This window comes from Cannabis sativa, chromosome 2, assembly GCF_029168945.1.
Source record: "Cannabis sativa cultivar Pink pepper isolate KNU-18-1 chromosome 2, ASM2916894v1, whole genome shotgun sequence".
NCBI classification, from domain to species: domain Eukaryota; kingdom Viridiplantae; phylum Streptophyta; class Magnoliopsida; order Rosales; family Cannabaceae; genus Cannabis; species Cannabis sativa.
Genome location: NC_083602.1, coordinates 9,389,392 through 9,461,480, shown reverse-complemented (window position 1 = coordinate 9,461,480; position 72,089 = coordinate 9,389,392). Strand labels below are relative to the sequence as shown.

At 32.6% G+C, this 72,089-nt stretch overlaps 2 protein-coding genes across 2 annotated transcripts in view; both read left to right on the top strand.

The window, feature by feature from the left end:
• The window catches only part of LOC133034110 (uncharacterized), an 873-nt gene extending 80 nt beyond the window's left edge, over positions 1-793 (top strand). The window contains exon 1 of the mRNA XM_061109130.1: positions 1-793. This exon is cut by the window's left edge and continues 80 nt beyond it. Within this exon, the coding sequence (XP_060965113.1) occupies positions 1-793 (793 nt within the window).
• Positions 794-51,728: 50,935 nt separating this feature from the next.
• LOC133034109 (uncharacterized) lies at positions 51,729-53,861 on the top strand. The gene is made up of 4 exons (XM_061109129.1): positions 51,729-52,122; positions 52,280-52,368; positions 52,431-53,401; positions 53,537-53,861. Exons 1-4 carry the CDS (start codon positions 51,729-51,731, stop codon positions 53,859-53,861), a joined length of 1,779 nt encoding a protein of 592 aa, XP_060965112.1.
• Positions 53,862-72,089: the final 18,228 nt, after the last annotated feature.

Genomic DNA, 72,089 nt, shown 5'->3' with positions numbered 1-72,089 from the left:
ATGTGATAGACATTTGCAGGTGCTTCGACAGATGGATCCTCCCATCGCTGCTTATGTTGACAATATAGGATTAGAAAAATGGGCTCGTCCTTATTGTGTAGGAGACAGGTACAACATCATGACAAACAACGCTGCAGAAAGCCTTAACAACGTGACAGAAGAATTCCGGGCATATCCAATAACTACTCTAGTTGAGTTCATAAGGTTCACACTACAAAATTGGTTTGCTAACCGTCTCGAAAAGGCAAGTAAGTGTGTTACCCCTTTGGCAACTCATTTTGAGGAAGATTTGATAAAGCAACACGAGGATGGTAGACGTAGAAGTGTCCTACGTAACGGTGCACAATTGTTTAATGTTGGAAGAGGTGCTGACGGTTCTGACTTTGTAAAAGGCGGTGATGTGAACTTAGTTGAGAGAACATGCACTTGTGGCATGTTCCAATTGTTGAAAATTCCTTGTCCCCATGCATGTGCCGCAGCGCTTACTCAGAATGTCAGTCTCTACGCTCTGTCATCCCCCTATTACACAAAGGAGACGTGGAAGAATACTTACGATGCAACAATTAATCTTGTCGGCGAGGAGGATGAATGGGTGCTTCCAGAACACATGCAGAACATAAGAATCGGTGTACCAGTGGAGAAGAAACCTGTAGGTCGTCCAAGAAGGAGCAATGCAGGAAGAACACGGACTAACCGATTTCCATCGAACGGTCAAAAAGTCAAGGAACCACGCAAATGTTCAAACTGTGGCGCATTGGGACACAACAAAGCTACATACAAGGCCAGGGTTTGAGCATCATTTTCGTTTTTAAATTGCATTATTATTATTATTATGGTTTATGACATGTTACTTGTAGTTTTTTATGTATGACTATGTTTTATCGACATTATTTTCTGTGTACGTGGTTGTTTAACGACGTATCTTTGATTTTGTATATAATTGTGTATTTCACGACACTTTGCGATATGTAGCGACATTTTTGCGATATGTTTGGAAATTTAATTTATTCTGGACAAAGTCGTAAAATTGCGACGTTTCACGATTATACTGGCGACATTATGCGATATAGGAAGAACTTTTATTAATTCTGGAAAAAATTGAAAAATTGCGACGTTTCACGACTACAGTAGCGACATGTTGCGATATAGAAAGAACTTCTATTAATTCTAGAAAAAATTTAAAAAATTGCGACGTTTCACGATTACTTTTGCGACATTTTGCGACATAGATGGAACTTTAATTCATTTAGGGAAAAGTCGATATCTTGCGACGTTTTACGATTACATTAGCGACATTTAGCGATTACATAAATTACAACAATTAAAATTCTTTGCCATGTCGATGAGCCTTGCAATATTTGCATAAAGATCCAGGCTTCACCTGTTTACCATTAAAATAACCTAACTTGCAGCGACGACAGCCTTCGGGGAACCCTGGTGGTGGAGCCGGCCATACACCTGTTTTGTTAAATTTTTTTTCAAGTTGTAGTAACCTCCACTCGTTCATAGCCCGTTCATTTTCAAAACGTTTCATGTCGTCTAGCACTTTTTGCATTTGAGGCGTAATTTTCCCACAATCAAGCTCCTGCTTGATCTCTTCAGGAGTAAGAATCGGGTATTTGCCCTTGTTCCTTCTAGTAGACATTGCTAAGAGAATTATCTTGTAGGGGTAAAAATTAAGAAAATATGTAACTTATGAAATAGAAAATTGCTTTTATAGACAAAACTAGTAGTTGGGAAGGTGGGATAATAAATGTAAAAATTTAATTACACAATTGTACACATGTTTGTCATGCACAAAGCAATCTGGGCAATTTTTGCGATATGTCGCGACACCAAGCGACATGTTCACGACATAGTGAAGTAGTTGGTTAGGCGGGATAATAAATGTCACAAATTAATTACCATTTAATGTGGAAACGTCTTTTGTTATCGATATTAGGCGACATATTTGCGATATATTATCGACATCAAACTGAACAGTCAAAACACGATTTGTTATCGACAATTTAACGACATATTAGCGATACTTTATTGACATGCTACCAAACACTCAGAAACAAATTTTTTTCGACATTAAACGAAATGTTAGCGATGTTGTATCGACATGTAAGTAAAAATTTTAAACTTGAACACTTTTTGATATTAAAACGACATATTAGCGACAATTATCGACATATAAACCTGTACAGATTTAAAAACAACTATGCAACTATGTTTGTACAATTGTAATGGAGTTCTGAAAATACAAAAAAATTACAACCCTTGTAGCTATTTTACCACGTTAAATTTTGATAAAACAAGTTTACACACCACCGATCTCTGAACATTTTCATGTTATCATCTTTAATGTTCTCCAAGGATCGATTCAGCATCAGTTGTTCGATGTACTCAAGGGCATATAGCCCGCAATCACCACTGAAAAATTAACAACAAACACATTTAGAGACTAAAATACATTTAGAGAGCAATGGCAAAGGAAATAATAATATACTATATTAATAATTACCCTGTTTTACTTTGGGGAACCACCTCACTTGGCATGCGTTTAGCATGCATTGATCTAAGTTGGCTACTGTCCCCTAAGTCCACATTCAGAATGTAGTTGTTGACTTGATTGTAATAGCCAGTTGACCTCAGCAGATGTGGAAACAGCTGAGTCCAAGGTAGCATGTGTTGGGTTTTATGCCCTAAATAAAACTCATTTCAATATAATCAGATTTACTTATTAATATAGATCAGAAATAACATTTAATGTTGCATGGTTCACATGATTTATTTCATGATTATATGTACATAATATATAAATTCATCTGAAACCCTTTTCACATACTTGATCCTGTTTATTGTGTCGTCAACACATTGGAAAGTAAACATGACTATGTGAATAAAGTTTCCTAGATTTATCAGACATAGGGTTTTACTGATATGATAATCTACAACAGAGTTTACTTGCATTTGGAGAAGTGCTATGTTCTTTCCAGAGCATTGATTAAAGTAAAGCTCAGGTTGGATGCATGGAGTATGCATCGGAGGGGACCAATATTGAACTTTGACTTAGATTTATTAACTTACCGTAATATCTATTCAAGTCAATATCGCCTAGTTGATCCTAGATCAAATGATCTTAATCCTGTTATGATTAGGCTCAATCTCGAGAGGCTATTCGTGTTCTTTGATTTGTTAGTTAAGCCTACTTTTAGGTCAGGGTCATACGTACATTTTGGGAACACGGTAGTGCAATTGAGTGGGAGCGCTAACATAAACATGGAATTTATAGCTTCTATCTAGCGAATAGTAAGCAAAGGATGATCTCCTTTGAGCTAAACGAACATAAATGGTGGAGTACTCATTTCACATAAGCTGAAATATCATTTATACGGGGTTAAGTGTTTTAAGGAATAAATACATTGTAGGGTGTAACGGTAATCTAATCCCTTTACAGTGTAGATCATTCATATAGAGGATCATTGATCAAATTAGGATTATAACAATGGATAACTAATGATGCGTCTATATGGTGGAACATATAGAGCATTCTATATACTGAGAGTGCAATTCTGAGTTCTATGCGTGGATTCAACGAAGAATTAATAAGTTAGTGAATTTTAGTGCTAAATTCTTGATCTACTTATTGGAAGCTCGGTTATATAGACCCATGGTCCCCGAACTAGTTGAGATAATATTGCTTGTAAGAATCATATAATTGGTTTTGATTAATCAATTGTAATTCTCAAATTAGACTGTCTATTTGTGAATTTTTCACTAAGTAAGGGCGAAATTGTAATGAAAGAGTTAATAGGGGCATATTTGTTAATTATGATACTTTGTATGGTTCAATTAATAAATATGATAAATGACAATATTATTTAATAATTATTTATAGTTATTAAATAGTTAGAATTGACATTTAAATGGTTGAATTAGAAAATTGGCGTTTTTGAGAAAATCAGATTCAGAAAAGATAAAACTGCAAAATTGCACAAAGTGAGGCCCAAATCCACTAGTATAGGGCCGGCCACTTTTATAGGAATTTACCTCTGATATTTTCATTATTTTAATGCCAAATAATTCAAACCTAACCCTAGTGGAATGCTATAAATAGATAGTGAAGGCTTCAGGAAAATTACACTTAAATTTTCTATTTTTCCTTCAGAGGAAAACCTGAGCGTTCTCTCTCCCAATCTTTGGCCGAACCCACTCTCTCTCTCTTCCTCATTGAGATTTCGAAATTCTTAGTGTGAGAGTAGTGCCCACACACAGCAAGTGATACCTCAATCATAGTGAGGAAGATCGTGAAGAAAGACTTTCAGCAAGAAGGAGGTTTCAGCATCAAAGATTCAGAGAAAGAGATCCAGGTTCAGATATTGATAATGCTCTGCTACAGAAAGGAATCAAGGGCTAGATATCTGAACGAAAGGAGTCATTATATTCTGCTGCACCCAATGTAAGGTTTCCTAAACTTTATATGTGTTTATTTCATCGTTTTAGAAAGTTCATATTTAGGGTGTTAATCAACATACTTGTGAGTAGATTTAAGATCCTGGTAAAATAATTTCCAACAACTGGCCTCAGAGCCATGGTAATTGATTTACTTGCAAGAAATTTGGACTTTGAAACGATTGTTTGATGTTTTGGATGATATCATGTTGTATTGAGTGTTATTTGATGATTGATTGGTGTTTGTGAATTTTCGTAAAAAATAATTGAATATCTGTTTCTGGAATTATTTTTATTGGATAGTATGGAAACAATTAAGCAAGTTACTTTTTTACAGAACTCAATTTCAATTTAATTTGAATTAGTTATGATTTTTTGAAGATTCGAAAAAATCGGAGTTGTGCTGAAATTTTCCTGCGATCGCGAAAACTGTCCGTACAGTTCACAATTTTTTCGTTTTTCTTCGATTTTTCATGCTTTTTCATGGAATTAACTTCCGATTTTGTGTAGTTCTGTATTTATACATTTACTATTCCTAATTCAATTCTAATTATCATTATAAATTAATTTAATATTTTTTTAAAATTTAATTCAAGATATTAGTGTAATTTGAATTTAAAATAGTTAGTATCTATCTTATTTGCTTAATAATCTATCTTATTTTTAAATTTGATTATATCTTATCTTATTTTTAAATTTAAGGTCAGATTTTAAAATTTTAAATTAATTTTTTTTTTTAAATAATTTGACCTTATTTAAATTTAAAATAAGATAACTATAATCATGTAATTTTAAAAAGGTGTAAGATATTTTGCTAACTTTTAAATTTTGTTATTTTATTTATTTAAATTACATTTAAAATCTGAAAAAGGTATTCATTTATCTTTTTTAATTTTTTATTTAATTTTATTTATAAAATAACATCTAAATTTAAAAAGTAGTTAGCAAATTTTGAAATTATATTTAGGTTGGTTGAAACCTAATTTTTCAAAATTGTAGGTTTAATTTTAAATTTAATTTTTTTTTTAATTTCAAATTTTTACAAATTTTCTTTAATTTTTGAAATTTTTTTAATTAATTATTTAATTTCGAAATTAATTATTTAATTTAAAATTAAATAAATCCTACATCCAACTATCCAGCTAACCTTGTTGCAGGAGTATGTGTTTTAGCTTGTTTGTAAGTTTTCAAAACCTATTATTACTTGATTGCAAATAGCCATGGTTACTTTTTTCCAGATCTAATGATCTGATGGCTCCCTTGGTCAAGGAAATAATTTGTAACAGGTATATTTACAATCTTCTTTCATCTGTGTATGACCTAGCAACATGATAGGACCCATCCAAAGTGTGCCTGTGTGAGCCCATGTGTTTAATTTCATTATAGATGCATATAGGTTGTTGTTGCTAAATAAGTTATCATAGTTCTTGATAGATTTTATTTAGGCCCATTTAGATTTTGGGCCTATTCAATTAATAACAGTTGTTCATTTTAAGGTTAAATTCCTCTCTTTTGGGCCTTGTGTGAGAGTTGGGAGCCATAGTAGTGGGTACGACATACTGAACCCAGCACCCCCTCACATAAACCACCCCAATTGTGAAGGCCCATTTGTCTGATTTGAATGACTGTACTAGGTTAATTAAACTAGTTTAACCTAATAAAATTGATTAGAAACATAATTAATTTCATTTATTTTGAAATTAATTTAAGAAAATCATAGTTTAAAGAATTTTATTCTGAGCTAAACTATGTGTGTTTTCTTGTATTTAATTAAATATAGAATTATAACCATCTAGATTCTTTCTGAAGCTTAATTTAAATTTTTCATTACATATTCTTATTTAAGTTGATCTCTAACTAATTAATTTAAATCTGAATATCTTTTGGATTTAAAATTTCAAAATTAAGTTGAGGAATTTTAGGCATTGGTTATTAAGATTCTTTAGATATTTTTTAAGTTAATATCTTTTCGAATATTAACTTAAAATGGAATATTTTCAAATTAAGTGGTTACAACTTAATTTTTGATATTTAATTAAATTTAAATTTGAAAATATTTTAAGTTCTAGATTTTTTCTAATACAACTTAAATTGGATATTTTTTTTCAAATTTTGTGGAAAAGATACTTAGTCAAATAAGATATTTTCTAGATAGTTATTTCTAGACTACTTATTATTTCTAATATTAAAATAGGAAAATATTATAAATTGTGAAATTAATTATTTAAATAATTAATTTTGGTACAATTTATTTTAAGTTTATTTTTTCCTAGTATTAAACTAGAGATTAATAATTAAGCCTTCTCTACACTTAATTATTTATTTCTTGAATTTAATACATTTAATTAATTTGAAAATTAAATATCTAAGTTGATTTTCATCATGATACTTAAATATTTCTTTTTCATGACACTTAATTAAATAGAAAATTATTTTTAGTTGAAATTTATTTTTTCAACTAAATTTAAATAATTTTCAAAATGTATTTTTTCTTTATTTTATTAATCAAATTTCGAAATTGCATTTCTTAAATGCTGGAATTTCGAATTTTATTTGAAAAATAGATTAAAGTTGTAAATTATTTATTTTAATTTTGGACCAACTTAAATCAATGATTTTTTCATTTAATGATTAATTAAAATAAATGAAGTAAAATATATTTTTCTTTATTTTATTAATCAATTTTCGAAATTGCATGTCATAATGCAAGATGATTTTGAATTTATCTTGAAAATAGATTAAGTTGTAAATTAATTATTTATTTTAATTAATTCTTGGATCAACTTAAATCAATGATTTTTTCATTTATTGATTAATTTAAAATAAATTGAATTAAAGTATATTATTAGAAATTGAATTAATTAATCAAAGGAAAATCTAGATAGATGATATTTTTGCTTGAAGTATTTTTCTAGTGTATTTAATTAAATAGAAAATTAATATTTAAGTTGATTTTCATCATCATACTTAAATATTTGAAATTTTTCTTATATATTTAATTAAATAGGAAAATTATATTTTTTGTTGTAAATTAATTTTATTAATTAATTTTGGGCCAACATTAAATTAGAATAATTTTTTCAAGATTACTTTTTTATTTTATCATGCATTTTCGAAAATTGTGTCCTTGAATACTTTAATTTTTCGAAATGCAATATATATTTATAGAAAATTAAATTTGAGTTGTAAATTAATTTAAATTAATTTTGTAACAACTTAAATTGAATATTTTTCTAAATATTTATTGGAAATTATTACTAAGATGGAAATAATTCATATTATTTTCATATCCATCTAAGTAAAATTTATAAATATTAAATTAAAATTTATATTTAGAATTTTTCATTCTAAATTGGAAATTTTAAATAAATATATATTTAAAATAAATAGATTAAATAAAGAGAATCAAAGAAAATACAACTCACTTTAAATAATGAGCTTGATTATTATTAAGATATTCGATCTCCATTGTTGGTCTTACAAAAGTTAAATGTTTTCAATATAACCTCGAGACGCTAGACTTCGTCCCCCTATGGATGGTTATTCGTTGAACGCATTTAACACCGTAAAATCTCATTTGATAAGTGTTTTGTAAGTTTTCGTCTCTATTAGACTCTCCCCTATGGTGACTACTTAGAGATAAACTTATGAAACATGAAACAATGGTGGAAGCTCATAAAATGAGAATAACCTTGACTCTCGCCTACCGGGACAACGTTGGATTCTTATTTTGATCGAATAAAAGGTTGCTAAAATGGTTTCTATTTTAGATGAGCTGACAACTCTATTCAATGAATGATACTTTGACTCTTGCCTACCGGGACACTGTATCAGTTTGTTGAAAACCTTGGAAATTATTTAGGATTGTATGTTTTAGTATTTTCACTGGTCATTCCTACTTGCTATATGTTTAATAATTTCTAAATTGTGTATGAATTTATATTGAACCATGTTAATTTCTGTTATTAAATTGTAGTTTAATTTCGAATCTTCATTGTTGGTCTAACATGTTTTTTTATCTAATGAGATAAATCCCTAATGGATTTTCACCATTAGACATACATAATAGTGTAAGATCTCGAAAGATAAATATTGTATATGCGACATCTAGCTGTTCATCAATTGATGACACCTTAGACTAGTATCTTTACGATATGAAACAAGAAGATTGTATGAATAAGATTACTTTGACATTCGCTAATCGAAACATCGTTGGATTCTTATTTATAAACGAAATTATCCTAATTCCTCTTAGCTTATTCATTTCGAATTAGCTTCAAAACATATCATTGGATGAATGGTCTATAAATCATTTCATGTCATTCTATATTTTCTCTTAAGAAATTAAATGACGCATATGATTATAATCCCGAAATTCTATTCCCAATTGATATAAATCCTCAATCTTAGAAATCTCCTACTTGTATGGGCAAATCTGACTTAGAGTTTGTATTAGTAGTGCTGGTCCAAGATAGAATTACTCATTATATTTGGTATAAATTTAAGTCTTTGACTTTAATTTTAAATTCCAAACAGAAATTTTCTTATATTTCTAATTCCAGAATACAATACAGTTACACTTTCTCAAGTGTTTAATATCCATCTTCTATTAATGGATTAAAACTGTGTGGAATATGAGTTAGGTATTCTGTGACCAGGATCCACTTGCAGTATTCTAAAAACTCTTTGATGTAACTAAACCTAAGTCATCAAAAGACACTACCACATTTTATTAATCTATGGCATTTGTATCCTGTTCATAGTGGCTTTGACAAGATCAATCTCTGCAAAGAGTTAATATGCCTATATCCACTGAAAGTAGTTCATCTCATTCGCAGATGGATGTACATTCAGGGGTGGATATGAGTTTTTCGTTGTATTCTTAAAACGATCACTCTAGATTATACCTTATGCAAAGAAATTTGAAATATTTGAAAAATTTCATTAATTTCTAGCAATGGTTAAAACCATTAAGGTAAGTGGTTAAAGATCTTGCGAACTGATAGGGGTGGAGAAATAGTTAGTAGATATGCAGTTCAAAGATCATTAAATTGATTTTTGAATTATATCCAAACTTACCTCCCGTAAATTTCAAGTTGCATATTGATGATTAGTTACTAGTCGTTGCCTAAATCCTTCTATGGTAATACAATTTCAGAATGATGTAATGGTTGTATACTTAATGTAAATCATTACTAGATTCATGGATGACCTAATCAAAATCTTAAGAAAAGCTAGAACTGTTAACCATAGTTTGTTAGCTATTCTAAGTGATTAGGGGTGAACCATCCCATAGTCAATAGATAAGAAATGTTTAAGTAAACAAATACTACTTTTCTAAGATAATGACTAAGTTTGAAAATAAAGGAGATATTTAATTCTTGATTCCAAAAGTGTTCTATCATCTTATTTGACATATGATGATCCCACTGCCTCTGTTGTCTTGTCACAACCGAAGAGATCAATACCATTTAGTTTTCTTAGACATAATTCACGGTACCTTGTCGTAGTGAGAGAGTTTCTAGGAACTCACCTTCTCATGACTTGGGAGACACTAGTGATTAAAATCCATTGTGAGTTTAAACAAGTAATGGATTGTCAAGATAAGAAACTACGAAGAAAGCCAAAGAAAACTATAGTTTGATCCATTCACATGGAGTAATTTAAAGTTTTCTATTACAAGGACATAAAAGGAAATTTTAGTTAATAAGTCTATTCTATGGACTTAACAAACTTCATGTTCATAGTATTATAGGTTTAAGTTTATCAAAACCTATGGCTTGTGGTATACCTGGTAATTACTTACTCTAATGCAAGCAACTTACTTTAGTAAGATGCTGAAGCATTTTCTTTCTAATGGAAATCTATAGAAGCTTCACAACTTCTTAGGCATAGATTTTATTTATCTAAGGAAAATTCTCAACTATTCCAGAAAAGATAAAGCCATGAAAGAATTTCTTATATCAATAGTGAGGTCTTAGATATGCTTTTGTATGCCTTAGACCAGACACCTGTTGTTGAGTGGGAGTAATGAGTAGGTATCAGATTAATCCAGGAGAAGAACATTGGAAGACAATCAAGTAAATCTTAAGATTAAGAAGAGGAACTATATGTTAGTCTATAAGAGTGTATTTAAAACTCTTAGACTACACCATATCAGATTTCAAAATTTGCCTTTGTGCTCGAAAATCTTTCTGATAAGATGGTGATTACTCTGGGGGTGGAATAGTGATTTTGGAGAAGTGTAAAAACCTATCTGAAGTCTCTAGGTCTACCAGGTAGGGACTGAATGTTAAAGTTGCAGGAAAGGTACTTATTCAGTCTAAGGAAAGTTCTATACATCTTTGGCACCATTCCAAATTGCCTTAAACTACTAGTGTTAATTTCCTGATTAACCAAAAGTAGTTGCCAAATGTATAGAATCCAGTATCCCAAGAGAGTAGACATATAGAGAGGAATTTCACATTATCAATGATTTTGTGATTAAAGGAAGAGTAATGGTGGAGAAAAGGTTGTGGTTAATTCAACCTTTCAGATCGTATTACGAGGAGTTTACTACTACTACACTTGATTTGCATATCAAGGTGTTGAGATTATTTGAAACGCACTTTTTGTTTTATATTAGTGCAAGTGGGAGTTTGTTGGGTTTTATGCCCTAAATAAAACTCACTTCAATATAATCAGATTTACTTAATATAGATCAGAAATAACATTTAATGTTGCATGGTTCACATGATTTATTTCATGATTATATGTACATAATGTATAAATTCATCTGAAACCCTTTTCACATACTTGATCCTGTTTATTGTGCCGTCAACACATTCGAAAGTAAACATGACTATGTGAATAAAGTTTCCTAGATTTATCAGACATAGGGTTTTACTGATATGATAATCTATAACAGAGTTTACTTGCATTTGGAGAAGTGCTATGTTCTTTCCAGAGCCTTGGTTAAAGTAAAGCTCAGGTTGGATGCATGGAGTACGCATAGGAAGGGACCAATATTGAACTTTGACTTAGATTTATTAAACTTACCGTAATATCTATTCAAGTCAATATCACCTAGTTGATCCGAGATCAAATGATCTTAATCCTATTATGATTAGGCTCAATCTCGAGAGGCTATTCGTGTTCTTTGATTTGTTAGTTAAGCCTACTTTTAGGTCAGGGTGATACGTACATTTTGGGAACACGGTAGTGCAATTGAGTGGGAGCGCTAGCATAAACATGGAATCTATAGCTTCTATCTGGCGAATAGTAAGCAAAGGATGATCTCCTTCGAGCTTGACCAAACGAACATAAATGGTGGAGTACTCATTTCACATAAGCTGAAATATCATTTATACGGGGTTAAGTATTTTAAGGAATAAATACATTGTAGGGTGTAACGGTAATCTAATCCCTTTACAGTGTAGATCATTCATATAGAGGATCATTGATCAAATTAGGATTATAACAATGGATAACTAATGATGCGTCTATATGGTGGAACATATAGAGCATTCTATATACTGAGAGTGCAATTCTGAGTTCTATGCGTGGATTCAACGAAGAATTAATAAGTTAGTGAATTTTAGTGCTAAATTCTTGATCTACTTATTGGAAGCTCGGTTATATAGACCCATGGTCCCCACACTAGTTGAGATAATATTGCTTGTAAGACTCATATAATTGGTTTTGATTAATCAATTATAATTCTCAAATTAGACTATGTCTATTTGTGAATTTTTCACTAAGTAAGGGCAAAATTGTAAAAAAAGAGTTAATATGGGCATATTTGTTAATTATGATACTTTGTATGGTTCAATTAATAAATATGATAAATGACAATATTATTTAATAATTATTTATAGTTATTAAATAGTTAGAATTGATATTTAAATGGTTGAATTAGAAAATTGGCGTTTTTGAGAAAATCAGATGCAGAAAAGATAAAACTGCAAAATTGCAAAAAGTGAGGCCCAAATCCACTAGTATAGGGCCGGCCACTTTTATAGGAATTTACCTCTGATTTTTCATTATTTTAATGCCAAATAATTCAAACCTAACCCTAGTGGAATGCTATAAATAGATAGTGAAGGCTTCAGGAAAATTACACTTAAATTTTCTATTTTTCCTTCAGAGAAAAACCTGAGCCTTCTCTCTCCCTATCTTTGGCCGAACCCACTCTCTCTCTCTTCCTCATTTAGATTTCGAAATTCTTAGTGTGAGAGTAGTGCCCACACACAGCAAGTGATACCTCAATCATAGTGAGGAAGATCGTGAAGAAAGAGTTTCAGCAAGAAGGAGGTTTCAGCATCAAAGATTCAGAGAAAGAGATCCAGGTTCAGATATTGATAATGCTCTGCTACAGAAAGGAATCAAGGGCTAGATATCTGAACGGAAGGAGTCATTATATTCCGCTGCACCCAATGTAAGGTTTCCTAAACTTTATATGTGTTTATTTCATCGTTTTAGAAAGTTCATATTTAGGGTGTTAATCAACATACTTGTGAGTAGATCTAAGATCCTGGTAAAATAATTTCCAACAGCATGATGGCATCAAACTCTGCGTTGGTGGTGCACGATATATCATTATCGTACACCCGAATCTGCCACATATCAACATCTACCTCAACAGAAACCCAATGTTTTTGTCGTTGGAAGTGCAGGACGAAGTATATGAAGTTCTGATCCTTCCAACATGGCATGTAACGGCTCTCCATATCCAGATAGTACTTGTTCACTGCATCTGGCCATTCAAACGTACTTCTGTCACCAGTCTCACAGCCCCAAATGCCTATGAGGAATTGTGGAAGTGTTGTGTCCAAAATCACACCTGGCTGAGGGTACAACTCTGGAAAATGAAGGCGTCTCCTCCTCATCAAGTGTGATATGGCATCTACGTGCTGCATAAAAATAAGAGAAGATTAATCAAATTCGTAAATAAAGTCGCGACATGTCGCGAACAATGTCGTGAGAAGAATTTAACTAGTGTCGCGACATGTCGTTAAACAGAACAGAATAAAAATGTCACCATGTCGCGATAATGTCGTGACAATGTCCCGACATGTCGACAAATAAAATAGAAACAAAAAATCTTCTTTGTCAACAACAATGTCGCAATAATGTCGTGACAATGTCGCGACATGTCGACAAACAGAACAGAAGGAAAAAAATTTCAATGTCACCAACAATGTCGCAATAATGTCGCGACATTGTCGCTAACACATTGACAATAAAAGACAGAGTGCAGAAAACATCAAAAATACTAATGAATAATTAAATACTTACACCATCGTCCAGCCACTCCCCCTTTAGAAATAATGCTGTGAAGAACTTGACATCACCAACACCGGTGTGCACATTCCTAGGTCGGGCATTGGGAATGTCTCCAATCAACCACCTCTTGAACGTACGGAGCAATCTACGGTCTGCTGGTCTTCTCGGATCTACGTTCTCTGGAACAACTCGCCTCTTTTTCTTTTCCGCAGTGTAGTCCTTCAAGTACGTAGGCGGCTTCCCCTTCCTCACAAACGACACATTTTGTGGGGGTCTAGGTAGAAGTAGGACTTCATCCTGTGATTGTGTATCACCAATGGCCGTGATAATTTCTTCCAATGGAGTTGACGGTGCCTCGTTATCATCTGCTTCCCAATCTTCTGGGAAGACATCTTCGTTATTACTCTCCATTTGTTCCTCATTTTGCGGTGCAGGTGTGGGCTCTCCTTTTAGCATTGCCATCAACTCGTCCATCTTACCCAGTAGAGTCTCCTTCAGATCTTTCTGACTCTCCGTGAAGGACCGCCTCATACTGAGATGGCTATTTACTAACCCCGTCTGTGCCAACATGACGGCTTCCTGCTGGGCCTCAAGCTTATCCAGTCGGGCCTGAATGCTATCCAACCTCTTTGCAAGGTCATTGTCCACGGTTGTACTGGTTGGAGCAGAAGGATCGGCTGAAGTAGATGGCTCGTGTACTTCAGGTGCCGGTGGTGGTTGAACTAAATTTGCCTTTGTCACGACCTCGTTGATGGTCTTGGCTTGAGTTTCAAACACAGACTCCTGTGTACCATCAACGTCCACCGTTTGTTCCACATCCATCTCAAAGCAAAGAGGGGCTTTACCCTCATTAATACTTTTGAAGTATGCCTCTTCACTAGGCCGGGGAAACAAGCACTTCTTCACAACCAACTGCAAAACAAAAAAGAAAACACAGAATAATTAAAAACTATGAAAAGAATTCAAAAATTATGATAATCGCAAAAGCAGTACAATGTCGCGACATGTCGATAACATGTCGCGATAAGCAAAACAGCAAGTGCTTTTACGACATCGCATAATGTCGCGAACAATGTCGCGAACGTACATTTTCAATAAATTCAACTATAAAACTAGCTCTCTTTAGGAAAAAAAAAATACAGAACAGTAAAGAAACATACCCGACTGTTGAACAACAGTGCAATGTCGGTTGCCTTGACATATTGTTTCCGCTGGTCCTTCGGTGTTTTCCAGCTCAACATTTTGGGGAACTTGGTCCCGTTGCAGTGAGCATACTTCTTCCCCAACTTCTCAATTGCTTCGTATGCCCAGTACTGAAAGGCAGGTACGTAGCCACTAACAGTGTATTTTGCCTCCTGAGCAATCTTCTTCCCCCTCTTCTTGTCAACATTATCCTTGTAATGTTGCATATTCTTTCCTAATGTCTCCATCAGCTTACGAAAAGCGCGCTCGCCCCACGGATACTTTAAGAAGAATTCGAGATCGTTAACAAACTTCAACATCTCTGGCCAAACTTGGACATTGCCCTCCTTTGATACTAATACACCTTCAATGAAAGCGATCAGTCCAAGCTTGTAGGCATCATCTTTATCTTCGCACCTCTCAAGTTGGAGCATAAGGAAATCCAGCTGAACAGAACTCTTCCCTTCAAAATAAGTCCCAACTAGATGGTCGTTGGACTTGGCGTGTATTTCCTCGTCTGTAGGGGCACTACCTATAGGTAAGCCAGTAATGAGTCCAAACTCTATCCGTCCGAATCTCATGTCATTTCTCCCTACATGAAACCAAACCTCATCCTCCTTTTCTGTGTCCACTTTCATTTTTCGTAAGAGGAGGCTGTGGACCAACGCGTCGGAGAAAGGCAACTCTCCAGCTTCCCAAAAGTGTCCGAAAGGACTAGCCTTTCCTGTGTCAACCAAATCCATCTCAGTAAACTTGGCCTTGATATATCTAAACCTATCTGTACCCCGATAGGTAAGACGTCCCGTGAAATGCTGGGAAACTGGAAGTTTAAGTTCAGGAGCCATCTGCAAAATTGTCAACAAATTTATTAGAAGTATGTCGTGAAACATGTCGCAGTATGTCGCTATACATCGTGAAACGCAATCCTAAGTTACTGTTGATCATATCGCCAAATATGTCGCGAATATATCGCTAATTCATCGCTAAACACAAAAAGGAGGATGAAAAACAAGAACCTATGTACAACTGTTATATATCGCTAATCATATCGCATATAACCGCAAAGATGTCGCCAAACACACATACACGTCGATAAAATCATGAAACCTACGTACTAAATGCAATATATTGCGAATTATGTCGCCAGTATATAGCTAACACGTCGTGAAAAACACGGTTATCATAAAATCCTCAACTTTTCCAGACGATGTCGGGTTATGTAGTGAACATTGTCGCGATACGTCGCAAATTTTGTAGAAAAACTAGAAAACATACCAAAACAATGAAATTCAAACGAAATCAAAAAAATTGAACATAAACTAATTACATTACTTTACAATGAAGCACAAACAATTAAAAAGTAATGAAACAACAAAAAAGTTTAGCCAAATACCTTTTTTTATTGTTTTATATCTGGGTTTTGTTTGGGGGTGTCGCGAATTGGGGTTTGTCGATATCGTCTCTGGTGGTCGCGATGTCGTCTGCTGGTCGTATGGGGTTTCACGATTTCTTCTTCGAATAGTTTGCGATGTTGTCTGAGAGGGTTTCGCGATTTCGCGATTTGGTCAGGACGTGTTGGGCTCAGGTGGTGATGGGGTGGTCCGTGAGTTTCGCCTGGTGGGGTGTCGTTGGTGGTCTGGTGAGTGAGGGGGTGGTCCGTGAGGTGGTCCAGTGTCGTTTGGTCTGAGGAAATGGTTTGGGTTGCGTGAGAGAGAGAGAGAGAGAGAGAGAGAGAGAGAGAGAGAGAGAGAGAGAGAGAGAGAGAGAGAGAGAGAGAGAGAGAGAGAGAGAGAGAGAGAGAGAGAGAGAGAGTTAGAGGGAGAGTGTAATTTTGAAATGGGGAGGGTAATATTGGGATTAAAGTTAATTGGAGGGTATTTTTTTTTTACTTTTTTTTACCTAGTATATTAAAACATTATATGCTATTTTTTAGCATATAATGTCAAATTTTCCTAACCTTATTAGTCCTCAATTTCACTAATACCGTGATGCTTAATAAATAAGCCAGTGAAAATAACCATACACTGCTTAATAAATAAGTCAGTGTCACTAAACATGCTTAAAAAAAATTAAGCCAACAAAATATCATTATCATTAAGTAATTAAACTTAAAATATAATAATCACAACAAGATATGAACTACATGCTTTCAATTCAATCATTCTCGAGAATATTACAAAGCACAACTGAATGCAAAAATATCTAATAAAAAAAAATTATTGGCCCACCAAGTAGTTCATAACATCAATAAGTAAATTACACATAAATGTAATCTCAAAAGATAGAATAAGAAACTCCCACTAACCCAAAGGTGCAAAATTTATAAAATGCTCATATCAACAACATGTTTATTAAACAACATGACACTTAATCCTTTCGTTAGATGATCTGCTAACATCGACTTGGTCTTACAATATTCTATCACAATGCCTCCTTTCTTGACCAAGTCTCTAATAGTGAGATACTTTATTTCTATATGTTTAGAATTCTACTAATCTCATTATTCTTTGAAAAGAAAATATCAATATTATTATCATAATAGATTAGTATAGGAGAGGAAATAGAATCAACTAGTCGTATCTCTAAAATCAAATTCTTCAGCCACAAACCTTGTAAAGATGCCCCATAACATGCGACAAACTCAGCATGTATAGTAGATGATGTGATCAAAGTGTTTTTTAACACTTTTTCAAGAAATAGCAACACCAACCAAGGTGAAAATACTGCCAAAAGTTGACTTTAAATCATCTACACAACCATCAAAATCTTAATCGGAATAACCAACTACTCGAAGATTGTCAACATGCTTATACAGAAGCATAAAACTCTTCGTTCTTTGTAAATATGTCAAAACTTTCTTGGCCGCAACCCAATGATCATGACTAGAATCAGATAAATATCTTTCACACTACTACAAAAATGGCCTTTTGCTTCAGTTTTTAAGTGACATATAAAAAATTTGCATCGGTTTGTGTAACTGACGCTATAATTGTGGACGCAAATAGTCTTATATTTTTGCTTCACTTAGTAATAGACGCTAAAAGATTTTTGCTTCAGTTTATAACCGAAGAAAATAGTAAAGCACTGACGCAAATTAGTATTTTGCTTTGGTTATGAACTGAAGAAAAAGAATAAAAAAAACTAAAAAAAAACACAAACTTTCAGATCACCACAACCCTTCGGACCACCACAACAACCAAACAACAACAACAACAATAATAAATACCACCACCACAGCAACCCATCGTACCACCAAAAGCACACCGACCACCACCATCCCTTCGAATCACCACCAACCCACTGAACCACCAGTACCATCCCACCGGATCACCACCACTACTTTCAAAAAAAAAAAAATAATAGAGAAAGAGAGAGAGAACACGAGTAAGAAAGAGACAAACCATAGCTGGAGCTAGGCTCGAGAGATAGGGAATGAGAAAAAAAAATAATGAATCTAACCTTTGAAAACTCCATTTTCTTGAGAGAGAGAGAGAGAGAGAGAGAGAGAGGGGGGAGGGCGCCGAAGATGGTCCCGTGCTCCATGATGGTCGACGCTGAGCTCCAACGCCACCTGCAAAAAAATGAGAAAGAAAGAGTTAAAGTTTGAGAGGTTTATGCTTTGGGTTGGGTTAAGAAGAAAGGAAGAAGATGAAGGTGATGATGGGTGAAGAGAGGGAATTAGGTTAGAGAGAGAGATAGATGAGAAAGGGGCGGCTGAGAAGAAAATAAGGGTTAGATTTTTTTTAAAAAAAAATGGGCTAAAGCCCATAATTGATTTTTTTTAATGCTTTTTTGCTTCAGTTGTGCAGCGACGCTAATAGTGTATATAATGACTTTTTGCATCAGTTGTATACCGACACTAATAGTGTATACAAATTTTTTTATATTTCATCTTTTGCTTCGGTTTTTCTTTTAGCATCGGATAGATAACCAACACTAATTAATAATTATTTGCGTCAGTGGATAACTGAAGCAAAAAAGTGTGGGTTGACTTTTGCGTCGGTCAACAAGTTTGACCAGACACGTTGACTGACGCAAAACCCCTTTTGTAATAGTGTCAAGAACATTGACTACGAAGCTATGTCAGGTCGAGTGCAAACCTGAGCGTACATCAAACTCCCTACTGCACTTGCATATGGGATGTTCTTCATTACTTCTCTTTCCAAGTCGTTCTTAGGATATTGTTGCTTAGTGAACTTGTCCCCTTTCAGAATAGGAACAAAACCAGCTTTACATAAATCCGTGTTGAACCTTTTGAGCACACGATTAACGTGAGCTTTTTGAGATAAGCTAAGAACTTTTCAATTCCTATCACGATGGATCTCAATCCCCAAAACATAAGATGCTTCTCAAGATCTTTCATATCAAAATTGGTAGACAGAAAATTTTTGGTCTCATTTAGTAATGACAAATCACTGTTGGCAAGTAAAATGTCATCTACATAAAGAACAAGAAAAATATAATGACTCCCGGTGATCTTCATATTAATACACTAGTCAAACTTGTTCTCGACGAAACCAAACGATATCACAACCTTATCAAACTTCAAGTTCCACTGGCGAGATGCCTATTTAAGACCATAAATGGATTGTTTTAACTTGCAAACCAAATTTTCGTTTCCATTCTCTTTGTAGCATTTAGGTTGAGACATGTAGACCTCCTCATTCAATTCTCCATTTAGAAAATTAGTTTCAATATCCATGTGATGCAACTCTAAATCAAAATGCGCAACTAAGGCCATAATAATTATGAATGAATCTTTAGTGGAAACAGGCGAGAAGATTTCAGTGTAATCAATACCATCTCTTTGAGTAAAGCCTTTTGAGTGCATTGGATAACCAATAAAACAACAACGAACTGTTCTCGAATCTAACTTTTTCAAATTAGGATCATAAATCCTTACTTCAGTTGGACAACCCCATACACGAAGATGATTCAGACTAGGTTTTCTCCCAGTCCACAACTCAAAAGGGGTTTTGGAAACAGATTTACTTGGAACATGATTTCAAATATAAGTTGCAGTCATAAGTGTTTCACTCCATAAAAACTTTAGAATATTTGATCTAATCATCATGCTTCTAAAATATCCATGAGAGTGTGATTTCTCCTTTCAGCAACGCCATTTTGCTCGGGTGAACCTGACATAGTGTATTGAGAAACTATACAATTTTCTTGAAAATATTCAGCAAAAGGACTAACGTGTAGTCCATATTCTAAATAATGACCATAATATTCTCCTCCACGATCTGAAAGAGCAGCTATGATGACTCTTCCTAATTGTTTCTCAAGAATATTTCGAAAGATTTTGACTTTATCAAAAATGTCAGATTTTTCTTTGATTAAGTAGGTAAAGTCATCTCGAGAAAAATCATCTGTGAGAGTTATAATATACTGTTTTTGCATATGTGGTGGAATAAGGTCCACTGATGTCAGTGTCGATAATGTCTAAAGTATCCCAACCATAAGCATCAAGAGGAGGAAGAATTTCAGCTCTAATGAATCGATCAACCCTTGCTTCTGAAATATGAAGCAATCTTTTGTGCCATAATAATAAGGATGTTACATTAATGTAAGATCTTTAACCACATTATTCACAACACTGAAAGAGGAAGCTAAGGAAGTCAATGGTAATTTGAAAAGACCATCAGAGTAAAATCAGTTTCCAATTATTCAGAGTCAAACATGATGTCAACACTATAATTGGAAAAATGAAAAGAAAGACATTGTTTAACTAAAAGCTGAAGCGAAATTAAATTACCTTTAAAAGTAGGAATCAAGAAAGTACTGTTCAAAATAATCTGAACACTACACAGTAATTCAAGACTAAATGTGCCAACATAGATAACGTCAACTCTAACATAAGTCCCCACTTTAAGCTTTAAATCCCTCTCACTTGGCTTTCTGAGATCCCTTAGCCCTCGGCTGTATTTTTTTTATAATTTTTCCTATATTTTGTTGGGCTTAGGTTGAGAAACATAGTGAGAAAATGCATTCTTCTCTTTTCATAGCTTGCTTTCCTCAGCAATAAACTGAGAAAAAAGGTCACTAACACTCCATGTTATACTATAAGTGTTGTAGGTTGTCTTGATAAGGTTAAAAGAGACAGAAAGTGCATGATGAGCACGATGAATAATGTAAGAGTTAGGACGAGGAATAGTATGATCTTTTAACTTAGACTGAACATTTACAATTTTCAAAATAAATCTCACACTCATTTGATTTATCATACTGAATGGTTGTCATTTCATCCATACGATGTCCAACTACAGCGTTTTCACTAGTGTCAAATAGTTTTTCTACTGCTTTGAAAAAAAAAACTCATTAGCATTTTGTGGTGTTTGGCAAACCACTAAATAAATGTTCAGGAATTGAACTTTTCATAGTAGTGAGACTAAGATGATTTGAAATTTTCCATTGTGCATGAAGAGTTATGTAGGCAACAATGCTCGTATCAGTATGATCAGTAAATTTTTTTTCTCGCAGGCATAAGTCCAAGTCTATTATGCCTTAAGTAATTTTCGCATCTCGTTTCCATGTCTTAAAGTTGGTAGCATTCAGAATTCAAATGAAAACGTTATTGTTGTTCTCAGAAAGAAGATCAAAAAATCCAAAAATTAAAACTTGATCAAGCTATATGAACCAAGCAATTAGAAAATATTGTAGAGTCAACTGGTCATTATAAACTCCTTTTTGGGGTGAGAATATAACACACACATGATCTACCTTCATGAAATTAACAATGAAGAAAAAAATACATATTAAATAAGAATTTATTACCTTTGGGCAAATAAATTTCTTAAATAATATATCTTAATTCAAGCCAAAAATAATAATGAATATATATATTTAAATTATTACCTTTGGGCCAATAATTAAAATATACACATTTAATATTAACTCACTTCATGGAATGTGAAATAATATATATAACTACTACCTTTAGACAAGTAATTACACATATAGCCAACCAAAATAAATATTGTCTATAACATATGAAATTTGGTGATAAAATAATCATTAAAAATTTAATATTTTTGAATCAAATTTCTATAAAGAGATATATTAATTGCTTGTAATATATTGATAATCAAAAATAAAGTGTCCACCATAACACATTATTTTTTGCATCAAATAATCAAGTCTTACAAATTTTAGAACAATAAATAATGGAAAGATGTGAAAGAAAGATATTGGTGGAGATTACATAGTCAAGATAAATTAAATAAGAGAGTGACTATCAAACAGAACGAGAAGAAACCCAATTTTTTTATGTTTGCGGATTTCGAAAATCATCAAAAATTATTTTCAATAATTTTTTTACTGCATAATTATCATTAAAATAATAATTATTATTAAAAGGAGTCAAAAAAATTAATTAAAAATCATAGAAAAATCAAAAATTAAATTCTAATAATGCTGGAAAAAAGAATCGTTGAAAAATGACGACTAGAACTGTCGCACGCGCCCCACTCCCGAGAGTGGGCTTCGAGACCATTCTATGGTCATTAAGATAAGAAAGTGTTTAATTCAACAAATACTATATTTCTAAGAACATGACTATCTGTAAACAAAGTTGCAAAGTAGAGGAGATATTTTCAATTCAAAACGTATTCTATCATCTTATTATATATAAGATGCTTCCACTGCCTCTGTTGTCTTGACACAATCGATGAGGTTAATATCATTAATGTTCGTAGACAGATAGTCACGGTACCTTGTTGTAGTGGGAGAGTTTCAAGGAACTCGCCTTGTTATGACTTGAAAGACACCTATGATAAAAATCCACTGTTAGTTTAAACAAGTAATGGATACTCAGAATAAGAAACTAAGAAGCAAATCCAAGAGAACTATGGTTAAAACCATTCATATGGAGTAACTAAAAGTTTTCTATTACAAGGACAAGAAGAGAAATTTTTATAATAAGTCTATTCAATGGATTTAACAAAACTTCCCGATCCTCGTATTATAGGTTTGAGATTGTATAAACTTGTGGCTTGTGGTATACTTGGTAATTTACTTACTCTAGTGCAAGCAACTTACTTTAGTAAGATGCTAGAGCATTTTTCGAATGGCTAATTATAAAGGAAGTCTTTTGACTCCTAGACATAGAGTTTATTTATTTATTTAAGGAACAGTTTCAACTATTCCAGAAAAGATAAAAGTCATTAAAAAGAAGTCCTTAAGAATCAACCATGAGAGGTCTCATGTATGCATCAGACCAGACACCTATTGTTGAGTGTGTTGGAATTTATTTTACCAGGATCTTAGATCTACTCACAAGTATGTTGATTAACACCCTAAATATGAACTTTCTAAAACGATAAAATAAACACATATAAAGTTTAGGAAACCTTACATTGGGTGCAGCGGAATAATATGACTCCTTCCGTTCAGATATCTAGCCCTCGATTCCTTTCTGTAGCAGAGCATTATCAATATCTGAACCTGGATCTCTTTCTCTGAATCTTTGATGCTGAAACCTCCTTCTTGCTGAAAGTCTTTCTTCACGATCTTCCTCACTATGGTTGAGGTATCACTTGCTGTGTGTGGGCACTACTCATACACTAAGAATTTCGAAATATTGAAGAAGAAAAGAAGAGGGAAGTGGCGGCTAAAGATAGGGAGAGAGAAGGCTCAGGTTTTTCTGAATCAGAAGTGTCAGAAGAAAAGTGTTATTTTCCTGAAGCCTTCACTATCTATTTATACCATTCCACTAGGGTTAGGATTGAATTATTTGGCATTAAAATAATGAAAATATCAGTTTAAATTGCCTACAAAAGTGGATGGCCATGCTTAGTGGATTTGGGCCTCACTTTTTGCAATTTTGCAGTTTTATCTTTTCTGCATCTGATTTTTTCAAAAACGCCAATTTTTAATTCAACCATTTAAATGTCAATTCTAACTATTTAATAACTATAAATAATTATTAAATAATATTGTCATTTATCATATTTATTAATTGAACCATACAAAGTATCATAATTAACAAATATGCCCCTATTAACTCTTTCTTTACAATTTCGCCCTTACTTAGTAAAAAATTCACAAATAGACATAGTCTAAATTGAGAATTATAATTGATTAATCAAAACCAATTACATGAGTCTTACAAGCAATATTATCTCAACTAGTGCGGGGGCCATGGGTCTATATAACCGAGCTTCCAATAAGTAGATCAAGAATTTAGCACTAAAATTCACTAACTTATTAATTCTTCGTTGAATCCACGCATAGAACTCAGAATTGCACTCTCAGTATATAGAATGTTCTATATGTTCCACCATATAGACGCATCATTAGTTATCCATTGTTATAATCCTAATTTGATCAATGATCCTCTATATGAATGATCTACACTGTAAAGGGATTAGATTACCGTTACACCCTACAATGTATTTATTCCTTAAAACACTTAACCCCGTATAAATGATATTTCAGCTTATGTGAAATGAGTACTCCACCATTTATGTTCGTTTGGTCAAGCTCGAAGGAGATCATCCTTTGCTTACTATTCGCCAGATAAAAGCTATAGATTCCATGTTTATGATAGCGGTCCCACTCAATTGCACTACCGTGTTCCCAAAATGTACGTATCACCCTGACCTAAAAGTAGGCTTAACTAACAAATCAAAGAACACGAATAGCCTCTCGAGATTGAGCCTAATCATAACAGGATTAAGATCACTTGATCTAGGATCAACTAGGCGATATTGACTTGAATAGATATTACGGTAAGTTTAATAAATCTAAGTCAAAGTTCAATATCGGTCCCTTCCGATGCATACTCCATGCATCCAACCTGAGCTTTACTTTAACCAATGCTCTGGAAAGAACATACACTTCTCCAAATGCAAGTAAACTCTGTTGTAGATTATCATATCAGTAAAACCCTATGTCTGATAAATCTAGGAAACTTTATTCACATAGTCATGTTTACTTTCCAATGTGTTAACGGCACAATAAACAGGATCAAGTATGTGAAAAGGGTTTCAGATGAATTTATACATTATGTACATATAATCATGAAATAAATCATGTGAACCATGCAACATTAAATGTTATTTCTGATCTATATTAATAAGTAAATCTGATTATATTGAAATGAGTTTTATTTAGGGCATAAAACCCAACAGAGTGAGGGTTATGAGTAGGTACCAGTTTAATTCAGTAAAGGAACATTAGAAGATAATTAATCAAATTTTAAGACCGAAAGGGGAACTATATGTTTGTCGATAAAAGTGGTATTTTAATACTCTTAGACTGCACCAAATCAGTTTTCTAGTCTTGCGTTATTGCTAGAAAGTCTACTTATGAAATGGTGATTACTCCGAGGTGGAGCAGTGATTTTTGGAGAAGTGTAAAAATCTATCTATAGTCTCTAACTCTACAAGTTAGACTGAATGTTAAAGTTGCAGGAAGGATACTTATTTAGCCTATGGAAAGTTCTATACAATTTTTGGTGTTGTACCAATAATGGCTTAACTACTAGTGTTACTTCCTGACTAGCACAGATATAGTTTCCAAAAAGTAAAGAACCGGTATCCCAAGAGGAGTAGATATATAGGAAGAAATTTCACAAATATCATAGATTTTGTGATTAAGGGGATGTAATGGTGGAGGAAAAGTTTGTATTGAATACAACATGTCAGATCCTATTAATAAGACAATACTACGTACTATACTTGATCTGGATATCAAGGTTTTCAGATTAATTGAAATACACTTTTAGTTTTATATTAGTGCAAGTGGGAGTTTGATGGGTTTTATGCCCTAAATAAAACCCATTTCATTATAATTAGATTTATTAATTAATAAAAGATCAGAAATTGTTTTATGTTGCATGGTTCACATGATTTATTTCATGATTATATGTTGAATGTATAAATTCTATTAAGTCCAAATTATATAGTTATTCATGATTATAGTGTTGTCAACACAGTGGAATATAATTAAGATTATATATTTCAAAGTTTAAGTCCCATAATTTGTCAGTACACTGGATTTAAACTGACATGATAATCAGCGATAAAGTATACTTATACCTTGGATAAGTGTTATGTCCTTTCTAGGGCATTGGCAAAGTATGATACTATCGGATGTATGGAGTATGCATCGGATTGGACCGATATTGAACTTGGATAAAATACCATAAACTTACTGTTATATGTTTCTAAGTCAATATCGCTGGTTGATCTTAGGTCTATAGATCTTAATCTTGAGATGGTTAGCTTTGATCTCAATTATATTATTTATGTTCTTAGAGTTGTTCCTTAAAGCTCGGATGGCTGAATATATACTTACATCATGGGAACATGATAGTATAATTGAGTGTGAGCACTAATCATATGAGTATTTAGAAGTGAAACGATGATTTCCTTCGAGCTTGGCTTAATGGAGATAAATGATTGAGATCTCATTTCAGTAATTATATTAGTTTACTAAAATATCATTTATAGGTAGCTAAGTGTTTTAAGGAGAAAATACATTGTAGGGTAGAACGGTAAATTTATCCCTATTTGATTTAGATCATCTATGGAGAATCTTTGACTATTTTGATTAGAACAATAGATAATTCATAGCATATCTATATCTTGGCACATATAGAACGTTCTATATAATTAAAAGTACAATTTCGAATCTATAGTGACACAAGGAGGAATTAATAAGTTAGAGAATTTACTTAGTAAATTTTAGTTCTACTTATTGGAAACTTGATTATATAGGCCCATGGTCCCCACACTAGTTGAGATAATACTGCTTGGAGACTCAATTAATTGGTTTTAATTAATTAATTATAATTCTAAAATTACACTCTCTTATTTATGAATTTTACCTAGCAAGGGCTTAATTGTGAAGAAAAGAGATTTCGGGGTTTATTTGTTAATTAAGAGACTTTGTTAAGTCTAATGAATAAATAAAATAAATGACAATTTTATTTGATGATTAATTATAAGTATTAAATAAATAGTTTTGACATTTATGGATTGAACTTGGAAAATATGGTATTATTGAAAGAAAGGATATATGGTTGAAATAAAGTGGCAAAATTATAACTAGTGAGGCCCATTAAGTGGTCGGCCACTAAAGTATATTTTTTCCGATTATTATTTTTTTTTAATCCATATAATTAAATCCTAAACCCTAGTTGAAATACTATTAAGGGAACATGATGCTCTGATTCTCTTCCAACCAATCTCAACCAACCTAAATCTAGTTTTCTAAGTCTATCAAACAACTAGTAGATGAGAGACTCCTTTCTATAGTGATTTCAAACCCTCTTGATGTTCTTCACCAATTCAAGCCTTTAGTGATAGAGTAGCATGCCCACACATAGCAAGTCAAGTACTCAATCATAATGCCGAAAATGGTGGTTAACCAAACCCGAAGTAAAGAAGGAGATCCAGGCTCAGATCTTATTATTACTCTGCGACAGAAAGGAACAAGGGTTAAAGATCTGAGCGAAAGGAGTGATATTATTCTGTTGCCATCAATGTAAGATTTTCTAAACTTTTTATGTGTTTAATTTCATTGTATTAGAGAATTCATATTTAATGTGTTAATCAAACATACATGTTAGTAAATCTAGATCCTGGTAAAATAAGTTCCAACAAATAGGGTCCTCACTCAAAGTCTCACCCCACTCAACCCTCTTCTGAGCAGCTCTCTCTCTCTCTCTTGGTTTCTGGTTTCTTCTTCATAGAAAGTTAATCAAAGGGCATAGTGAACTCAGGTTCTTTCCTCTTGGTTCTTTTCTTCTTCAAAGAAATCTTATCAAATGAACTTGGAGGTTTGCCTGCAGAAGAATAGAGGCCATACTTGATGAAGTTTTCTCTCGTTGCCAACTTATAAATATTTTTCCTTGAGTTTGGCAAAGAGAGAATATGGTTAGCTTTATCCCTAACCTATAAGGTAGGTATTGGACAGTCAAAAGTGGGGACCCTCCGAAAGGCATGATGCACACCCTATACACCATATACCATGAAATAATATCTAGCATAGCTGCCAATCTTAGACATGGCAAGATCATTCGTCCTACCCAACCATATGTAGCCCAGCTGGCTGAAGCAGAAGTACCATGAATGACCCTGACTAGGGTTGGATTTTAGGTGAAATACTAACTCATCTCAAAAGGCAAAGGCTATGGCAAGCCCATTTATGCATATAAAACAAAGATGTCAGATAGGTACTTGATCTCCTTTGGAGTCAACCATGCTGGGCAGGTCTTATAATAGTTGGCTATGCCTCAAAAGTGCGAGTGAAGGGGCAAGATAGCCTTCTATTCAGCGTGGGGACTAGACCATACTATCCAGTTCTTAACAGGGGCATGTGCCAGGTATTCTTCACCTGGCAGGTCAGTGTCAAGAGCCCTGACCAACTTTTTGGCCTCAAGGTCCTTGAACCTTTTCGAAGTGAGCTTAGATGGGGAGGCACCCAAGCAACCTCTGAATCCCCTCTTTCGGGCAAAGGCTCCGGAGCTGCTAGCTCTTCCTTAGCGTGGTTGATCCTCACACGGGATGGCTACCCAATTTAATTTAAGGACTCCTTAGCCTTATTATACCCGCCCTAAGGGGCCTTCTGTGAGCATGTCATAATCTCTGACTGTCCTTTGGGTAGGTCATGCCCTTTCCTCAGGCTCAGCAGGCCTCTCTGCTTGGTCAACCTACGCAGTCCGTCCCCTTGCCATCAGTTCAGTAATGTGGGGATAAGTTTAAGGGTCTGCATGGTAGGTCTTCTTTGTCTTGGCCAAGTTTGGATCCTGATCGGATTACTACGTAACTTTAATGACAACCTCATCCTCAGAGGGTTTTTTCACAAATGACGATCTTCATATCTCTAGAATGGCGTCTGGAACACATGGCTAGACAATATATGTCAAAGAAGTTGGAAGAAATTTCCTCAAACTCTGGTTTAGTTCCCAAATGAACTTACTATAGTTTTCTCCTCCAATCCATTTAGAGTAGTTCGTGTGTTGTATTTTTGGTTCAGGGGAACCACTATTGATTTGCAAGTCAAAGTAACTACTTGAAGAGTTGGCTGGAGAATTACCAAACAGAGAACCACTTGCCTGGTGCGGTTTGATTCAACATTTTTTAGCTAAAATTCTTACACTTATCTATCCTAGCACACCCATGCAACTAGTGAGGATGTGTTTCCCTAAATTCACGACATGGAGGTTTGTAAACCTCTACCAATGATGCTAAAACAAAAATTGAAATTGCATAAACATTTTTAATAAGAGAAAAAGGAAAGGATGAAGGACCTTACTCACTAGATAGATCATGGGTGAGGTCTGGACGGTGATGAAGAGATAACTTGTTTTTTTCTACACGATGGAAGGTTGACGGAAGAACACAAGAAAAAGCTTTGAGTTTTATTGAGCTTTTCTTTATGTTTCTCTGTAAGAGCTTTTTTTTGTAAATAAAAATTAAAATGAGAAAATCTAAGAAAAATAAAGGGCTTGATATAGGCCTCTCTTATTTCATTTCCCCCTAAAAACATAAATGGGAAATTTATTCCCTATAAAATCATCATAGGGAACTGGAAGAGCAAAAAATGCTATTAAAGGGGAGTTCACCCGTCAACACGATCTCCCATAAAGCATGATTTGTAACTCCCATAATGAGAACTGACACATAATGGTCAGTTGAAGAGACTGAAATGTGATCATTTACTTTTACAAGGAACAGTCGTTAGAGTACCATCAGGTGGAGCTCACATGCCTGCCAGCATCCGTACAAGTATCGAAAGTCCCCCTCCAGATAGATGTTTGTACGGGGACTTACGGAAAAAATTTCATCCTAAAGTTTACACATTTTACGTGACACTTACACGTGGCATAATTCAACCAACTCTTAAACATGACAAGGATCTTGTGGAAAAAAGTGTGTCAGACAGGTCCCATATGTGGGTGGAATCCATAAGCTTTGGATTACCTTCCATGAAGCATCTGGCCGGGCCATCAACATACTGGCAAGGGAAGTTAAGAGTAACACCTTGCAATAGTGATTCGACAAGTAATCTCACAAGGAAGACAAGTCTCGAGGAAGGCCCGGTCGGGTGATCAACATGCCCGACCAGAAGAAATAATGCCAGAAGTACCAGACAAGGCTACAAGCATGACCCTTGATTTCTTCTTCAAAAAGTTTCCACAAATATCTCAAATTGAATCCTACAAACTGTGATCCAGCAAATCTATGCTAGAATAAAGGAGCTTCAACAAATTTTAACTACATCATAGAATACATGGATATTTACTCTTTAATCACTCCTTTAAAGGAGCCAATTGTAACAACCTTCCCCTTATAAATAGTGAATAAATTTACAAGAAGAAGGGGCCTGGAATCATACTCACGCATCTATGAGCACTTTGTTGAAAGATATTCTCTATAAACACTTTGAGAGTCGTAGCTAGAAATTACTTTGTCTTTCTTAGTGATCTACATGGTATTATCACACAATCCATACAACTAAAAGGGGAGTAAGTCATTGCCCATATACAAAGGGATCGAACCTTATTAATTGTTGTGTGTTCTTATTTACTTTTTATTTCTAACTTCTTATTGGTGATTAATCATTAATTATTTGATTCCAAGTCAGTTAGCTATTTTTCCAGTGAACAACAAGTCTTTTTTTTGTAAATAAAAATTTTAAGTTGTAAAATTGTAAATAAACTTACAAAAAAAAAGTTGTTTATAAAAATTTTCCCCTTTTTTTGTCTTTGTTATACAAATACTTTTCTTCTCAAGATAAGTTATGTTGTTTAGTCTAGCGATAAAGATCTTCACAAGTTTATTACTTCACACCGTTATTTATTATTATTTTAGAAAGTCTTAGAGTTAGGATATTTTCAGTTAGTTAGTTAGCTTCTGTTATATTCTGTTATTTTCAGTTATAACTACTGTTGGCTTTTGCCTATAAATAATTGCATTCTCTCCATGTAATTTTACAATTCACATTTCAATAAACTTTTCTTTACAAACACTCTGTCATTAGTGTTCTGTTTCTACTATGGTATCAGTTGTAACAACTCTGAAGGTCTAAGCATTCAACTTCTAGCTTCAAGATTCAAGATCTCAAAATCTCTCATTCACGATCATGGTGAGAACTCGGGCCACAAGTTCTGCTACAATCTCTGATGAACCTTCCAGAGTCGAAGCTCTAATGGCTCCTGCTCCTCCACCAAATCATTCCGCTGACAACACAATTCGATCGAATTTTCCAACTCCATCTGTTGTTCATCTTCCTCATCAAGCCGACAGACCAGCCTATGAAGACATTCGATCACCATACTACATCAGCACCGCTGATCATCCAGGATTATCTCTGGTTACTCCGGTGCTTTCTAACAAGAACTTTCAACCGTGGAAAAGGGACTTCAAGCTCTCCATTGGAGCAAGAAACAAGACACCATTTCTCGAAGGTACGCTCCCTCAACCTCCTGAAAATGATTCCCTTCTTGATTCTTGGATTCGATGTAATCTGCTTGTAATGTCATGGATATTACATTCGGTTTCCCCTGAAATCAAAAGCAGTATCATGTATTTTGATACTACAGCTGAATGTGGACTGTGTTAGGCAATCGGTTTAACCAAGGCAATGGTCCACGGATCTTTGAGTTGAATGAAACACTAACATATCTCAATCAAGGAGATGATTCTGTTAGTGCATATTTCACCAAACTCACAGCCATGTGGGATGAAATCAACCAATTGAGGCCTAGGATTCCATGCACATGTGCTGCTGCTGTTCAGCAGTTGGATCATCAAAATCATGATCAAGTACTTCAGTTCTTGAAGGGTTTAAACGATTCATACCAAGCTGTACGTGATCAAATCCTTCTTCTTGATCCATGCCCTCCCTTGAACAAAGTCTTTTCTATGGTAATCCACCAAGAAAGACAAACATCCATTGGCCATCGCATGCTACCCCCCATGGCTGCCTCGAGTTCCTCTACTGCACCAGAAGCTGCTCCTGCAGCAAATGCAGCCTCTAAAAACAAAAGGCCAAGACCCCATTGTACCAATTGTCAAAAGCCTGGCCATTACAAAGACAAATGCTATTTTTTAATTGGGTTTCCTCCCGGTTATGGCTCTCGAAAACCATCAGATTCCAACATCAAAAAATCTGATGCTGGCAATACATCAAAGAATAACCCTCAGGCCTCTCAAGTTTCCTCATCAACAACTGACATTTCCAATTCTCAGCTCACACAAGCTCAGTGTCAACAACTGATTTCTATGTTGGCACAGCAGTTGCAGTCCACAGATGCATCTACCTCAACTGACAAAGCATGTGTGAACAATTTCTCAGGTATTTTTCACCCTTCTTTATGGATTATCGGCAGTGGTGCAACGCACCATGTCTGCTGCCATTTAGAGTGTTTTTCTTCTATACAAACTACTCCAATTGATTTTTCTGTCCAATTACCTACTGGTGCAAAGGCTAAAATCCTAAAGATTGGCACAGTTGCTATTAATTCCAATATATCCCTTACTAATGTTCTCTTTGTACCTGACTTTAAATTCAATTTACTCTCAGTAAGTGCACTCACACACACAAATAATTACAAGTTTCTATTTGATACTAATCATTGCCATATCCAGGACCCTTTGACATCGAGGATTGGGACAGCTAAACGGCTTGGCAAACTATACTACTTGAAGCAAATCAACTTTGAGGACAATTTTTCTGTTCAAACTTGTAATGTTCAATTGAAAAATAATCAATGGCATACACGCCTTGGACATCCTTCTGTAAAAGTTTCAAATAAACTCAATAAACAATTACAAGTTCCTGTAATTTCAATTCCATTTAATTGTCCAACTTGTCATATTGCCAAGCAAAAGAAACTCTCATTTCAATCTCACAATAACATAGCCTCGGCTATTTTTTATCTTGTCCATATGGACATTTGGGGGCCATATTCTATCACCTCTATTGAAGGTTATAAATATTTTTTAACCATAATGGATGATCACTCAAGACACACTTGGTTATATTTTCTAAAAACAAAATCAGATGCCATATTGGCAATACAGAGTTTTTTCAAACTCATACATACTCAATATAAGACCAATATCAAAGCAATAAGAACCGATAATTCTAAAGAACTCACTCTCACTTCCTTCTATGCTTCCCAAGGGACTATACATCACACTTCCTGTGTGGGAAGACCACAACAAAATGCTATGGTAGAAAGGAAACACCAACATATTTTGAATGTTGCCCGTGCCCTTGCCTTTCAATCCAATTTACCTCTCCAATATTGGTCTTTCATGATCTCTATTGCTGTCTATTTATTGAATAGAACACCATCCATCCTCCTAAAAGACCAAACTTCTTATCAATTATAACACAACAAACCACCCCAATACAACCATATTCGAAACTTCGGTTGTCTTGCATACGCATCTCACGTTAGCACCTCAACCAAGTTTTCCCCTCGAGCAAGAGCTTGTGCATTTATTGGTTATCCTCCAAACATGAAGGCCTACACTCTATTAGACCTTCAAACAAAACAAATATTCCATTCAAGAGATGTTCTATTTTACGAAAATATTTTTCCCTTTGGTTCAGTTGCTGACACTCAGACTATAGACTAATTTTTTCTACATAATACTGAGAATTACCCATCTCAAATACACAACACTCCCCTTGTCACCACTGAGACAATTTCACCTCAGCTACATATACCAGACAGTTCACTTACTGAACATTCACACACTGAATTCAATCAGTGCAAACACAAAAATCCAAATAAGCAAAATGCACAACAATGCACTACCAAATCCGGCCGTGCACCTAAAACACCTGCTTATTTAACAGATTACCAATGCGACTCTGTCACAACAAATCACATCACTCATCACCCCTTGATAAACTTTCTGTCATACCATAAATTCTCCCTAGAATTTCGTGCTGCAATATTATCCATTAGCTTAATTCCCGAGCCAACCTCTTACAAACAAGCTTCCAAATTAAAAATCTGGAACAATGCTATGGATACCGAGATTGATGCTCTCGAGAAAAACCATACATGGATTGTTGTACCCTTACCACCAGATCAACATGTGATTGGCAATAAATGGGTTTATAAAAAGAAGCTAAATCCAGATGGCACTGTCAAAAGTTGCAAAGCACGTTTAGTTGCCAAAGGATACACACAATTACCAGGCATATATTACTTTGATACATATGCCCCGGTTGCCAAATTCAACACATTAAAATTGCTATTTGCCTTATCTGCAATCCATAAATGGCATTTACATCATATGGATATCAACAATGCATTCCTACACGGGGACCTCAATGAGGAAGTATACATGAAACTTCCCCAAGGTTACAAGCCTAAACATCCCATTCCAACCAATGCTGTTTGTAAATTACATAAAAGCATATATGGTCTTAAACAATCTTCACGCCAATGGTATGCAAAATTGAGTTCCACATTGAAGCAAAAACAATTCACTTAATCTCCAAATGATCATACTCTATTCATACGAAACCAATCAGGCGTCTTTATGGCTTTGCTCATATATGTCGACGACATTGTCGTTGCCACAAACAACACCACTGAACTACAAAAGTTCATCACAACTCTCGACACAAGGTTCAAATTGAAAGACCTTGGTTCTCTACGATTCTTTCTTGGCCTCGAGATAGCCCGTTGTTCCCAAGGTATATCAGTATCATAACGACCCTTCACCATACAACTATTAAAAGAATCTGATTGCCTTGGTTCCAAGCCTGCATCAACCCCCATGGAACCAAACAACAAGATCAGCAATGATATCGGGGACCTGCTTCCCAATCCAACACAATATAGAAGCCTCATTGGGAAGCTCCTTTACTTGACCATTACACGGCCAGACATCAGTTTTGCCATTACTAAACTTAGTCAATACCTTCAATCCCCAAGACTTCCCCACATGCACGCTGCAACCAGAATTCTCCAATATCTCAAAAACACACCAGGACAGGGTCTCTTTTTTATGCTTCCCCAACATCATCTCTCAAATTACAAGCTTTTGCCGATGCTGATTGGGGAGCCTGCCTTGACACTAGACGTTCAATAACAGACTATTGTATATTCCTTGGCCAATCTCTCATTTCATGGAAATCCAAAAAGCAACATACCATTTCTCGATCTTCTGCTAAAGCAGAGTATCGAGCCATGGCTCACGCGACTTGTTAACTCACTTGGCTCACCTCAATCCTCAAAGACTTCAACGTCCACATTACAGTACCTTCTACTCTATACTGCGACAACAATGCTGCAATTCACATCTCTGAGAATCCGGTATACCACAAAAGGACCAAACATGTGGAAATAGACTGCCACATAGTTCTAGAAAACGTCAGCCAAGGCATCCTTCGCATGAGCCATGTCCCATCAAAAGCCAACTTAGCAGACATACTGACCAAGCCGCTCTTCCCTACTCAGTTCAAGGAGATCTTATCCAAGTTGGGTGTTCGAAATTTCTATGCTCCAACTTGAAGGGGCCTCTTAGAGTTAGGATATTTTCAGTTAGTTAGTAAGTTAGCTTCTGTTATTTTCTATTATTTTCAGTTATAACTACTGTTGGCTTTTGCCTATAAATAATTGTAATCTCTCTCTGTAATTTTATAATTGATTCTTCAATAAACTTTTCTTTACAAACACTCTGTTATTAGTGTTCTGTTTCTAATAGAAAGAACTAAAATATTATTATTGAGATTTGAACCATAAAATAATTATGTATAAGGTAAAAATGTAAAATGTCATCCATAAAGGTTATTTTAATAAAATTATGTATTATTTTGCATTTTAGTTTTGAAATTTTTACATAGAAAATCCAATTTACACAATTTATTACAAAAAAACCTCTACACGCTTACATCATCATTTTTATCTTTCCTCTTTCTTTTATTACAATTATACCACTTACACATTAATTCCATGCATACAGCCACACACGTCATTGATTGATGACTTATATCAATCACACCTTACATCATTCACTTATCTTTTTCTCTTCTTCTTTTTTTTTTTATTATTTTCAATTTATTTTCAGTTTTTTTTTTTTAAATAAAACCTCTATAGCTGAACTCTTCTCCTCCCCCTTTGCCAAAGAAAAGTTCTAAAATGGGGTTGAAATCTGTAGCTAATAGGAATAAGACGATGACTCCGATTTTGCTTCTCAATTGTCGAAACGTGAGCAAGCTCCTCCTAAAAAAAATCAAAGGTTGCTGCCCAGGAAAAAATTCATCAAGATAATGCTCAAAAAATGATTAAGATGGAGCTGGTTTTCGATCTCAGGTTTGTTTTCGGTTTCTTTTTCGTTTCCCCCCTTTTTGAAATTTTTTTCGTATTTGACATTAGTGTGTTTTGTGTTTATCGATTTTAATATTTTAGGCTTTTCATTTTAACATTTATTTTAGTTTTGTTTGGTTTTTTAGGGCTTCTATTTTTTTAGTTTAATTTATTTGTTCTTTTTATGAGTTTTTCATTTTCGTTTGTTTAGTCTTAATTTTTGTTTTATTTTGTTGTTTTTTTTCTGTTTTTTTTTTCGAGATGTTTTATTGTTTTTCATTTCAGTTTCTTCATTTGATTATTTCTCATTTTGTAATAGTTTTTTCATAGTTTTTAAATAGTGTACACACCTTCTGTATGTATTTTTTTTTAATATATTTTTTGTCTAGTTGTTTCCTGTCCATTTTTATGTCATCAATGGGTAACAATGAGATTTATCATGGATGTTGAGGTTCAAAGACTTTTTCCTGTATTTTAGTTTGTATACAGTTATTTTGTAGTTTTATTATAGTTTTGCTACTTGCATATGTTATTTCATTATAAAACTAACATGCGACTATTTGCACAAAATTTACTATGTATAACTACTATTTCTGAGTTCCCGTCAAATTAAATTCCTGCATAATATATAAACTATCATAAACGATAATGCAACTATAAGGCAACCAAAACAAAAAATAAACAGACTTATACGTAACTGGTTGTACCTTAATTCGAATTTGTTCTTCTTATTGTGTTTTAAAAAAAATATATTCCATATTAGAAACCAGTAATCAATCAAAATACAACTATATATAACGTGATCTATTATTCATGAGATTTTTTTTAAAAAAAAAATTCACAGCATATTGTTTTGGATTCAGTGCATGGGAGCTCTAAATCTGTTTGTTACAGATCTACATTTCATGAATTTGGATTTCGATATTAGGGGGAGTTGTTTTGATCGAATAAAACAGAAAACAAATGTGTAATTTCAGTTTCTTCACAGTTTTTCTGATTTTTTTTTTTGTCATTTTCTGTTTAGATCATTGCAGGTCTTCTTTTCCAGTTGATTTCGCCAGAATTAATGGTTGTATTTTTCTCGTTTTGGTTTCATTTTGGTTGTTTTGCGGTTTTGAAACGATCGAGGCATGTTCACCTTCAACGTTCGCTCTGTACAGCTGAAGGCTTGTGCATGTGGTATTTTTGTAAATATTTGTATGTGGACTGTATAAATGTTTAATGGGCCGGCCCATAGTATTTTTGTAATTTTTTTTCCTTTTTTGTATTTTTCTATTTTTTCCCTTTAGTTTATTATATCTAATTTTAAAATTATTATTAAAAATTTTAAATTTTCATGTAATATAAAAATATGTAACTATCTTATTTTAATTTTATTTTTTCGTTTTGTATTTTTACATATTATTATTAATATAATTAAGTATCAGATTTAATATAATTTAATGTAATAATTTTTATGAAATATTAATAATTAATCCCAAGATACTTCTATATTACTAAATGTGATATATATGAGTAAATTTAATTATAATTGAACAAGTAAACTACTACTAGTTAACCTAGTGCTTTTGGCCGTATTTATTAAAAGTGTTTATCTTGGACTGGGGTGCATGTATTAGACTTTCTATATCAGCTTAAATTGAAACCATTCATATTTCGGAGTTGAGAACTTTTTAGAATATTTTTCTTTGGCTAAATAGACAGATCAGAAAGCCATTTGGAATATTTTATGTTGGACATATATTCAATGAAGAACTGGTCAATTATTCCATTTACAGTATTATGTATATATTTGGGTGACTATTCAATGGTTATATTTTTATTGTAAGTTACATTTTTCTTTAACTGTAATAGCAGGTTACTAATAGGTAGACTTTTTTTTTTTAGATTTAATTAATTATAATTAACTATTTTTTACATTCCTTTTTTAGAATTATTTAATTATAATTAACTATTTTCTTAAAATAATTAATTAAATATTTAACAAGACCTCTTTTAGCAATTATTATTTATATTTTAAATCCTTACTTGAATTATTTTAATAATTAAGCCATTTAATTATAATATTTACAATAAAATTTATTTTTTTTACAAAAATTAAACTTTTTTTTGACACAAATTAAAATTCTCTTCTTATAATAAATTTTTCAAATAATTAATTATTTTTAAATGATATTTAATTATTTTGTTACAATTATATTATCTAAGTATGAGGCCTCAAGCTAATCAATCGATAACAAGTGCAACCATTTTTTTTTCTAAAAAATGCTTCAACTTATTTCATTTTTTACTTTTTAAATATTTAAATAAAAAAATTAAATAATTAAGTGTAATAATTTAAAATTAAAATTACAAGTATAATAAAATTTAAATTATGAAATTATATGTGTATAATTTTAAATTATAAAAAGTTTTGCTATAAAATTTTAAATAATTTAAGTATAAAAAAATAAATTACAAAAAGATCCTTATATAGTAATAAATTGCAAAAAATTAATTAATAACTATAATTAATCTTAATTGCAAAAAGATCCTTATATAGGTCACTTTCAGGTTACAAGTTACTTACTATTTATTTTTATTTAATTTCCAAATTAATCACAACCATTTAATAATAATCCAATGGCTTAAAAAAATGTAACCATAATAGTTACAATAAAAATATAACCATTGAAACCTCTTCCATATATATTTATTTATGTTAGTACATATTTTTTGCGATACTAGTTAGAAAAGGAGCTAGTATTCTTATTTGACACAATTTAATGTTTCTCATCCAATACAAGATGTGTCTCCTATTATTAGTTAGCATTTTTAATATTGTTTGTCAAATTAAAATAAGTAAATACACTCTTTCAAAAAAAAAAAATTAATAAGTAAATACACTACTAATAATAATATAATAGTTTTTTTAGTGCTTCACAACTTTTTAGAAGACTCTCAGTTGTTGTTTTTGAACCCTATTTTTTAAAATACTATATTAAATTCTAATTTTTTTTATTTGACATCAAAATTTTGCCCATACTATACAACATTCTCTATTTTCTTTTTTCTTTTTTAAATCATTTTAATATTAAATTTTTTCAACTAAAATAATAAAAATAAATTATAAAAAGGGAAAAGCAATTAAAAAATAGGATAGTTAGCAATTTTTCCCCCCGAACGTTGACATGTACTAAATTATGCCCCCTGAACTTTTTTGGCCATTAAAAATTCCCCCTAAACTATTAAGATTATTAGATTTAAGGACTTTTGCCTAATTTTAGTAAAAAAATTCTAACATGGATGAAAGTTCAGGGGGCATTATTTAGTACATATCAAAGTTTAAGGGGCACGATTTGATAGATATCAAAGTCTGTGGAGCATGGTTTAGTACATAAATAATAACTGAAACAGTAAAATCAAATGAAATTAGACAAAAGTTCTTAAATCTAACAATCTCAATAGTTTAGGGGGAATTTTTAACGGCCAAAGAAGTCCAGGAGGCATGATTTAGTATATATCAATGTCCGGGGGAAAAATTGCTAATTAGCCTAAAAAATATTTTATTTGTAGAGAGAGAAAAAAATAATTAAAAAATATTTAGTGATGTAGTTTAATCATTCTCTATATGTAGAGAAGGAATAAAAATGTTTTAAAATAAAGAATATGGAGCATTTGATGGAAGGGTTTTAATACTTTTTTGGTAAAAAATTTAGAGAAAATAATTTTTTTTTTGAAATAAAAGTAATTCATTACATAGCAATATCCGCTATTACAATAGACTGAAGAGAAGAAGGAACATTGCTCTCAGTAAAAAGACGATCAGACCCAAAACAAGCACCGCGAGCAACACAATGTGCGACTTTATTTGCATATCGTTTAACATGACAAATAGAAACATTATTTAAAGTAGAAAGAATTAATTGACACTCCTGAACAAACAAACCAAAGACAGATGGAAGTGCAACCGAGCTATTAATTATTGGAAATTATTTTACCAGGATCTTATATCTACTCACAAGTATGTTTATTAACATCCTAAATAAGAACTTTCTAAAACGATGAAATAAACACATATAAAGTTTAAGAAACCTTACATTGGGTGCAGCGGAATAATATGACTCCTTCCGTTCAGATATCTAGTCCTTGATTCCTTTCTGTAGCAGAGCATTATCAATATCTGAACCTGGATCTCTTTCTCTGAATCTTTGATGCTGAATCTCCTTTGCTGATGATCTTTCTTCACGATCTTCCTCACTATGATTGAGGTATCACTTGATGTGTGTGGGCACTACTCATACACTAAGGATTTCGAAGTATTGAAGAAGAAGAGAGGGAGTGGTCAGCCAGATAGGGAGAGAGAAGGCTCAGTTTTTCTGATTCAGAAAGTGTCAGAAGAAAAAGTCTCTTTTTTCTGAAGCCTTCACTATCTATTTATAGCATTCCACTAGGGTTAGATTTGAATTATATGGCATTAAAATAATGAAAAAATCAACTTAAAAACCTACAATAGGTGGCCGACCAAGCATTAGTGGATTGGGCCTTGGGTTTTGCAATTTTGCAATTTTAACACCTTTTGTATCTGATTTTCTCAAAAATGCCAATTTCCTAATTCAACCATTTAAATGCCAATTCTAACTATTTAATAACTATAAATAATTATTAAATAATATTGTCATTTATCATATTTACTAATTGAACCATACAAAGTATCATAATTAACAAATATGCCCCTATAAACTCTTTCTTTACAATTTCGCCCTTACTTAGTGAAAATTTCACAAATAGACATAGTCTAATTTGTGAATTATAATTGATTAATCAAAACCAATTACATGAGTCTTACAAGCAATATTATCTCAACTAGTGGGGGGACCATGGGTCTATATAACCGAACTTCCAATAAGTAGATCAAGAATTTAGCACTAAAATTCACTAACTTATTAATTCTTCGTTGAATCCACACATAGAACTTAGAATTACACTCTCAGTATATAGAATGCTCTGTATGCTCCACCATATAGACACATCATTAGTTATCCATTGTTATAATCCTAATGTGATCAATGATCCTCTATATGAATGATCTACACAGTAAAGGGATTAAATTACCGTAACACCCTACAATGTATTTTATCCTTAAAACACTTGACCCCGTATAAATGATATTTCAGCTTATGTGAAATGAGATCTCCACCATTTATTTTCGTTTGGTCAAGCTCGAAGGTGATCATCCTTTGCTTACTATTCGTCAGATAGAAGCTATAGATTCCATGTTTATGCTAGCGCTCCCACTCAATTGCACTACCGTGTTCCCAAAAAGTACGTATCACCCTGACCTAAAAGTAGGCTTAACTAACAAATCAAAGAACACGAATAGCCTTTCAAGATTGAGCCTAATCATAACAGGATTAAGATCATTTGATCTAGGATCAACTAGGCGATATTGACTTGAATAGATTTTACGGTAAGTTTAATTAAATCTAAGTCAAAGTTCAATATCGGTCCCTTCCGATGCATACTCCATGCATCCAACCTGAGCTTTACTTTAACCAATGCTCTGGAAAGAACATAGCACTTCTCCAAATGCAAGTAAACTCTGTTGTAGATTATCATATCAGTAAAACCCTATGTCTGATAAATCTAGGAAACTTTATTCACATAGTCATGTTTACTTTCCAATGTGTTGACGGCACAATAAACAGGATCAAGTATGTGAAAAGGGTTTCAGATGAATCTATACATTATGTACATATAATCATGAAATAAATCATGTGAACCATGCAACATTAAATGTTATTTCTGATCTATATTAATAAGTAAATCTGATTATATTGAAATGAGTTTTATTTAGGGCATAAAACCCAACAAACTCCCACTTGCACTAATATAAAACAAAAAGTGTGTTTCAAATAATCTCAACACCTTGATATACAAATCAAGTGTAGTAGTAGTAAACTCCTCGTAATAGGATCTGAAAGGTTGAATTAACCACAACCTTTTCTCCACTATTACTCTTCCTTTAATCACAAAATCATTGATAATGTGAAATTCCTCTCTATATGTCTACTCTCTTGGGATACTGGATTCTATTATCTTTGGCAACTACTTTTGGTTAATCAGGAAATTAACACTAGTAGTTTAAGGCAATTTGGAATGGTGCCAAACATGTATAGAACTTTCCTTAGACTGAATAAGTACCTTTCCTGCAGCTTTAACATTCAGTCCCTATCTGGTAGACCTAGAGAATTCAGATAGGTTTTTACACTTCTCCAAAATCACTATTCCACCCCCAGAGTAACCACCATCTTATCAGAAAGATTTACTAGCACAAAGGCAAATTTCGAAATCTGATATGGTGTAGTCTAAGAGTTTTAAACACACCCTTATAGACTAACATATAGTTCCTCTTCTTTATCTTAAGATTTACTTGATTGTCTTCCAATGTTCTTCTCCTGGATTAATCAGATACCTACTCATTACTCCCACTAAACAGCAGGTGTCTGGTCTAAGGCATACAAAAGCATATCTAAGACCTCTCACTGTTGATATAAGAAATTCTTTCATGGCTTTATCTTTTCTGGAATAGTTGAGACTTTTTCTTAGATAAAATCTATGCCTAAGAAGTTGTGAAGCTTCTATAGATTGCCATTAGAAAGAAAATGCTTCAGCATCTTACTAAAGTAAGTTGCTTGCATTAGAGTAAGTAATTACCAGCTATACCACAAGCCATAGGTTTAGATAAACTCAAACCTATAATACTAGGAACAGGAAGTTTGTTAAGTCCATTGAATAGACTTATAAACGAAAATTTCCTTTTATGTCCTTGTAATAGAAAACTTTAGGTTATTCCATGTGAATGGATTAAACCATAGTTCTATTGGCTTTCTTCTTAGTTTCTTATCTTGACAATCCATTACTTGTTTAAACTCACAATGGATTTTAATCACTTGTGTCTCCCAAGTCATAAGAAGGTGAGTTCCTAGAAACTCTCCCACTACGACAAGGTACCGTGAATTATGTCTAAGAAAACTAAATGGTATTAATCTCTTCGGTTGTGACAAGACAACAGAGGCAGTGGGATCATCATATGTTATATAAGATGATAGAACACTTTTGGAATCAAGAAAAAATATCTCCTTTATTTGCTACTTGTTTTCAGACTTAGTCATTATCTTAGAAAAGTAGTATTGTTTTAACAAACACTTTCTTATCTATTGACAATGGGATGGTCCACCCCTAATCACTTAGAATAGCTAACAAACCATGGTTAACAGTTCTAGCTTTTCTTAAGATTTTGATTAGGTCATCCATGAATCTAGTAATGATTTACATTAAGTATACAACCATTACATCATTCTGAAATTGTATTACCATAGAAGGAATTAGGCAACGACTAGTAACTAATCATCAACATGCAACTCAAAATTTCTGGGGAGGTAAGTTTGGATATATTTCAAAAATCAATTTAATGATTTTTGAACTGCATATCTACTAACTATTTCTCCACCCCTATCAGTTCGCAAGATCTTTAACCACTTACCTTAATGGTTTTAACCATTGCTAGAAATTAATGAAATTTTTTAAACATTTCAAATTTCTTTGCATAAGGTATAATCTAGAGTGATCGTTTTAAGAATACAACGAAAAACTCATATCCACCCCTGAATGTACATCCATCTGCGAATGAGATGAACTACTTTCAGTGGATGTAGGCATATTAACTCTTTGCAGAGATTGATCTTGTCAAATCCACTATGAACAAGATACAAATGCCATAGATAAAAAAAAATGTGGTAGTGTCTTTTGATGACATAGGTTTAGTTTCATGAAAGAGTTTTTAGAATACTGCAAGTGGATCCTGGTCACAGAATACCTAACTCATATTCCATACAGTTTTAATCCATTAATAGAAGATGGATGTTGAACACTTGAGAAAGTGTAACTGTATTGTATTATGGAATTAGAAATATAAGAAAATTTCTATTTGGAATTTAAAATTAAAGTCAAAGACTTAAATTTATACCAAAAATAATGAGTAATTCTATCTTGGACCAGCACTACTAATACAAACTCTAAGTCAGATTTGCCCATACAAGTAGGAGATTTCTAAGATTGAGGTTTTATATCAATTGGGAATAGAATTTCGGGATTATAATCATATGCGTCATTTAATTTCTTAAGAGAAAATATAATGACATGAAATGATTTATAGACCATTCATCCAATGATATGTTTTGAAGCTAATTCGAAATGAATAAGCTAAGAGGAATAAGGATAATTTCGTTTATAAATAAGAATCCAACGATGCTTCGATTAGCGAAAGTCAAAGTAATCTTATTTATGTAATCTTCTTGTTTCATATTGTAAAAATACTAGTCTAAGGTGTCAGCAATTGATGAACAGCTAGATGTCGCATATACAATATTTATCTTTCGAGATCTAACACTATTATGTATGTCTAATGGTGAAAATCCATTAGGGATTTATCTCATTAGAAAAACAAACATGTTAGACCAACAATGAAGATTCGAAATTAAACTACAACTTAATAACAGAAAATAACATGGTTCAATATAAATTCATACACAATTCAGAAATTATAAACATATAGCAAGTAGGAATGACTAGTGAAAATACTAAAACATACAATCCTAAATAATTTCCAAGGTTTTCAACAAACTGATACAAAGTGTCCCTAAGAGGCGAGAGTCAAAGCATCATTTATTGAATAGAGTTGTCAGCTCATCTAAAATAGAAACCATTCTAGCAACCTTTTATTCGATCAAAATAAGAATCCAACGTTGTCCCGGTAGGCGAGAGTCAAGGTTATTCTCATTTTATGAGCTTCCACCATTGTTTCATGTTTTATGAGTTTATCTCTAAGTAGTCACCGTAGGGGAGAGTCTAATAGAGACGAAAACTTACAAAACACTTATCAAATGAAATCTTACGGTGTTAAATGCGTTCAACGAATAACCATCCATAGGGGGACGAAGTCTAGCGTCTCGAGGTTATATTGAAAACATTTAACTTTTGTAAGACCAACAATGGAGATCGAATATCTTAATAATAATCAAGCTCATTATTTAAAGTGAGTTGTATTTTCTTTGATTCTCTTTATTTAATTTATTTATTTTAAATATATATTTATTTAAAATTTCCAATTTAGGATGAAAAATTCTAAATATAAATTTTAATTTAATATTTATAAATTTTACTTAGATGGATATAAAAATAACACGAATTATTTCCATCTTAGTAATAATTTCCAATAAATATTTAGAAAAATATTCAATTTAAGTTGTTACAAAATTAATATAAATTAATTTACAACTCAAATTTAATTTTCTATAAATATATATTGCATTTCGAAAAATTAAAGTATTTAAGAATACAATTTTCGAAAATGCATGTTAAAATAAAAAATTAATCCTAGAAAAATTATTCTAATTTAATGTTGGCCCAAAATTAATTAATAAAATTAATTTACAACAAAAAAATATAATTTTCCTATTTAATTAAATATGTAAGAAAAATTTCAAATATTTAAGTATGATGATGAAAATCAACTTAAATATTAATTTTCTATTTAATTAAATACACTAGAAAAATACTTCAAGCAAAAATATCATCTATCTAGATTTTCCTTTGACTAATTAATTCAATTTCTAATAATATACTTTAATTCAATTTATTTTAAATTAATCAATAAATGAAAAAATCATTGATTTAAGTTGATCCAAGAATTAATTAAAATTAATTTACAACTTAATCTATTTTTCAAGATAAAATTCGAAATTCTAGCATTTAAGAAATGCAATTTCGAAAATTGATTAATAAAATAAAGAAAAAATATATTTTGAAAATTATTTAAATTTAGTTGAAAAAATAAATTTCAACTAAAAATAATTTTCTATTTAATTAAGTGTCATGAAAAAGAAATATTTAAGTATCATGATGAAAATCAACTTAGATATTTAATTTTCAAATTAACTAAATGTATTAAATTCAAGAAATAAATAATTAAGTGTAGAGAAGGCTTAATTATTAGTCTCTAGTTTAATACTAGGAAAAATATACTTAAAATAAATTGTACCAAAATTAATTATATAAATAATTAATTTTCACAATTTATAATATTTTCCTATTGTAATATTAGAAATAATAAGTAGTCTAGAAATAACTATCTAGAAAATATCTTATTTGACTAAGTATCTTTTCCACAAAATTTGAAAAAATATCTAATTTAAGTTGTATTAGAAAAAAATCTAGAACTTAAATATTTTTCAAATTTAAATTTAATTAAATATCAAAAATTAAGTTGTAACCACTTAATTTGAAAATATTCCATTTTAAGTTAATATTCGAAAAGATATTAACTTAAAAAATATCTAAAGAATCTTAATAACCAATGCCTAAAATTCCTCAACTTAATTTTGAAATTTGAAATTCAAAAGATATTCAGATTTAAGTTGGTTAGTTGTAGATAACTAAATATCAACTTAAATAAGAATATTTAATGAAAAATTTAAATTAAGTTCCAGAAAGAATCTAGATGGTTATAATTCTATATTTAATTAAATAGAAGAAAATACATATAGTTTAGCTTAGAATAAAGAATTCTTTAAACTATAATTTTCTTAAATTAATTTCAAAATAAATGAAATTAATTATGTTGCTAATCAATTTTATTAGGTTAAACTAGTGTAATTAACCTAGTACAGTTGTTCAAATCAGGCAAATGGGCCTTCACAATTGGGGTGGTTCATGTGAGGGGGTGCTGGGTTCAGTATGTCGTACCCACTTCTATGGCTCCCAACTCTCACACAAGGCCCAAAAGAGAGGAATTTAACCTTAATAAGAACAACTGTTATTAAGTGAATAAGCCCAATAACTAAATGGGCCTAAATAAATTCTATCAAGAACTATGATAATTTATTTTAGCAACAACAACCTATATGTATCTATAATCAAATTAAACACATAGGCTCACACAGGCACACTTTGGATGGGTCCTATCATGTTGCTAGGTCATACACAGATGAAAGAAGATTGTAAATATACCTGTTACAAATTATTATCTTGACCAAGGGAGCCATCAGATCATTAGATCTGGCAAAAAGTAACCATGGCTATTTGCAATCAAGTAATAATAGGTTTTGAAAACTTACACATAAGCTAAAACACATACTCCTGCAACAAGGTTAGCTGGATAGTTGGATGTAGGATTTATTTAATTTTAAATTAAATTTTTAATTTCGAAAATAATTAATTAAATAATAAAAAAAATTTGAAAAATTCGAAATTTTTTAAAAAAATTTAAATTTAAAATTAAACCTACAATTTTTGAAAAATTAGGTTTCAACCAACCTAAATATCATTTCAAAAATTTGCTAACTACTTTTAAATTTTAAATGTTATTTTATAAATAAAAATTAAATAAAAAATTAGAAAAGATAAATAAATATCTTTTTCAAATTTAAATGTAATTTAAATAAATAAAATAACAAAATTTAAAAAATTAGCAAAATATCTTATATCATTTAAAAATTACATGATTATAAATATCTTATTTTTAAATTTAAAATAAGATAAGATATAATCAAATTTTAAAATAAGATAGATTTTTAAGCAAGAAGATAGATACTAATTCTATTCAAATTCAAATTACACTAATATCTTGAATTAAATTTAAAAAATATTAAATTAATTCAAAAAGATAATTAGAATTGAATTAGGAATAGTAATAGTATAAATACAAAACTATACCAAAAATCGGAAGTTAATTCCATGAAAAAGCATGAAAAATCGAAGAAAAACGAAAAAATTGTGAACTGTACGGACAGATTTGCGATCGCAGGAAAATATCAGCACAGCCCCGATTTTTTCAAATCTTCAAAAATTCATAACTAATTCAAATAAAATCGAAATTGAGTTCTGTAAAAGGCTAACTCTCTTAATGTTTTCCATACTATCCAATAAAAATAATTTCAGAAACAAAATCGCAATAATTTTTCACGAAAATTTACAAACATCAATCAATCATCAAATAACACTCAATACAACATGATACCATCCAAAGAACATACAAACAATCGTTTTAAAGTCCAAATTTCTTGCAAGTAAATCAATTACCATGGCTCTGAGGCCAGTTATTGGAAATTATTTTACCAGGATCTTAGATCTACTCACAAGTATGTTTATTAACATCCTAAATAAGAACTTTCTAAAACGATAAAATAAACACATATAAAGTTTAAGAAACCTTACATTGGGTGCAGCGGAATAATATGACTCCTTCCGTTCAGATATCTAGCCCTTGATTCCTTTCTGTAGCAGAGCATTATCAATATCTGAACCTGGATCTCTTTCTCTGAATCTTTGATGCTGAATCTCCTTTGCTGATGATCTTTCTTCACGATCTTCCTCACTATGATTGAGGTATCACTTGATGTGTGTGGGCACTACTCATACACTAAGGATTTCGAAATATTGAAGAAGAAGAGAGGGAGTGGTCAGCCAGATAGGGAGAGAGAAGGCTCAGTTTTTCTGATTCAGAAAGTGTTAGAAGAAAAAGTCTCTTTTTTCTGAAGCCTTCACTATCTATTTATAGCATTCCACTAGGGTTAGATTTGAATTATATGGCATTAAAATAATAAAAAAATCAACTTAAAAGCCTACAATAGGTGGCCGGCCAAGCATTAGTGGATTGGCCCTTGGGTTTTGCAATTTTGCAATTTTAACACCTTTTGTATCTGATTTTCTCAAAAATGCCAATTTCCTAATTCAACCATTTAAATGCCAATTCTAACTATTTAATAACTATAAATAATTATTAAATAATATTGTCATTTATCATATTTATTAATTGAACCATACAAAGTATCATAATTAACAAATATGCCCCTATAAACTCTTTCTTTACAATTCCGCCCTTACTTAGTGAAAATTTCACAAATAGACATAGTCTAATTTGTGAATTATAATTGATTAATCAAAACCAATTACTTGAGTCTTACAAGCAATATTATCTCAACTAGTGGGGGGACCATGGGTCTATATAACCGAGCTTCCAATAAGTAGATCAAGAATTTAGCACTAAAATTCACTAACTTATTAATTCTTCGTTGAATCCACGCATAGAACTTAGAATTGCACTCTCAGTATATAGAATGCTCTATATGTTCCACCATATAGACACATCATTAGTTATCCATTGTTATAATCCTAATGTGATCAATGATCCTCTATATGAATGATCTACACAGTAAAAGGATTAAATTACTGTAACACCCTACAATGTATTTTATCCTTAAAACACTTGACCCCGTATAAATGATATTTCAGCTTATGTGAAATGAGATCTCCACCATTTATTTTCGTTTGGTCAAGCTCGAAGGTGATCATCCTTTGCTTACTATTTGCCAGATAGAAGCTATAGATTCCATGTTTATGCTAGCGCTCCCACTCAATTGCACTACCGTGTTCCCAAAAAGTACGTATCACCCTGACCTAAAAGTAGGCTTAACTAACAAATCAAAGAACACGAATAGCCTTTCAAGATTGAGCCTAATCATAACAGGATTAAGATCATTTGATCTAGGATATTGACTTGAATAGATTTTACGGTAAGTTTAATTAAATCTAAGTCAAAGTTCAATATGGGTCCCTTCCGATGCATACTCCATGCATCCAACCTGAGCTTTACTTTAACCAATGCTCTGGAAAGAACATAGCATTTCTCCAAATGCAAGTAAACTCTGTTTTAGATTATCATATCAGTAAAACCCTATGTCTGATAAATCTAGGAAACTTTATTCACATAGTCATGTTTACTTTCCAATGTGTTGACAGAACAATAAACAGGATCAAGTATGTGAAAAGGGTTTCAGATGAATCTATACATTATGTACATATAATCATGAAATAAATCATGTGAACCATGCAACATTAAATGTTATTTCTGATCTATATTAATAAGTAAATCTGATTATATTGAAATGAGTTTTATTTAGGGCATAAAACCGAACAAGTGGAAGGGTCCAATGTAGTGGATAATGGTAGTGAGATGGAGGTTAGTGAAGAAGTTGTTGTGCATGACTATTCGGGCCCAAAAAATGGCCTTTCGGTGGGTGCTGGTTCCCAGGCCCACCGGTCATTATGAGTATCATAAGCTGGAATTGTCGTGAGCTTGGGAACCCGTGGGTTTATCAATTCCTTGTGGACCTTGCGGTCCAAAAGAAACCCAATTTTCTTTTCTTTGTGAAACTTCTTCTAGTAAAGAGAAACTTGAAAGACTTCGTGTTAAGTTAGGATTTGATGGTTTGTTTTCGGTTGATGCCAGAGTTCTAGTAATGACTCTGATGCTCAGTTACTTGGCTACTCTTTCAATCATATTGACATGGAGATATCCAAAGGTGCTTCTTCTTCTTGGAGATTGACTGGCCTTTATGGAGAGCCTAATAGGAGTTTGCGTTATAGGACTTGGGACTTGTTGCGAACTCTGAAGTTAGAATCTACTCTCCCGTGGTGTGTCATTGGAGATTTGAATAATGTCACTAGTCATCTTGATAAGAGGGGAGGTAACGGTTATCCTCAATTGATACTGGATGGGTTTAATGATGTTCTTGCTGAGTGTGATCTCATTGATCTTGACTTGTTGGGGTATCCATTTACTTGGGAGCGTGGGAGAGGTACTGATGCATGGATAGAAGTCTGCCAGATTGTGCTTTGGTGTGTTCTCAATGGTATCAACGATTTAATCTAGCCAAGCTCACTAATCTTAAAATCACAGCTTTGGATCATTGCCCGTTATTACTTGAGCCTATCATTTAAAACTTTATAGTTCCTTTTCGGCAATTCCGCTTTGAGAAAGTGTGCTTGCGTGAGCCCATGTGTTTACAAGTTGTGTCTGATTGTTGGGAGCATTGTAGTGGCCAGCCGATTATTGAGAAGTTGAAGTATTGTGGGGAGATGCTTGCCGTTTGGGGAAGAGAGTATACGGGTAACTTCAAGCAAAAAATTTCACAGTGCAAAAGAGAGATTCGACAATGGAAGAAAGGGAGAGACTCTATTTCTATTCAACGATTTCGTGATGCTGAACTGAAGGTAAGCGAGACCCTAAACCAGCAAGAGATTTATTGGCGCCAAAGATCCAAACAATTGTGGCTTCGTGAAGGTGATAGCAACAGTAAGTTCTTCCATGCTAAAGCTACAGCTAGGAAAAAGCATAATACGATTTCTCGCCTTCAAGATGATTCAGGTATTTGGGTGTCGTTGTTGGATTATTTCAAGAACCTATTTACGACTTCAGCATCAGAGTTTTCCTCGGTCATTGCTGTTACTCCTAGTGCCGTTACTTTGGATCACAATCAACAACTCCTTGACCCGGTCACTGAAGAAGAAGTGAGGCGTGCTCTAGTTCATATGCACCCGGACAAATCTCCGGGACCTGAAGGATGATGTGGTTAAGCAGGTTAGAGATTTCTTTGATACCGCTATTTTACCTGATGCGCTTAATGATACAAATATTGTGCTTATACCAAAGAAAAAACAACCTATTTCCATGAGTGATCTACGGCCTATATCTTTGTGTAATGTCCTCTACAAAATTATTTCTAAGGTGATTGCGAATCGTCTTAGAGTAGTTTTGCCAAATGTTATTTCTCCAACTCAATCTGCATTTATTCTTGGGCGGTTAATCTCAGATAACATTATGATAGCTTTTGAAGTAATGCATTATCTGAAGAGAAAACGCAAGGGTAAAGAGGGATATATGGCTTTGAAATTGGATCTTAGCAAAGCTTATGACAGAGTTGAATGGGGTTTTCTTAGAGCTATGATGGAAAAAATGGGCCTCGCCACTCGTTTTGTGGACCTTGTTTTGGCTACGGTCATTTCAGTGAAGTACAAAATTGTTCATGGCGGGCATGTGTCAGATTCTTTTGTGCCTGGAAGGGGTATTCGTCAAGGGGATCCTTTATCCCCTTACCTTTTTCTCATTTGTGCCGAGGGGTTCACTTATCTCATAAAAAAAGTTTGAAATTGATGGTCTCTTGAAGGGGTATAAGGTTGCGAATGGGGCACCTGTAATATCACATTTGCTATTTGCTGAAGATAGCTATGTTTATTGCCGTGCCAATGAAAGGGAAGCTTCTAATGTCCTGCACCTTCTTCAATTGTTTGAAGCTGCTACTGGACAGCAGGTGAATTTTACCAAGTGTTCAATATTCTTCAGTTCCAATACTCCTCTTGTTGTTCGTGATAGAATGTGCGCTATGCTGAGAATGTCCATTGGCAGATGACTTACTTGGGTCTCCCTTGTACTATGGGGAGAAATAAGGATGCAATATTGGGTTTTCTCAAAGATAAGATGCTCAAGCAAATACAGAGTTGGGAAGGTCGTTTGTTATCAAAGGCTGGCCGTGAAGTTTTGCTCAAAACAGTTGCTCAAGCTTTGCCAACCTATGCGCTGTCTGTGTTTCTTTTTCTGCTTAAGACTTATTCTCACCTTGAGAGCTTAATGTCAAAGTATTGGTGGGGGTCCTCTAATAATAGAACCAAAGGTGTAAGTTGGTTTAATTGGCGACGTCTTTGTAGAAGCAAGAATTCAGGTGGGCTTGGCTTTTGTAATTTGCGAGATTACAATCTTTCCTTGTTAGGAAAGCAGGGGTGGTGTCTTCTTCTGTATGAAGACACTCTTGTGGGACGCATTTACAAGGCCCGTTACTATCCAAATGGTAACTTCCTTACTGCTGAGATAGGTGCAAACCCAAGTTTTATTTGGCGGAGTGTGTTTGAATCCCAACAACTGATCTGTGATGGTGCTAGAAGGAGAATCGGTTCTGGTATGTCTACTCCCGTGCTTAATGTTCCTTGGCTAATTTCTGATGTGAATCCTTGTGTCATTTCCACACATCCTGCTTTGGCTCATAGCACGGTCTCACAGTTGATGCACATCAATCGTAAGCAATGGAATCTTGAGGTTTTACAAGACTTGTTTGAGGCAAGGGATATTGACTTGATAATGCAGGTTCCTCTAAGTGATAATGTTAATGTTGATTCTTGGTTTTGGTGTAAAGAGCCGACAGGCTTCTACTCGGTTAAGAGTTCTTATCGCCATCTCCAAGAATTGAAAGGTGAATGGAGCCTTCAATTGGAGTCTGAACTGTGGAGGGTCCTATGGAAAGTTAAAGTCCCCCCCAAGGTTCTTCATTTTGCTTGGAAAGCTATCTCGGGGTGCTTACCAACTCGTTCCCAACTACGTACTAAACATGTCCCTATTGATCCTCGCTGTGTGTTCTGCAATTCTAATGAAAAAACCATTGTCCATGTTTTGGTTGGTTGCCATTTTGCGTAATTGTGTTGGCATAGGTCTGGTGTGGGGCTGCAATTTTCTACAGAAGCTACCTTTGCCAACTGGTTTAAGGCGTTTTTGACAGGGGGTAGAGTGGCTTTGGTGGATGAGCTTTTGATGGTAGCATGGGGAATTTGGAAAGCTCAAAATGAGCTTCTTTGGCAAGGTCGTTCTTCTCAGGCTGCGGATGTGGTTCAGGTGGCAAGGTCTACTCATTTTAATTGGCTGTTGGCTCAAGAAAACATGTTCGAACCGCTATTGTATGAGGCTACTGTTGCTGGTAGCAGTGTTGGTTGGGTGAAGCCGCCTGCTGGGATGCTGAAAATCAATACTGACGGGTAATTTTTGAAGCAACGAATCAATATGGTACGAGTATCGTCATTAGAGATTGTCATGGGAAGCTAATTGAAGCTCGATCTTCTTTGCATCTTAGGATTTGTCAGCCGGTTGTTGCTGAAGTTTTGAGTGTCAAGGAGGCTCGCACTTGGTTGAAGTTGAAGAACCTGTCCAATGTGTCAATTGAGACAGACCGTATTGCTGTTGTTCAAGCTATTAATGTTGGGTTTTATGCCCTAAATAAAACTCATTTCAATATAATCAGATTTACTTATTAATATAGATCAGAAATATGGAATCTATAGCTTCTATCTGGCGAATAGTAAGTAAAGGATGATCTCCTTCGAGCTTGACCAAACAAAAATAAATGGTGGAGTACTCATTTCACATAGCTGAAATATCATTTATACGGGGTTAAGTGTTTTGAGGATAAAATACATTGTAGGGTGTCACGGTAATCTAATCCCTTTACAGTGTAGATCATTCATATAGAGGATCATTGATCAAATTAGGATTATAACAATGGATAACTAAGGACGTGTCTATATAGTGCAACATATAGAGTGTTCTATATACTGAGAGTGCAATTCTAAGTTCTATGCGTGGATTCAACGAAGAATTAATAAGTCAGTGAATTTAGGTTATAAATTCTTGATCTGCTTATTGGAAGCTTGGTTATATAGACCCATGGTCCCCCCACTAGTTGAGATAATATTACTTGTAAGACTCATTTGATTGGTTTTGATTAATCAATTATAATTCTCAAATTAGACTATGTCTATTTGTGAATTTTTCACTAAGTAAGGGCGAAATTGTAAAGAAAGAGTTTTTAGGGCATATTTGTTAATTAAGATACTTTGTATGGTTCAATTAATAAATATGATAAATGAAAATATTATTTAATAATTATTTATAGTTATTAAATAGTTAGAATTGGCATTTAAATGGTTGAATTTGAAAATTGGCGTTTTTGGGAAAATGAGATGCAGAAATGATAAAACTGCAAAATTGCAAAAAGTGAGGCCCAAATCCATATAGCCATGGCCGGCCACTTTTATAGGCATTATCATCTGATATTTTCATTATTTTAATGTCAAATAATTCAAACCTAACCCTATGTGGAATGCTATAAATAGATAGTGAAGGCTTCAGGAAATTTACACTTACACATCTGGTTTCCTTCAGAGAAAAACCACAGCCTTCTATCTCTATACCTAGCCGCCACCTTCTTCTCTCTCTTCTTCATTCTAAATTTCGAACCTCTTAGTGTTAGAGTAGTGCCCACACACAGCAAGTGATACCTCAATCATAGTGAGGAAGATCGTGAAGAAAGACATTCAACAAGAAGGAGTTTCAGCACTAAAGAAAGGAGAGAAAGAGATCCAGGTTCAGATCTTGATAATACTCTGCAACAGGAAGGATACAAGGGTTAGAAATCTGAACGGAAGGAGACATTTTATTCCGCTGCCCCCAATGTAAGGTTTCTCATTCTTTATATGTGTTTATTTTATAATCGTTTTAGAAGTTCATATTTAGGGTGTTAATCAACATACTTGTGAGTAGATCAGCTCCTCCCTTGCACGCGCGCGGACAGTATGCAATGCATACTGTCCGTACAGCTCGCAATTTTTTTCGTTTTTCTTCGATTTTTCATGCTATTTCATGGAATTAACTTCCGACTTTTTGTGTAGTTTTGTATTTTGATTTTTATTTTTCAATTTTCAAATCTAATATCAGAAATAAATTAATTTGAATTTTGTAAATTTAATTATAGATATTAGTGTAATTTGAATTTGAAAACAAGTAAAAATCTATCTTTTTGCTTGATTTTATATCTTATTTTTGAATTTGATTATTTTATCTTATTTTTAAAATTTAAAGGTCAGATATTAAATATTTTTTAAATTAATTATTTTTTAAATTATTTGACCTTATTTAAATTTAAAATAATTACTATAATCATGTAATTTTAAATAGAAGTAAGATATTTTGCTAACTTTTAAATTTTGTTATTTTTTATTCAAATTAAATTATAAAATCTGAAAAATATTTATTTTTTTATTTTATATTTAATTTATAAAATAACTTTAAAAATTTAAAAGGTAGTTAGCAATTATTTTTGAAATGATATTTAGGTTAGTTGAAACCTATTTTTTCAAAAATTGTAGGTTTAATTTTAATTTTTTTATTATTATTTTATTCTTAAAAAACCGAAATATTTTTTTAATATTTAATTAATTTCGAAATTTTATTTAACATTAAATAATTCCTACATCCAACTATCCAAATTCATCTTGTTGCAGGAATATGTGTTTTAGCTTGTTTGTAAGTTTTATAAAACCTATTATTGCTTGATCTAAATTGTCATGGTTAACTTGTTGACAGATCCAATGATCTGATTTTAACCCATGGTTCAGTTGTCAATAGGTCAAGTAAATAATTTGTAACAGGTAAATTTTACAATCTTCTTTCATCTGTGTATGACCTAGCAACATGATAGGATCCATCCAAATGTGTACCTGTGTGAGCCTATATGTTTAATTTTGTTATAGATGCATATAGGTTGTTGCTAAATAAAATATCATAGTTTTTGATAGATTTTATTTAGGCCCATTTAGTTTTTGGGCCTATTCAATTAATAACAGTTGTTCATTTTAAGGTTAAATTCCTCTCTTTTGGGCCTTGTGTGAGAGTTGGGGGCCATAGAAGTGGGTACGACATACTGAACCCAGCTCCCCCTCACATGAACTACCCCAATTGTGAAGGCCCATTTGCCTGATTTGGATAACTGTACTAGGTTAATTAAATTAGTTTAACCTATTAAAATTGATTAGCAACATAATTAATTTCATTTATTTTGGAATTAATTTAAGAAAAACATAGTTTAATGAATTATATTCTAAGCTAAACTATATGTATTTTCTTGTATTTAATTAAATATAGAATCACAGCCAACTAGATTCTTTCTGAAGCTTAATTTAAATTTTTCATTAAATATTACTATTTAAGTTGAAAATTAGTTATCTCTAACTAATCAACTTAAATATGAATATCTTTTGAATTTCAAATTTCAAAATTAAGTTGAGGAATTTTAGGAATTGGTTATTAAGATTCTTTAGATATTTTTTAAGTTGATATTTTTTCAAATATTAACTTAAAATGGAATATTTTCAAATTAAGTGGTTACAACTTAATTTTATATTTAATTAAATCTAATTTGAAAGATATTTAAGTTGATTTTTTAGATTCTTCTAAACAACTTAAATAAGATATTTTCAAATTTGTTCCATTATTTTCGAATTTATTTTTTCGAATTTAAATAATAATTGAAATTTAATTAAAGTTGATTTTTTATTTAAACCAACTTTAATTTGTAATTTTTCATTATTATAATACGGAATATGATTAAATAAAATACATATTTTTAAAATAATGAGCTTTAATCAAGAGACATTCGATCTCCATTGTTGGTTTTACATAGCTTTTGTTTTAGTGAGTAATCCTCCCTAATGGAGGAACGTTCATTAGCAAGTTAGAACCGTTTAATCTCGAAAGATAAGTAGCTTTGTAAGTATTTTATATGGTATGGATCACCCTAATGGTGGCGACTATATTTGACTTACAAAATATGAAACAATAGTGGAAGCTCATAAGATAGAATTGCCTTGACTCTCGCCTAAACGGGACAACGCTGAATTCCAATCTTGATCGAATAAAAGGTTGCTGGAATGATTATCATTTTAGATGAATTGACAACTCTATTCAATGGATGATGCTTTTACTCTCGCCTAAACGGGACACTGTATCAGTTTGTTGAAAACCTTGGAAAATAAACTATGTTAGATTTAGTATTTTATAACATATGTGATTATTTGTTATTTTCTGAACATGTGTATGAATTTATGAACCAAAACCTGTTGGAATTTATTTTACCAGGATCTTAGATCTACTCACAAGTATGTTGTTTAAACACCCTAAATATGAACTTTCTAAAACGATAAATTAAAGATCCTCTATATAGATGATCTACATCGAGATGGGATTTCTTTACCGTTCTCACCCCTCAATGTATTTTGCCCCTTAAAACACTTAGCTACCTGTAAATGGTGTTTAGTGATCTAATAATTAGTCAGTTAAACAAGAGCTCATCCATTCACATCTATTTGCTAAGCTCGAAGGGAATCATCACTTGACTTTTATACACCAGTAGAAGCTATAGATTCCATATTTGTGTTCAGCACTCCCACTCAATCATACTATCATGTTCCCAAAATATACGTATCACCCTGACCTAAAAGTAGGCTTAACTAATAAATCAAAGAACATGAATAGCACTCCTGAGTTGAGCCTAAGCATATCAGGATTTAGATTCTTTTAATCTTAAGATCAACTACTGATACTGACTTGGAAAGATACATATAACGGTAAGTTTGTAATATCTTAACTTAGTTGCAATATCGGTCCAGTCCAATGTATACTCCATACATTCGAAACTAGTATACTTTACTAATGTCCTGGAAAGAACATAACACTTACTCAAAGTGTAAGTACACATCATCGCTGATTATCACATTAGTGTAAATCCAATAACAGTGATGAAACAGGGACCAAGTCTTTTGATTCATATGATCACAATCACATTCCACTGTGTTGACGATACTGTAATTGTGAATAAACATATGATCTGGATTTAACTGATTCTGTGTGTAAAAGTAATAAACATCAATCACTTCAAATTTCTTGTGTTGATAACTAATCAGATTGTAAAGAGTTTTATTTAGGGCATAAAACCCAACAAACTCCCACTTGCACTAATATAAAACAAACGGTGCAAATAGGTCAATCTGATGTCTTGATCTTCAGATCAAGTGTAGTATATTTGAATCCACCCAAACTTCTGGAAACTAGTTCATAAATACACTTATGAAACATCCTTTACTATATGCTTTACTCATCAAGCGATACTGAAATCTTTACTGTTTTAAAAGTACATCTGAATTAACAGAAGACATATCTCTCATATTTTAAAATATGTAATTGAGATAATACAGTGTAGACTTTTCTTCAGTGATATAACTTTCTTAGATTTTCGAATTCACAAAGTTATAGTTCTTCTCTGGTAGAGCTTGAATTATTATAGAATAATTCCTCCACCCCCAAAGTAAGCACCATCTCAAAGATCTCGAAATTAGATGGTGAGATACAAGGACAACTGATACATAGTTCCTTAATATCTAACATATAGATCACTTTCATAAATCTTTCTTGAATATCTTCTAATGTTCCCTATTTGATTACATCTCAGATAGCTCCCACTCAATACCAGATGTCTGGTTAAATGGTACTTTTAACCTCTTATTGTTTGGAGAGTTACCTAGTTGTGACTTTTGTATTAGTCTGAAACTTTAAGTCAAGACTAAGTCATCAACATAGCAGACTAGTATTTGAAGTGAAAAATACATGCCAGAGATAAAGTAATCAAATTTAAGATACCATAAAATTTTATGAGGATTAAGAATTCTAGATTCAAGTCATTCGAATGGACTAGACTAGAGTTCTTTATCTTATTCTCATAATTCTGATAAGCTATTCCTATCCATGTGAATGGTTAGATTTGCTTTTCAATAGTGTTCTTAAGTATCTATCACAAGTATCAACCTAATGAAGATGGCTATAGAATTTTAAAATTCTCCCACTCAACTAAGGCAGTGTGAAACTTTTCCAAAGAACTTTCATAGGTATCAAACTTTTACTTACAACAGTAAAACGAAATGGAACATACAATCAAGATCAAGGATTTATATTGATAATAGCTAACTCATTATATTACTTCCATGTTTAAAGAAAATATGTGTTACATAGGGAATTGTGGAATATACTCCACCCCTAAGAATATACATATAGAGTACTATGGATAACCTCCACCCATAAGTATATAGAGATTATGATCCACTCCTAAAGGTTGTAAAGATCATGATTCTCTTAGTGTGATAGAGTTTATGTGGAGTTGAATACTATCCAGAGTTCATTAGATATAAAATATCGTTGAACTGCATAGTTTTCTTAACTTTTCTCCACCCCTATCAAATCAAAAGATCCTTTTATTAAACAAATTCTTAATAATTGTATTAGAATGAACAATTATTAATAAACATAGAAATAATTTCTAGTGTTTATTTAATATAACTCTATGAAGAGTTGTAAATATTATAGAATTTGCATCAATAATAAAAACACTTACACATACAAATATATAAATATAATGTGGTAATAGTTGATGAAGATAAAATAAATGAAGCTCATTCTCATAAATTGCAATGGTTGAATTCGAAAATAAAAGAATACTTTATTAATAATAAAAAAAAATGTATTGCAACAATATGAGAAAAACAGGGATAAATATCCCTAACTAAAATTTGAAATCCAAATTGTCTTTAAACTAAAACAATTAATTCAAAAAATAAATTGAAGAGCTTCATCTTCATCTGGACGATTTCACCCTTGGTCCAGCTTTCCGATCCAACTCAATTGAGTTCAAGTAGCTTGGCCTATAAGAAGAAGAAAACAAATAAACAAAGTTAGTCCAGAATCATAAATCCAATTGGATAATAATTCACTAAAACTCTTAAAGTTTATAAATAGAAATCCCTTGTTTCTTTGCAAGAAGTTTAGGACATTGGGGTTTCCAATGACCTTTTTCATTGCAGTAGAAACACTTTCCCTTAAGTGTAGCATCACCAGAAGGAGCAGCCTTTTTATTCTTCATGGCTTTTGTTCGCTTCTTGGTGTTCTTCCACTTCTTCTTCGATTTGGGCTTCGAAGCAGAGGCAACATTTGCTTCAGGTTTCATCGTCCCATTACCATTCCCAGGATTGTGAGGTTTAGTCCCTTTCTTCTTGGGTCCTCCAATCAAATTTTCATAAGTTTGAAGGTCATTGACTAATTCATGAAAGTCAATTTCCTTCTTATTCATGACATAATTTGATGTGTATGGTAGAAATGCTGGAGTCAGGCTATTCAAGATAAGGCTTACTTGAGTAGCACTGTCCATTTTAGCACCATGATCCTGGGCTTCTTGGAAATAACTTGACATTAGGAGAACATGGTCACACACTTTTTGATGAGGTTCCATCCGTGCATTAATGTACTTCTTAGTCGCGTCAAAGCGTGACTGAAGTGATGCCTTACCGAATAGCTCATTTAACTTCGTCATAACTTCAGCAGCCTTCTCGGTTTTAGAAAACCGAGTTTTGAGGGTGTCAACCATGCTAGAAAGCATAAAGTATAGAGCTTTGTCATTTGCTTTCTGCCAACGCTCATACTTTTCTTTCACAGCTTTGGAAGCATTGTCCCCAGGCACTTTAGGTGACGGCTCAGTTAAAACAAACAAGGCACTTTCTCCTATGAGAGCAATATTAATGTTCTCATTCCACTTATTAAAGTTAGATCCATTCAGCTTGTTTTCAGTCAACAGTGATAACATGGGATTCATTTTGATAATACAGGATACTACAAAATAATAGAAATCAACAAATAGAAATTAATAATGGTTAAACACAAAATCAATTCAAAAATTATAAGCACATAGCAAGTAGGAATGATATGAGAAAATACTTAAAAATTCAATCCTAAATAATTTCCAAGATTTTTCAACAAACTGATATCAGTGTCCCGTTTAGGCGAGAGTCAAAGCTACCATCCATTGAATAGAGTTGTCAGCTCATCTAAAAATGTCAAACATTCTAGCAACCTTTTATTCGATCAAGATTGGAATCCAGCGTTGTCCCGTTTAGGCGAGAGTCAAGGTTATTCTATCTTATGAGCTACTACCATTTTTTCGCAATTTGCAAGTCAAATATGGTCGCCACCATTAGGGTGATCTATACCATATAAAACACTTACAAACTACTTATCTTTCGAGAGTAAACGGTGCGAAATTGCTAATGAACGTTCCTCCATTAGGGAGGATTACTCACTAAAACAAACGCGATGTAAAACCAACAATGGAGATCGAATATCTTAATAATAATAAAGCTCATTCTTTAAAATGTATTTTCTTTATTATTCTAATAAATAAATTCTCATTAAATTCGAAATTTAGAATTGAAATTCAAAAATAAGAATTTAATATAATATTTATAAAATTATACTTAGATGGTGATTGAAATAAAATTAATTATTTCCATCTTAGTAAAAATCTTAAATATAAATATTAAGGAAATTAATTTAAGTTGAATTAAATTAGATTAATTAGCAACTTAAGAATTTCCTTGAGAATAATTTATTATATTCGAAAAATTAAGTATAATTATACAATTTTCGAAAAAAATAATAAAAAATAGAAAGAAATACTTCAAGCAAAAATATCACCTATCTAGATTTTCTTTTGACTAGTTAATTCAATTTCTAATAATATATATTTTAAATTAATCAATAGATGAAAAAATCATTGATTTAAGTTGGCCCAAGAATTAATTAAAATAAATAATTAATTTACAACTCAATCTATTTTTCAAAATAAATTCAAAAAATATTGCATAAATAAAATGCAATTTTCGAAATTGATTAATAAAATAAAGAAAATATATATATATTGAAAATTATTTAGATTTAAGTTGAAAAATTAAATTTCAACTTAAAAATAATTTTCTATTTAATTAAGTGTCATGAAAAATAAATAAATATGTAAGTATCATGATGAGAATCAACTTAGATATTTAAATTTTTCAAGTTACTTAAATGTATTAAAATTTAAGAAATAATAATTAAGTGTAGAGAAGGCTTAATTATTAATTTCTAGTTTAATACTAGGAAAAATATACTTAAAATTGTACCAAAATTAATTATTTAAATAATTAATTTCACAAAGTATAATTATTTCCTATTTAAATATTAGAAATAATAAGTAGTCTAGAAATAACTATCTACAAAATATTTTATTTGACTAAGTATCTTTTCAACAGAAATTTGAAAAATATTTAATTTAAGTTATATAGAAAAAATCTAAAACTTAAATAATTTCAAATTTAGATTTAATTAAATATCAAAAATTAAGTCATAACCACTTAATTTGAAGATATATTTTTAAGTTAATATTCGAAAAGATATTAACCTAAAAAATATCTTAAGAATCTTTAATAACTAATAGGATTCCTCAACTTGATTTAAAATTTAAATAAAATATTCAAATTTAAGTTAGATAAGAAAAATCAGTTGATACAACTAATTTATAACTTAAATAGGAATATTTAATTAAATAAGCTCCAGAAAGAATCTAGTTAGTTAAAAAATTTTATTTAATTAAATACAAGAAAAATACAAATAGTTTGTCTAGAAATAATATCTAAAACTAAAAGTGTTTTTCTTAAAATTAACTTTAAAATATTAAAATGAAAATAAATTTTCATATATTTTAAAAGTTAATTATGTTGCTAATTCAATTTTATTAGGTCAAACTAATATAATTAACCTAGTCCAGTTATTCAAATCAGGCAAATGGGCCTTCACAATTGGGGTAGTTCATGTGAGGGGGTGCTGGGTTCAGTATGTCGTACCCACTTCTATGGCTCCCAACTCTCACACAAGGCCCAAAAGAGAGGAATTTAACCTTAAAATAAATAACTGTTATTAATTGAATAGGTCCAATAACTAAATGGACCTAAATAAAATCTATCATAATGTGACATTTTATTTAGCAACAACCTATATGCATCTATATAATAAAATAAACACATAGGCTCACACAGGTTCACACTTGGATGGATCCTATCATGTTGCTAGGTCATACACAGATGAAAGAAGATTGTAAAATTTACCTGTTACAAATTATTAACTTGACCAAGGGAGCCATCATATCATTAGATCTGGCAAAAAGTAACCATGCCTATTTGCAATCAAGTAATAATAGGTTTTGAAAACTTACAAACAAGCTAAAACCATATACTCCTGCAACAAGGTTAGCTGGATAGTTGGAAGTAGGATTTATTTAATTTAAAATAAATAAATTTCGAAATTAAAATAAAAAAAAAATATTTAATTTTGAAAAATAAAATAAATAATAATATTAATTTATTTTTCGAAAATAAAAGAAATAAAATTAATTTTAAATTTCGAAATTATATAAAAAATTTAAAATTAAACCTACAATTTTAAAAAATTAGGTTTCAACTAACCTAAATATCATTTCAAAATTTGCTAACTACTTTTAAAAATTAAATGTTATTTTATAAATAAAAATTAGAAAAGATAAATTAAATATCTTTTTCAGATTTTAAATTTAATTTAAATAAATAAAATAACAAAATTTGACAGTTAGCAAAATATCTTACATCTATTTAAAATTACATGTTTATAGTTATCTTATTTTAAATTTAAATAAGGTCAAAATATTTAAAAAAAAAATTAATTTAAAAAATTAAATATCTGACCTTAAATTGAAAAATAAGATAAGATATAATCAAATTTAAAAATAAGATAAATAATTAAGCAAAAAGATAGATATTTACTAATTTCAAATTCAAATTACACTAATATCATGAATTAAATTCAAAAATATTAAATTAATTCATTATGATAATTAGAGTTGAATTAGGAATAGTAAATCGATAAATATAAAAATACATAAAAAATCAGAAGTTAATTCCATGAAAAAGCATGAAAAAACGAAGAAAAACGAAAATTTTAGGAGTTGTACGGACAATATGTCAAGCATACTGTCCGCGCGCGCAGCCCTGAGTGACAGGCCGAGAAACCTTGGCGGAACAGGGGAGGTTGCAGCCTATGCGCGCGCGTTGGGGCTTCAGACACGTGATCCGCGCGCGCATGAAGGATTCAGACAGCAATGCACGGTCGTGCTTGTCTGAATCCGCGCGCGCGTGGGTGATGCTCAGCATCCCTATCTTTTTTCGAATCTTCAAAAAATCATAACTAATTCAAATTAAATCGAAATTGAGTTCTGTAAAAAAGTAACTTGCTTACTTTTTTCCATACTATCCAATAAAAATAATTCCAGAAATAAAATTTCAATTATTTTTCACGAAAATTTACAAACATCAATCAATCATCATATAACACTCAATACAACATGAAACCATCCAAATAACAAACAATCGTTTAAAGGTCCAAATTTCATACAAGTAAATCAATTACCATGGCTCTGATACCAGTTGTTGGAATTTATTTTAGCAGGATCTTAGATCTACTCACAAGTATGTTGTTTAAACACCCAAAATATGAACTTTCTAAAACGATAAATTAAACACATATAAAGTTAAGAAAACCTTACATTGATGCAGCGGAATTAATGTCTCCTTCCACTCAGATCTCTAACCCTTGTATCCTTTCTGTAGCAGAGTATAATCAAGATCTGAGCCCGAATGTCCTTCTTCTTCAAGTTTGATCCTTCACAGTCTTCCAATCTATGATTGAGTTGCTGCTTGCTGTGTGTGGGCACTTACTCTTTCACTAGGGTCAAAATTTATGAAGAGAGAAAAGAGGAGAGGGTTTCGGCCAGGTATAGAAAGTGGGGAAGGCTCAGTTTTTCTGAAGAGAGAAATTTCTGTCAGAAAACTTATGAAAGCATGTTATTTTGACTGAGCCATCACTTTCTATTTATAGGCAACTACTAGGTTTAGGTTAGGAATTATTTGGCATTAAAATAATAAAAAAATCAATTTGAAACTCCACAATAAGTGGCCGGCCATGGTGTGTTAGTGGGCCCCACTTGATTTTGCAGTTTTATCAAATTTTATTTCTATTTTCTCAAAAACGCCAATTTTCCAATTCTAACCTTTTAAATGCCAAAACTAACTATTTAATAACTAAAATACATTATTAAATAATATTATCATTGAATTTAATTATTAATTAGACATATAAAGTCCATTAATAAATAAATAAACCTAGAAACTCTTTTCTTTACAATTTCACCCCTGCTTAGTGAAAATTCATAAAATTAGACATAGTCTAACTTTAGAAATATAATTGATCAATCACGAATCAATTAATGAGTCTTACAAGCAGAATATTCTCAACTAGAATGGGGACCATGGATCTATATGCTGAGCTTCCAATAAGTAAACCAAATTTACCAAGTAAATTCCTACTTATTAATTCTTCGTTGAATCCACTCTTAGAACCTAGAATTGCACTCTCACACTTATATAGAGCATATTGTATGTTCGACGATATCAATATGCTATCTCATTTAACCATTGTTATAATTTTATTGTGATTTAAAGATCCTCTATATAGATGATCTACATCGAGATGGGATTTCTTTACCGTTCTCACCCCTCAATGTATTTTCCCCCTTAAAACACTTAGCTACCTGTAAATGGTGTTTAGTGATCTAATAATTAGTCAGTTAAACAAGAGCTCATCCATTTACTTCAATTTGCTAAGCTCGAAGGGAATCATCACTTGACTTCTATACACCAGTAGAAGCTATAGATTCCATATTTATGTTCAGCACTCCCACTCAATCATACTATCATGTTCCCAAAATATACGTATCACCCTGACCTAAAAGTAGGCTTAACTAATAAATCAAAGAACATGAATAGCACTCCTGAGTTGAGCCTAAGCATATCAGGATTTAGATTCTTTTAATCTTAAGATCAACTACTGATACTGACTTGGAAAGATACATATAACGGTAAGTTTGTAATATCTTAACTTAGTTGCAATATCGGTCCAGTCCAATGTATACTCCATACATTCGAAACTAGTATACTTTACTAATGTCCTGGAAAGAACATAACACTTACTCCAAGTGTAAGTACACATCATCGCTGATTATCACATTAGTGTAAATCCAATAACACTGATGAAACAGGGACCAAGTCTTTTGATTCATATGATCACAATCACATTCCACTGTGTTGACGATACTGTAATTGTGAATAAACATATGATCTGGATTTAACTGATTCTGTGTGTAAAAGTAATAAACATCAATCACTTCAAATTTCTTGTGTTGATAACTAATCAGATTGTAAAGAGTTTTATTTAGGGCATAAAACCCAACAAAACCTTACTTCTGTTTTATTGATGTGTTGTAGTGCCAATATGAATAACCCTAACCCCAAACCACTCCTAGTTAATATCTTAGCAAAAGAACTCTATAGTGTGAAAATGCATCCTGGTAGTTGCATAAACTCGCACCTGTTGATGATGAATCTGAAGTTCCAAAAGGCAAATCTACTAGGAATTGATTTATCAAGAGAACAATGGGTACAATTCGTTCTTAATAGTCTTCCTCCGTAGTATAATGAATTTTTTTTTCTTACATGATCAACAATTTCAACTCCTCCGACATGGACAAGCTCGAAGCAGAATTACGAGCCCATGAACAAAATCTGATTGCAATGGGACCTCCTGGGTTTGCAAATCTTAATCAGAGGAAAAGGATTAAGCATGAAAGCTCTAGCAAAGCTGCTTCGCCAAGTACAATTATCAGACATAATCTTCTATGTTCGAATTGTAATGAAAAGGGAAATCAAGAAGAACAATGTCCCTGACTTCTAAACAATTCAAACGAAGGTAATGCTTTTGTCTTTGAATCATGTGTTTTAGAGAACGAAAAATCCACTTGGATTGTTGATTCTGGGTCTACTAACCATGTATGTTCTTCATTGCAGCTGCTTGAAACTTGGGAAAATCTGCTTCCAGAAGAGTTAAAGCTTAAAGTTGGTAATGGCGAGTTAGTGTCGGTCAAAGCTAGAGGAAAAGCCCGCATCAAGTTTCAACAAAGATTTTTAATTTTAGAAAATGTTTTATTTATTCTAAACTTTAGTAGAAACTTGATTAGTGTCTCATGTTTGCAAACACAATCTTATATATTGAATTTTTCGAGTTCTTATTGTTCAATTTCTCGTAATGGATTTCAAATATGTGTTGCTTCCATGGAACAAGGGCTTTATGTTTTAAGACCAAATACACAAATCTCACTAAGTAGTGAACTTTTCAATGTAGCTAAACCTAGAAACCTCAAAAGAAAAGAGATTGATAATGATGATCAAACTTATCTATGGCATTTACGTTTAGGTCATATAGGCTTTGATAGACTCAAAAGGCTAACCAAAGACGGTCCATTGAAAAATGTCGTCTTAGGTGAATTGCCAGTATGCGAGTCCTGCCTAGAAGGGAAAACGACCAAACGTTCTTTCTCTGCAAAGGGAGAGCGTGCCAAACAACCCCTAGGGTTAGTGCATTCAGATGTTTGCGGACCCCTGAATGTCAAAGCCTGAGGTGCTTATGAGTATTTTGTCACTTTCATTGAAGATTACTCTAGATATAGTTTTCATTACCTAATGCAAAAGAAATCTGAAATATTTGAAAAGTTTAAAGAATTTCATGCTTTGGCTCAAAACCAATTAGGTAAAACATTAAAGATCTTGCGAACTGATAGGGGTGGAGAATATATGGATATGCAGTTCAAAGATCATTTAATTGAACTTGGAATTGAATCCCAATACACTGCCCCAGGCACTCCACAGCAAAATGGAGTTGTAGAAAGAAGAAATTGCACTCTTTTGGAAATTGTTAGGTCTATGCTAAGTTATTTAATTCTGTCTACGTCCTTCTGGGGATATGCTATACAGATGGCAAATGACATTTTAAATGTTGTTCCATCTAAAGCAGTCCCTAAGACACCCGTCGAACTATGGAATGGTCGTATAGTTTACGCCATTACAGAATTTGGGGGTGCCCTGCTCATGTCTTGAGAAAGAAAGAAGGAAAACTTGAATCACGAACTGAAGTTTGCATGTTTGTCGGAAATTCTAAAGAGACTAGGGGTGGACTGTTTTATAGTCACAAGGATAACAAAGTATTTGTTTCTACAAATGCTACTTTTCTTGAAGAAAACTATATTAAAGACAACAAACCGAAAAGTAAAGTTGTTTTAGAGGAAATACTTTCAGATATAACTCCTTCCAATGTTCTGTCCTCTTCCACTCAAGAAGAGGATAATCCCACTCCCTCAGTCGAACCAACTGAGAAAACTACTACCAAAGTTCTCGTTCAGAAGATCACCGATCCTCGTCGTAGTGGGAGGGTTTCAACAAAACCAGCTCGTTATGGCTTGGATGGTGAAATCAATATGGTCGTTGGTGACGGTATTGACGACGACCCATTAACCTATAAACAGCCAATGGCTAGTCCGTAACGGAAACGATGGTCAGCCGGCATGGATTCAGAAATGGATTCCATGAAAAAGAACAAAGTTTGGGAATATGTAGACGCACCTGATGACTATTATCCAATCGGATGTAAGTGGGTTTACAAGAAGAAAAGAGGCGCTGGAGGCGAAGTCGAAACTTTTAAAGCAAGACTTGTAGCCAAGGGTTATACCCAAAGAGAAGGTGTGGACTATGAGGAAACTTTTAGTCCTGTTGCCATGCTCAAATCCATCTGAATTCTTCTCTCCATAGCTGCCGCTTTCGATTATGAAATCTGGCAAATGGATGTCAAGACTGCCTTCCATAATGGGGTACTTGAAGAAACCATCTATATGGAGCAACCAGAAGGCTATGTTCTTCCAGGGCAAGAAAAGAAAGTTTGCAAATTAAATAAGTCTGTCTATGGACTAAAGCAAGCTTCACGCTCATGGAACAAAAGGTTTGATGAAATCATCAAGACCAACGACCTTCTTCAGAATGAAGATGAACCTTGTGTTTACCAACTCAAGGAAGACCAAGTAGTAGTATTCCTGGTCCTTTATGTTGACGATATTTTGATTATTGGAAACAATATCAAGAAAATGACTGACATCAAGGAATGGCTTAACACTCAATTCGATATGAAAGATTTGGGTGAGGCAGCCTATGTTCTTAGTATTCAGATTATCAGAAACTGGAAGAACAGATCTCTTGCTCTCTCTCAAACAACCTACATTGACAAAGTTTTAGAGAGATTCTCCATGAACAATACCAATGGGGCGAACATGCCTTCTAGATATGGTATCCGTCTATCTAAGGAACAGTCTCCTACTGATCCTCAAGAGATAGAGAACATGGCGAAAATTCCTTATGCTTCTGCAGTTGGAAGTCTAATGTATGCAATGTTATGCACTAGACCTGACATCTGCTATGCAGTTTGAACCGTGAGCAGGTATCATTCAAATCCAGGACAGGAACATTGGAATGCAGTTAAGTATATTCTGAAATACTTAAAGAGTACAAGAAATCTAGTATTAGTCTACAAGGGTGGTGCTTTAAATCCCATAGGCTATACCGATTCAGATTTCCAGGCATGTCTTGAAGACAGGAAATCTATATCTGGGATGGTGTTTACTCTTGGGGGTGGAGCAGTGGTTTGGAGAAGTGCTAAACAAACCGCGATATCAGACTCGACGATGGAAGCAGAATATATAGCTACATCAGAAGCTCCTAAAGAGCTTGTCTGGCTAAGAAAGTTCTTCACCAGTATCGGTGTCGTGCCTGGAATGGAAAAGCCTCTGGTCCTACTTTGTGATAATAATGGAGCAATAGCCAATAGTAAGGAACCTCGAAATCACAAGAGAAGCAAACACATAGAAAGAAAGTATCACATCATCAGAGAATATGTGGCAAGAGGGGATGTACTGATTGAGAAAGTGGACACAGAAGACAACTTAGCTGATCCATTCACCAAAGTCTTGACAGTAACTGCATTTGAAAAGCACCGTCAGAATTTAGGATTAATTGATATGTACTGATTAGTTTTATATTAGTGCAAGTGGGAGTTTATTGAGTTTTATGCCCTAAATAAAACTCCAATTCAATGTAATCCATTTTATTCAACATCAATAAAGAAACAGAAGTGTTTTTCATTCATTTGTGTATGTTTTGGTTCATCTTATCAATTGCTTATCTATTTGATTTATAAATTCATCTGAAACCCTTTTCACATACTTGATCGTGTTTATTGTGTTGTCAACACATTGGAAAGTAAACATGACTATGTGAATAAAGATTCCTAGATTTATCAGACACAGGGTTTCACTGATATGATAATCTACAACAGAGTTTACTTGCATTTGGAGAAATGCTATGTTCTTTCCAGAGCATTGGTTAAAGTAAAGCTCAGGTTGGGTGCATGGAGTATGCATCGGAAGGGACCAATATTGAAATTTGACATAGATTTATCAAACTTACCGTAATATCATTTTAAGTCAATATCACTTAGTTGATCCTAGATCAAATGATCTTAATCCTGATATGATTAGGTTCAATCTCAAGAGTGTTATTTGTGTTCTTTGATTTGTTAGTTAAGCCTACTTTTGGGTCAGGGTGATACGTACATTTTGGGAACACGGTAGTGCAATTGAGTGGGAGCGCTAACATAAATATGGAATCTATATCTTCTATCTGCTGAATAGTAAGTAAAGGATGATCTCCTTCGAGCTTGACCAAACGAAAATAAATGGTGGAGTACTCATTTCACATAGCTGAAATATCATTTATATGGGGTTAAGTGTTTTAAGGATAAAATACATTGTACGGTGTCACGGTAATCTAATCCCTTTACAGTGTAGATCATTCATATAGAGGATCATTGATCAAATTAGGATTATAACAATGGATAACTAATGACGTCTCTATATAGTGGAACATATAGAGCGTTCTATATACTAAGAGTGCAATTCTAAGTTCTATGCGTGGATTCAACGAAGAATTAATAAGTCAGTGAATTTAGGTTATAAATTCTTGATCTGCTTATTGGAAGCTTGGTTATATAGACCCATGGTCCCCCCACTAGTTGAGATAATATTACTTGTAAGACTCATTTGATTGGTTTTGATTAATCAATTATAATTCTCAAATTAGACTATGTCTATTTGTGAATTTTTCACTAAGTAAGGGCGAAATTGTAAAGAAAGAGTTTTTATAGCATATTTGTTAATTAAGATACTTTGTATGGTTCAATTAATAAATATGATAAATGATAATATTATTTAATTATTATTTATAGTTATTAAATAGTTAGAATTGGCATTTAAATGGTTGAATTTAAAAATTGGCGTTTTTGGAAAAATGAGATGCAGAAATGATAAAACTGCAAAATTGCAAAAAGTGAGGCCCAAATCCATATAGCCATGGCCGGCCACTTTTATAGGCATTATGATCTGATATTTTCATTATTTTAATGCCAAATAATTCAAACCTAACCCTATGTGGAATGCTATAAATAGATAGTGAAGGCTTTAGGAAATTTACACTTACACATCTGGTTTCCTTCAGAGAAAAACCT

Bases quoted from the DNA above. Each gene is read 5' to 3' on its own strand.
- LOC133034109 (XM_061109129.1), top strand. From the start codon at position 51,729: ATGAGTGATCTACGGCCTATATCTTTGTGTAATGTCCTCTACAAAATT. The intron at 52,369-52,430 runs GTGAATTTTACC...TGTTCGTGATAG, and splicing joins AAGCTGCTACTGGACAGCAG to AATGTGCGCTATGCTGAGAA. The intron at 53,402-53,536 runs GTGCTTACCAAC...GTGTTGGCATAG, and splicing joins GCTTGGAAAGCTATCTCGGG to GTCTGGTGTGGGGCTGCAAT.